This window comes from Haliotis rufescens, unplaced genomic scaffold (assembly GCF_023055435.1).
Source record: "Haliotis rufescens isolate VD_foot unplaced genomic scaffold, xgHalRufe1.0.p SCAF_4, whole genome shotgun sequence".
NCBI classification, from domain to species: Eukaryota; Metazoa; Mollusca; class Gastropoda; order Lepetellida; family Haliotidae; genus Haliotis; species Haliotis rufescens.
The window spans coordinates 11,372,464-11,444,552 of NW_025964112.1; the positions used below are offsets into that span (position 1 = coordinate 11,372,464).

The following is a 72,089-nucleotide window of genomic DNA, read 5'->3' on the forward strand; positions in this document are numbered from 1 at the left end:
CCCTCAATGCCGTGCGCCAGACAGGGTAACAACAAGTACCATCTTTTAACGTCTTTTGGTATGACGCAGCCGGACCTTCAGCTCTTTGGGAGGACGCTCTACCACCAGACCACGGAGGCAGTCAATAGTCGCAAGGACTAGGTCATATGGATTCCTTAACAATTTTAACAGGTAATGCCATGACCAGGGGATAGAACCACCGACATTCCTCTCCCTGGGCAGCAACTCTATCCACTACACCATGGTGGCATAAAGGATGCAACAACAATAACATAGGCCACTCCCTAGGAGTGGGAGAATTGACAGACATGACAAATTTGGTTTGCACTGATAAAAACTCACCGTCTGCTAAGACAGATTTTATGATGAAAGCATTCTAGCAGATGATTACTACCCTAATACACAGAGGCTATGTCTTGGTATCACACAGGGCACCAGTTACAGCATCTAGATCTTCCCTGGAACTGGAGCCAGACCATTGAGGAAAGATGTCATGCGTATCTTTTAAATGTCATTTGTCATAAAAAGTCGGCCAAGAACAGTGACCTGGCATAGGTCGAGTCCGACATATATACAGCAATAGATGCACAATGTCACAATACATTCTCCAATGTCTGTAAGTACAAGTTGTCTCCTCAACTGAAAGGCCATTGATTCATTTGGCCATGACGTGGACCAGGTTGAAGAGAGGCAGGTGTATTTGTGGCTGACAAATATCTAACCATGTTATTGAAACATAAAGCCAAGTACCTCATTTGCAATCACCATACATTATTGTCTACTCAGAAAGCATCTTCATTCAAAATTGAGTTAATCTTTATCACTCGAATATCCTTGACCTTTTCACCCAAACAAAGGTCATGACACAGAAGGTTCAAGCTGTCCTTTCACCTTGTCAGCAAAATACGGCTTGGCTTCATCTTGTAAATCGCCAAACTCTGCAACTTCCTCTTCAAAGTCTTCATCATAAGCAGGTTTCTCATGAATTCGGGCAAATATGGCCTCAAATTTTTTGTCTCCATCTGACAAGTACTCCAGCTTAACATCCTCAAAACCACTTTCTTCCAGCATCCACATGAACCTCACGGGATCCGGGGAACCATATTTCATGAATCCTTTACTCTGTGCCCTACGGATCCTGTCAAGGTTAATGGTCGTCACCATTGTTGACCCCGGCTTCATCACTCGATAGAGCTCCTGACTGGCGACCTTCAGGTCGGGCCAGAAGTAGTAGCTGTTGCAGTGGAAGACGCTGTCAAACATGTCGGTGTTGTAAGGCAGCTGGCTCACAGAGCCCATGCACAGGTCGACCTTCCCGTGCTGAATCTCCTGCTTCATCCGACGACTTGCCTTCTTCAGCATCAGTTCAGAATACTCAATGCCATATATCATCCCTGTGCCATCTGAAACAGAAGGAGTAGTTCGGTTTGTTTGTTTGTTTGTTTGTTTGTTTGTTTGAATGTTTGTTGTTTAACGCCACTCTCAGCAATATTCCAGTTATATGACAGTTGTCTGTAAATAATTGAGTCTGGACCAGACAATCCAGTGATCGACATCATGAGCATTGATCCATGCAATTGGAATATGATGACATGCATCAACCAAGTCAGCGAGCCTGACCACCCAATTCTGTTAGTTGCCTCTTACGACAAGCAAAGTCGCCTTTTACAGCAAGCATTACAGCAAGCATGGGTTGCTAAAGACAGATTCTACCCAGAATTTTACGGGTCAGTAGTCGGGTTTAGTCAGGACTTTTGAGAGAAATTCATGGCTCTTCATAGTCCAAACCTGCCTTCAAGGCCGAAGGATTGATTGATCCATGACTGGGCATGAACTCTGAGGCCTTCTGTTCTCCAGGCAAACACTCTATGTACTAGACCACGGAGGCTGTCTTACTCTGAATGGGACTGTAAAAGACCATGCTATAAGTGTAGATGAAAGACACACCTTTGACATACTCGTAGGCCTCCTGCAAACCATGTCCGGTTCCGAACCCAACCTCCAGCACTCTGTGATGTGGCTGAATGCGACTCAGTCGGGCAGCGTTCTGCTCCAGGTACACGTTGTTCTTGTCAAACACAAACTTCTGAAAGTAAAATATGGCCCTTTCAAAATGCTGGATCCACCCTTGCATCAACACTACGCTGAATCATTAATGCTTAATGCAGCTCTGAACAGTATTCAGAGATATATTAAGTATTCTAAATTAAGTGTCCTTGGCAGGCAAATTTGAAAAAACTTCTAAGTTCTTACCACTGTTACAGTTATTTTCCTAAATTCATAGATATTTTAACATTGCCCAAGCATAAAAGCCTCTTCTTTGATGTTAGTCCTCTTTCAAAGCCATGACATTAGTTGTAAATATGATAGTGATACACATGCTTCTGATAGACATGCAGTTGGAATCCTACAATGGAAGTGTTGCACATTTATTTTGAGATTTTTAATGCAATAACATAAAACTAAGCATTAAAACCTTTTCCTACGTGTTGGTCAGTAAATTCATGAAACTTTTTATGGACATCCACTATTTTATTCTTTGTCACGACAATTCAGTTTGTTTGTTGTTTAATGCTGCACTCAGCAATATTCCAGCTAAATGACGGCGGTCTGTAAATCTGGACCAGACAATCCAGTGATTGACATCATGACAATCGATCCACGCAATTGGGATCGATGACATGCATCAACCAAGTCAGTGAGCCTGACCACCCGATCCCTTTAGTTGCCTCTTACGACAAGCATATTCACCTTTTACGGCAAGTATGGGTTGCTGAAGACTTCTTCTACCCTGGATCTCGTCTACCCCGGGTCCACAACATTTCAGAGCAAAGAAGCACTGGAATGTTGTGCTACTTTTTGCTCCTTCAGGTGAATAAATAAATCAATGTTGATATCCATAAATAGTGTCATGTATTCATGTTCTTCCAACTCCTGACCGGAGAGCGGAAGGTTCAGGGTTCGATCCCCGGCCGCGTCATACCAAAAGACGTTAAAAGATGGTACTTGTTGTTACCCTGTCTGGCACTCGGCATTAAGGGGCTAAAACAAGGACTGGTCGGCTCGGAGTCAGTATACTGTGTCTGAGTGGGGTATTCATGTTAAACTGCGGCATGGTATCTCAGTGAGCTAGCACTAGTACAAGCAGCCCCCCCCCACACACACACACACCACCACACCACCCCCACCCCCACCCCACACACACACGTCGCTATATAAGTGCAATAATCTTGGACGGGACGTTAAACCCAATTTCACCTCACCAACTTCTAAATGCCTATCAAAGACCTTATTGGCCCTGTTATCAATGAAATGCAGATTATCTACACCGCTAAAAAAAGGTTAAATATATTTAAAAGAATTGGGAAATTTTGAAATCCAGTTTGGATTTCTTACTGACAATTTTTACTGCTCAGGTCAATGTGAATCCCTGCAAATTCCGCATGATGTGTCAGCTTAATGTGAGAGCCAGAGTGATGAAAGTCGGATAAGTTTACAACTTTGGTGAAACCCAAGGACATGTTTGCCAGTCAATACAACTTGTTTTGTTTTTTAGCTTTTGTTAAGAGATGATATCTTCCTGAGATTCTAACTTTCACTTCATTGGTAAACATAACAAATGTATCACATATTGACTATCTCACTTTGCATAAGTGGGTCATGCTGATCCTGACCTGTTGGTGGATTCAAGAGGTACCCGGTAGGTATGGGATATTTGTCCTGGGTCATGCGGACCTGGATATAATAGCTATAATATGATATAATAATGGCTTCATAGAGTTAACTCCTATTTTTGTCATGTGTGTCAACAACTCATTGTAACAAACTGTGCCATACTCGTTTTAGTCAGCTCACAAATTGAAATCATCCAATCCTCAATTTGTCAGCTCAGCATGTGGTCCTATTCTGCCCCCAAATCAAACAGATCAATGTTCCAATAGTATATATTGTAGTTGAACCTTCACTGCAATGAACTCCAAGTACCAATCAACACTCACCGAAACAAAATTCCCCACTAGGCCTTTCTGTGGGCGCCTAAAATTCTCTGCTATGATGTTTCTTAGTCTTGACGTCATACTGACCTGAAACAAATCAATCACGCTCATGAATCCTGTAACCATGGTAACATAACCAGATAACAAAGATCAGTCAGAACTCCACAAGGACATTTTTTATCCATGAGTGGTTTTTTTCTTGTTCTATGATGCACTTGGCAATACTGAGCTATATGATGGCGGTCTGTACCTTACAGTCCAGTGATTGATATTATGAGCAACAATCAACACCGTCGGGGTATGATGACACGCAATCATTAATTCTGTGTGTACTCTATATGAGTATGTACACACCCCTCTACACTGCTGTATATTGGGGACAAAGTGTACATTATACACAGGAAAATACAGTATTTACCTCAAGACATAGGTCATCTTCCCGAGGCAAGAGAGTTAACTGACTTTTAAAGTGCACAATCCACCCTTGCCGAACTAGGCTGGAATTACTGGGCTCGATCGTAGCGCCACCAGTGGCTATTACCAGTCATGTCCCTTCTATGCCTCTCCTACTGACCAATCAGATTCCACCTCTCGTATCACTTGCGTTTGCTTCGCACAAAATGGTGGCGCCCGATCAGGACGATCTGGTCGATAATCAAGATCTATATTGTGATAAAACAGGTCTTACATCGCGAAATGCATCAAATCACGTGAGCACCTTGATTAAAAACATGAAAAGATTTGGAAGATATCTGTTGACAACGAGTTGGCGGTGCACATGCTTTGCAAATCCTGCAATCGACTGAAATTTGCACAACAGTTTACGAACCGGATTTCGATTTCGGTGCGAGATTTTGATTGGACTATGCATAGACTCGTCAGTCCAGCCAAAATGTAACTCCATAATACCAGCCTAGTTCGGCAAGGGTGGAAACTGGACTTTTATAGTCAGTTAACTCTCTTGCCTCGGGTAGATGGACATAGGTAGGTGGAAACGAGGAAGGCTGACATCTCAAACATTGGTAGAAAGCCCACAACTCTGGTGTTTGCCTCATTAGAAGAGAAATGCTCAGAATAACTGCTCAATCACTACCTTAAAAGTTAAATGTGAAGTTTCCATACCAAACAAAATATTTGCAAATAATTTCATGCACTCCATATTTGAAACAACAAAGAAATAATATGCTTATGAAAGGTGTACATTTAAAAGCCTTTCTTTACTGATTGAAAAATGATTTCTGTCCTCTTATTTCATATGACTTCTAGCGGCCTTGACCTAATGGCGAGGTCATTCAAAAAATTCATACAATAGGGACACACACACACACACATGCTAGGGATCATATGAATAAAATTTTGTCAAATTCAAATAATTAATACAAGTTATTGTGTGCACAATCTTCTTTAAAACCTTGCTTACACAGAGCAAGGATGCAACTGGGCATGAGCCAGCATGATCCAGTTGGTTGGTTTCATGTTCAAGGTAACCTAAGGGCCAGAAATAGTAAGGTCTTCTACGGTGTTCAGAGTATGTCTAATATGTTACAATCTCCTTCAAATCAGATCTTAGTTCTTGCTGCCGCTAAACAAAGATCTGAGGACATCCCATTACGGGTCACGTCAGACCGACCTTGCACGAACTTTGACTGACCAATGGAATGACCAATCAGGAGGCAGCTTTCTCATGCTTTACGGCACCTATTTCAAATTGGCGTCAAAGCTTCGCAACATATTTTGACAAATTCTCGATTACAAATTTGAAACCTAAACAAAAGAACATTCTAGAATGGCTAATAGATGGTCTAGATTGTAGGCATTCAGTCGTTAAACCTGTAACTAGCGTTCGGAATACCCTGTGTTAAAGTTTTCTAGGTTGGATGATTAGAAATCACATTCCGATTGTCACTTTCATGATCTGGTAAGCGACGCTCTGATTGGTCGGATGAAAGGTCGTTCTGACATGACCCCTAATGGGATGTCTTCAGATCTTTGTTTAGCGGTAGCGAGAACTAAGGTCTGATTTTATTGAGATTTAGGATTAGGAGAGGCACACAATCTGTGAAGTTAGAGCCCAAGCTGGCAAGTCTGAGCCAGTTAGCTTTATATGCTGTGCCTGGTAATTAAACTGCCATGTTGCCCAATCTTTAATATTAATTGGTATGCACACATCATACAAAATGTACCATAGAATACTGTTCTCACTAGGTTTACGAATTTCATATCACTGTTTCAAGAGCAACACTCCGACTTCGAAAGTATTGAAATATGGTCATCAGGGATGGCTTTTTCTTCGTGGATTCAGCATTTTCTTATTTAATATGGACTGCAATGCAGACTGGTTTGACTATTGTTCTGGCGATAATGCGGCCTAATTAAATCAGCGCCAGCGAGACATCTAAGAGTTGGAGTATTGTTGCATTTACTGATTTAGCATCTTCTAGTCGGGTTGCACCCGACTCGCCTAAAAAATCTGACCCGACTCGCCTAAAAATATATAGGCCTATAATATTTTGGTATCATCCATAGAATTTGTCTTCTGTCATATTTATCCATAGAACGGCTGGTTACTATGCTAAACGTGCTGCGCTTCATGTTGAGTCAGTGAGTCAGAGCCCAGTCGGTTACGCTAATGAGACCGAGACTACAACACTAACATTTAGGTACATTATGTGTATAAAATGCATTACTATGTATTTCTGATAGTTACATATACTTATTCTAAAATACAAAAACCGACCGTAGTTCGCTCAATAACATTTTAGGTGAGTCGGGTCAAAATCTTTTTAGGCGAGTCGGGTGTATTCCTCTAGTCTGATGTGTGGTGGAGCTCCAATGTGTTTTTATGATCCACCCATATAATGTCATGCACTATATTGCACATAGCAAGTACGGATTTGAAGGCGTTATTAATTTTGTGTGCGGGCGATGTACGGGTGAACAGCTGGGGAATGGTTCATTTGTTTACATGAGGGGGGCACTTTCTTCTTGGTCAAATAGTTTATCAAAAGACTGAACAGATTAAGAATCTTCCCGAACACAAATAAAGCTTCATATAATGAATGACTACCTAAAACAAAACAATTGGCTCTCTTAGACGTGCATAAACTTACTCTCGCAAATCAATGACAATAGGAATCTGAGTTTCGAAATAAAACATACTCAATGTCAAATGCAAAGTTACTTGTATCACATGGAGGCAGCCATGTTTTCCCCGTGTAAATCACGTGATCGCGGGATCACATTTACTCACAGAGATAATATTTCAAACCATAACCGACACACCGACACTCACACGCGCGTGCACATATAATTGTAGCAGAACATGTGTGTGCATCGATAAATGATAAATGAAAACACGGCTACGGGAATGATTCGTTTTATTAGATGACGAGTATGTATGGTATACTTTTCTTTCACACCCTGAAATGCACAATAACACTCAATAAGAATCTTGTAAATTATGACAATTAAAATGAGAACATGATACTTCATTAGGATTACATTATACATACATATAGTATATGCATACGTCAAATCAACATACTTCTTGGGTGGTGTAAAACGTGATCAATAGATAAACATAATAATAATATATATTGACATGTGGTGATAAGTAAACATACCAGACGTATGACCTCTAGGTGTAGGTTACACTTTAGTCTGCCACGACTACATGGCCAGGGCTACAGTGACATCAAGGTACCTATAAATATGAAATTATTCTAAATGTACAATAAGCTTCCTTACACAATGCTCTTGCACGTGTGGACCTTATTATCAAATCAGTGCTATTGTTTATAGATATTTACAGATCTGAAAACAGCACTACCATAAAACACAATAAATTAATAAACATCCTAAAACTATCATAAATGTCCACACACTTACAATACATTTAACACATATATGATAATAGCCTCATAAACATATTCAAACAACGCCCTGTCCAGGAGAATCAGACATTGACTAAATCTCACACACATCATAACAAATACCTTATTTAACGTACACCTATATATATATAATCTTATTTATGAAAAGATAGGTTTATATATGTTTGAGTATTTAATTGGAAACATACCTAGACTTTACAAAATCTATAAAATGTGCCCATTTGCTGTCGCCTGTCAGTGACTTGCCTGTGTAGTGACTGAGGTGCAAGTGAGGGTTAAAAAGCATGCAAAGCTGACCCTAAAGAAAACGATAGGGTCAACCACTCAACCAGAACATTTGCCCTGGCTGACACAAAAGAGCTGATAGGGTAGTGACTGACCCAAGCATAACTAAGTTAAAAGGTGTTGTATCAAATCTTCATTAAAATCCCTAAAACCCATACTGCAAACTAATACTAAATACTATATACTAAATACTAATATTAAATACTAATATTAAATACTAATACTAAAACTAAATACTAATATTAATAATGATACTAATGACTAATACTAACTACACTATGTATTATATACACTATATACTAATACTGACACTAGGTGATTTACTGGTTAGTTGACAGTCAAACAAAAACCTGTAACTGCCACACAATAGCGGGGAAAAGTAACTTCAAATAAAGTGGTTTGTAAATGTTATTTTATATTTATTATAATAGTCATTGACACAACTCTAAACAGGTAACAGAAGACATACCAACACGCCCCTAAAAGAGGAGTAAAAGTTGTCGTCTAACAACTCAATTAACAATCTCAATATTGGGTGTGATCACCACTTGCGTTGATATATATAGGCGAGGCAGCGCATTGAAGACACCAGATGATTGAAAACCGCCAGTGAGTGCTGTTCCAAATGTCAACCAAAGATTGGTCCAACTGAGGTAGTGTTACCGGTTGGTTCTAGTCCTGTAGTAGGCGTCGCTCAATCTCATCCCAGGCATGTTCTGTGAGGGAGAGGCCTGGAGAACCGGCCGGCCATGGCAGTACAGCAATTTGTTATGCTCTCTTAGTAAGGCTGTTACAACACGTGCAGCATGTGGGACGGCATTATCCTTATGTCCCTCCATTTGCACAGAGGACAGAACATGATACGCAGAACAACGTAGGCCATTCAAGTTGCCATTAACTGGTGAGTTGTGTCATCCCATGCGTTGTGATGCCACCCCATGCCATTTCACTTCCATCCAATAACAAACGACGTTGAGTAACGCAAGCGTCGCTAAAACGTTGTCCTGGACGCCTGAATACCCTTGCTTGACCATCAGAGCTGTCCAGATGAAACCTGGAGTCATCTGTAAACAGTATACTGCCACAGTCTTGTCTTCTGAACCTCAGATGCTGTCTACACCAAGCTAGGCGTGCCTGACCTTGACGTGGAAGCAATATAGGGCGTATCGCTGGACGTCGGGGCCCGACGTTGTGCTCCCTTAACCGGTTGCGTACGATTATGCCACTAACTGGCCTTAACCCAGGAATTGTCCAAACTGTTAATGTGGCAGTTTGGTATCGATTCGTAGATGCACCAACCGAATATGGTTGTCTTGTTGACGCGACGGTTAAACACAAGTGTTTATGTGAGCACCTGATAGCTAAACAATCATCGCGTGCTGTTCACATTAAAAACATACGTGTGCGGGATCCTGCTCTCAACACACACGCAAACATCCAAATTGAACATGCACGTTCAAAATGTGAATCACTACCTTAAAGTCGGGTTTTGTCTTCATGAATATGTATTCAGAGTTGCTGCATTATTAATTTCAAAATAATATTTTTGTTGAACTGTATACACGCAGCACATTCACTTTGTCCGTTAATATAAAATCAATTTATTGTCTGAATGTATGGTACTACATTCAGTGATACTTGCAAATGAAAGAAGGATGATATACTCTCTGGTAGAGGGTAAGCCAAAATTTAGCATGTCCGAGGGTCAGGCGCGTTTCTTTTGCGGCCGAGTCTTCGTGTGCAGGAGTCCACTATAACCCGTGTGACAGTCGTGTGCAGAAAGAAGGCTTCCTCAAATGAAGCTGTGTTTAGTGCTACTATTATTTAACACTCCTGCAGTACACACCTGCTAATACCTATGGTAGTCGAAATAATTTAATGAATTTAAAAATGATCTCACCCACTATTGCTACCACTGCGCTGGGCTCTTGGTTCCCTACAAGTTTAACAGCACACCGACGCATCGATCTCAAGTATTAGACCCCGTTCCACAATGCGCGTTAAGCTTAATTAGGATTATATATCGTAACATACATACTGAAATTAGGGTTGCTACCGGGTACGAAAACTGAACTCGAGTACCCGGCAGACAATACCCGAACCGGACTAGAGTACCCGTAGTTCAATGTTGTCCCACTTGTTTGTGATGCTTTTGCGAATAAAAGGTCATCAAGCATCTATTGATCTATTCTAAGGTATTATGTTTTTTATTAAATGCCTGCATGGCTTACCTAAACCCACAAGTGACGCAGAATATCAAAGTAAAGGCTCTTATGTTTAAAACTTAGATGCTTTTTCATGGAACTCGTCGAACTACCTGCGTAGCTGATACATATGCCACAGAGACAGCATTTGGTCTTTGTCTTTGTGTCATCAAGGTCAAAATACGCCCAAACATTTGAACGTTTGTCCGCTTTGTCGTCCATTTTGAAGTGACTTACGAGTTATCTCCCCTGAACGGGTACTCGAGTCCTGAAAATTGGACTCGAGTCCTAGGCTACCCGACCCGTTATCGGGTACTCGAGTACCCGTTGCAACCCTTTACTGAAAGAAAGACTTACGACGGTTGCAGGGGTTAGATAGGGGCGGATGGAAAGGAGGGAGATTGCATTACACTTCATATGGTTTCGATTAAGATGCGCAAATTCGGCCAAATATATACATGTGTACTCTTCCAAAAACGAAGCACCGCTGTCTGATTCTGTCTGAAAGCACATACCCACTGTCTCACAATCGGGGTAATTCATCCCTTGTCTCCCTTCATGGCAACACTACCGGAACATATATGTGTTAATTAAATTAAGAATTTATTTCAACCTTTCACATTTTAACCACACTGTGATCCTGGTGTACAGTTTGTTACCTGGCTGACTCCGCGTGAAACCATACTCCAAGGACTTGAATTGTTGTCCAGACACGAGTTATTTTTGCAATTTCAGTATGGTAAGCAGCATTTTATTTTAATGTCAGGAACAACATTCACTCACTCACCCTGTGGTATCTGCTGTTATTGTGTGCGTGAAGCGTGTTGTTTAACGCCGCCCAGCTATATGACGGGGTCTGTAGATAATCGAGTCTGGACCAGACAATCCAGTAATTGATATCATGGGAATCGATGCACACAACTGAGATACGATGACATGCATCAACCAAGTCAGCAAGCCGGACCACCCAATCACGTTTGTCGCCTCTTACGACAAGCATGGGTTGCTGAAGACATATTCCAACCCTGGTCTTCACGGGTCCAAAGAAGCACTTTAACATCGTCAAACAAATAAACACTGTACCTACCATATGTAGTCGGTTCATAAACGTCAGAAGCAATTTACTTCCATAATCATAAATCACGGCATTATTATTGACTTCCTGCATAAAGTGACGCGATGGTCGTGTCGTTAAAATACGTTTTCTTTTGATCGACCTTCGAAAGGAATCGTACCTGTTCAAAAGTTTTAAAAAAATCAATTTATTCTAATTTTAAAACAAATTCGACTATCGAGGGCATTAAACGTGGTGGCATTCCATCGTGTTCGTTTAACGTTTATGACGGAAGAGTTAGTTCTGTAGTTTAATACCACTGCCTACACACAAACTTCCGGTTGTTAAAACTGCGAACTGTTGATTATGAATCACTGAAATATTTGTCAAAGAGTCACATAAAAGCGTAGACAAGAAGAATTCTATCATTGCTTGAAATTCTTATATACCGAGGATTGAAATGAGTGCCAATTTTGAAGCGATCAAGGGATTGATTTCTTAGAGATGTAAGTGCTCCTCCATCAAATTTTCGACTTTCTGCTCAGCTGTGTAGGAAGATGCTCATTTATTTACGGTTAAGCAAGATCGGAGATAATGCAAGATTTCCAATATCGTATTTATAGATATGTGAATTCCATCCAAGAATTCACATGCAAATATCACGCTAGTATCACCCTCCTTACATTCTAAGATTCGTATTTAGGAATGCACAAATGTAAACAATCGAAAGCATGAGCTAATTAACATGTTTAAATAATAAATTGGAACATTACTTGATATAGTAATGGCTGTGCTACATGTACTAGTATTACTACATTATGACAACAACATGATATTCATTTGCCATGTCATCCTGGCAACTACAACCTGACAATTATTAGAGCGGTGTAGGGTATTACTGAACAAGTGGTTATTACAGAACAACATCTCATTTCCATTTTCTTCTCAAATTGCTGATTGTGACAGCTGTTTCTATGGGATTATTTGAAAGAAGAACTTCCTCTTCTGGCATGAACAGTTTGCTTCTGCCATGTAAATTAAAACAAGAAGAAAACTGAGAAAAAGAAAACAACAGGCATCACATCTGTACATGAGGTGCATATATATATCAGTGATAAAAAAGGCTATGCCAACAAGTCTAACCAAAACTGTGATACCCCTTTTTAAAAAGTAACGTCATGTCTATTTTAGTACATTACGCAATTCCAGGCCATAATGCAAGGGTTTTTTTGCCATATATATATGGACTGAATAGTCTGATCAACACTAACCCATCACTAATTCGCACTGTCGTCCTTTCCAAACAAGTCGCATTATGATGATTGGTTGTGTGGATTATGAGATTGGTCATGTTGATAACGCAACAAAAGCTAATAATTCATTCATATGAGGTTTATAAAGTGTCAAAAGAAACACAAAACATGATGTGCATATCTCTTTTCGATATTCGTTGGTGTCACACCCTAATTAGTCTCACAAATATCAATATATCATAACCTTTGTTCATCCTGATGTATACACTACTTTAATTATAGTGCATATATGCAGTCGACAATAAATGTTTCCAATAAAAAGCCAGAATTGTTAATGTTGGAAACATGTCCTGCTGTAAACATGGTAAAAATATGATCATTATTTCATAAGGAATGAGTCACATTGTCCCCGATATCTAGTTCACCAAAAATAATTAGTAAATAAAAGAGACAACAACTCCAAACATTAGTTTGCGGAACAACTTACATTTTCATCTGGAACATGTCAGTTGGGGCATGTTGATGAACTTTCGAAATGTCCGACCGTGACCTAAAATAGATGTCAAGGGCAGGGATGAGCTTGATGAGAGTGCTTTCCCCTTCAATGTGCACACTGCTGACCGTTGGGCATCTTGCACATCATGTATCAGATATGACAATGTTATTTAATCTCTCACAATTCCAGTCTTGTAATTGTATCTTTTCTCGTCAGCCAATGCTTAGTGAGTGAGTGAGTATTGTTTTACACCACTTTTAGCAATATTCCAGCAATATCAAGGAGCGGGACACCAGAAATGGGCTTCACACAATGTACCCATGTCGGGAATCGAACCCGGTTCTTTGGCGTGACGAGCGAACGCTTTAACCACTAGGCTTCCCGACCGCCCCCCAATGCTTAGAGCATGTAGAGTAGAATGAATGGCCAAATGATATTTCAGTCTTTTAAGACTGTGTATGCTTGGCAGTATTATACCGTAAATAAAAATAATTTTAAATGACAGCTGTCTTTGATTATTATCATGACTGTCCATGATGATGTAAGTAATTCCAGTAATTCCATGAGTAATTACTTGCCCTCCAATGTTTCTTCCATGAAATTACACTCCGCTCAAAATACACACCTTTTATTGGATTTTAAGTTATGAATTGGCACAGGGGAACTGTGTTGTAATATGATTGTAGGGGGACACTGTTTTTGAATTTCTCATTGTTTTGTGACCGTTATGTGTTAGACCCACGTACATAAGAACTGCAGACCACTAATATGTGCAGAAACATATCGATATAAGTAAAGTGTTGCAATTTTAATTTTATCAAAACAAAATAATATACAAATCGTGAAAAAGCTTGCATTAACTTCTATCAATAAATATTACCATGAATGTCCATAAAATTGCATCAATGTAAGTTTGTATATTTTGAAGTTAGCAAATAATGTCTTCAAACAAATGATGAAAAGTTCCTCGATTGTCAGTATCATTTATTCTAGCAAGAATAATCCTAAACATACTAAAATGCATCTTTTTTCAATATAAATTTTCATGTATTGTAGTATTTGGCAAAACATGGAAGAAGTAATGATCATGTTTGTAGTTTTTTATATAGGCTTTGAATTACACTGATCATCAGGGTTGTCTTGAGTAGACTGTAAGTTCTTGTGACCAATCAGATAAACGTTACCTTGCTATGTCCTTATTTGGAATTTGGCGTGATATCAAAACTCTTATTTTAGAATATCGCTGTCAACATTGATGTTGAAATAAATTGATACTTACATTATAATGTTTGAAAATAGAGCTATCAATAGAATCCAAATTTAATTGAAATGGGATACGAAAATTCAAATTGCTCACCAACTGTTGGTTCGGAATAGCCTACACAGGTGTTTGACTGAGCCGACAACAGAACAAATTATAAAATAAATTAACAAAGTCAAATATCTATCTGCAACAGGTGTGCTGGATGGCATTTACTCGTCTTTGACAATGAAAATGATTCACATTGAAAGGTTTGTTTTATGCATTATTTATTGTTTCATGTAATCGCAGCAGAAATTAGACTGGATGTAGTGTTAGCTGGTCGGTAATACCCAACACCGCTCTACTCATGCAACTATCAAGAAACAATTGCCATCATGGACAATAAAAGTCTACTAATGTATTCTCTTGTAACATATTGCTTTATTGCATTATTAAAAAAAATGGCTGTCAGCATCAGTTACAATGATAATTATTGTGGTGCACATTATTCTAGACAAGGTTCTTGTCTGACAAATGTTATTTTTGGGAGAACACTTTCTTAGTAAAGTACAGATTCTCGTACTTTTTGGGGTTGAGTCCCGTCCGGGATTTGAACCCACACTTGCCAGAGTGAGGCACCTAATCGCCCACACAAAGTCAGTGATCAAACCCACTCAGCCACCGAGGCTTCACCTAAAAATGAAAGTCTGACAACTGGTAGTCTAGATCACGTACTTTGTGTACCCCTCCGACCAGTGTAAATTGGTACGGCTCCCATGTCCGAAAGCTATGAATACACAATACACAGTAGCTTTCAGCCATGGGAGCCAGGCCAATTTACACTTGTCAGAGGGATACACAAAGTACGTGATCTAGACTACCACACTAGTGGGTGATAACAAACGAAATGATTCACAATTTCATGCTTCACACATTTTACTGGGTGGGAGGGAAATAACCTTAGGAGCCAATGTTTTAACCACACAGCTAACCCACCACCTCACCCATAGAAATGACGACCAGTCCTATGAAGATCCGTAAAAGGCGACTATGCTGGTCGTAAGAGGCAACTAACAGGATCGGGTGGTCAGACTCGCTAACTTGGTAGATGTCATCGTATCCCAAATTTTGTTGATCGATGCTCATGATGTCCATCACTCGATTGTCTGGTCCAGACTCAATTGTTTACTGGCCGCTGTCATATACCTGGAATATTGCTGAGTGCGGCGCTAAACAACAAACAAACAAACACTGGCTGGCTGGCTGGCTGCAGTCACATGTATGGATGCTGTAATAATGAGATGCGAACTTGTAACATTGTTCTCTGTAATCAGTTGACCTAGAACCTAGGTAATAACCCGCACTCTGCCATTGTCGACTGCAACTGCTGTATGACTAGGCTATGTATGTAGAAGTCAGTAGTAATAACAGCTGAGGCAGGTATGATTCACCGTTGTACACAGTCTGCTACTTTAGCACTGGTCCCAAGCCTGTCTAGTAAAATAATGTTGGGTCTAGTGAGTTCAGCTAATAAAGTACCATATGACACCTTAATGTACAAAATATGATGCTAAGAGCTAAGTCTGGGCAAGTAAACACTAAAGTTGTTTTGACCATATTATTCTCAATGACATGATACATGTAGTTATGCCTCCTTCTGTTTGGACATGTGTATCATATATGTATCATATATGTATCTTTTCATGAAGTGTTCGGGGGCAGGGGTGGCCCAGTCGTCTAAGGTTGCGTCCCCTGGGCACGCCAGAAACCTATGATTGTGGGTTCGAATCCAGGTTCTCCCCGATTATGTTTCTAGGTTTGTCAGCACCATACCCGTGCTCGTGGGTTTCACCGAAGCGGTTAAACGTCTCAGACCTGCATCACTTCGGGCTTTCCTCCCACATTAAGCTGACATGCCGCGATATAACTGGAATACTGTTAAAAGCGGCGTAAAAACCCAACTCAGACACTCATGAAGTGTTCTGATGATCAGGACCTTGGACAATGTTGGATAAACTTCAAACTGACTCATCAACATCATGGTCATATCCTTGATATACAATCATTTAAATTAACTTAAAGTATGTCTTAAAATAACAGAACCGTGTGATTTTAAGAGTGATTTCGGAAATATGTTGTCCCCCTTGTGGAATCCAACCTGGGTCTTTGGCGTAACTAGGGCTGGCTATCGATACAGATCGAAAATCATTAACTAAATATTGATGAATTACCGAGAAATGTCAGAGAACTAACTTTGAGCAAATCTGCTAAAAAATGTCTGAAAGAAATCAAATTATTTCCCTCCACTGGATCACTTTGTGGACATTTAAGATAAAACAAAAACAGTTACTTTCCATCTTTAGCAATTGACATTTGTTACAGTTACAAGTCTGTTTTGTAAATTAAACATGTGTTAAAGCTTTATTTCATCACAATACAGTGGTAGAAACTAACATTTTTAGTCCACTAGTCCTTACAATGATAACATATAGCAAAACCCTTAAAAATGGCAAATTTCTACTAGTCCTTATGATGATATCTTAACTATTTGACAGTTTGGCAAGGACTACAGGACTAGTGCCAATTTCTAACGCAGCAATAGATTATGTATGTTATTATCGAGGACAACAATTTCATATTGATAATAGGTAATATTTCTTCCCATCGACGATAATTCTGATTATCAATCTTTTTTGCCAGCCCTAGGTGTGACGAGTGAACACTTTGACCACTAGGAAAGCCTCTGCCCTAGATCCATATAGTGTATCCTGAACAAAGTATCGTGAATGTCTGCTTCAGGTTGTCAGATAAGTTTCAGCCCTATCCCCGACCATAATGACCTGTAGACTTGAATGTGGTCTAGTGAAAAGAGCGTCTGTCTGGAGACCAGAGGATGGGTAGTTCAATCCCTGGTGCATCATACCAAAAGACGTTAAAAGATACTTGTTGTTACCCTGCTTTGCGCTAGACATTATGGGGATAAAACAAGGCATGGAGTCAGTATACTTTGTCTCATGGGGAGGTACAACATGTATTGCACAAAGATGTTTCCAGACTGTTTGATCGCTTGAAAAACATAATGTAATAATGTGGTAATAACTAGCAGTGTGAAACCAGCTGTGCATGGTTCTGATGATAATGATGATAAGGACCGCCTCTGTGGTCTAGTGGTGGAGCATCCGCCCAGAGAGCGGAAGGTCCTGGGTTTGATCCCCGGCCGCATCATACCAAAAAGGTGTTAAAAGATGGTACTTGTTGTTACCCTGTCTGGCGCTCGGGATTAAGGGGCTAAAACAAGGACTGGTCGGCTTAGAGTCAGTATACTGTGTTTGAGTGGGGTATTCATGTTAAATGGTAAATGGCATGGTATGTCAGTGGGCTAGCACTATAAATCCTCATCAGTCCGGATTAGTACAAGCAGCCACACTCACGTGCATGAACGTCGCTACATAAGTGCAAAAATCGTGAACACAACGTTAAACCCAATTTCATCTCACCTCATCTCTGATGACAGAAACAGGGTAACAGGTTTTAACACCCATCAACCACTCTGGTTTATCAAACAATGTTCAAACGTATACAGGGTTAGAAACTAACAGTTTTTGTCCACTAGTCCTTATAATGATAACATATAGCAAAACCTTTAAAAAGGGCAAATTTCTACAAGTCCTTATGATACCTATACCATTGGGCAGTTTGGCAATGACTATAGGACTAGTGCCAATTTCTAACGCTCTGTATAACTAAAGATGAAAGAGATAATGTGACAGTATTTCCTGTTAAGTAAAATAAAAGCATCCAAATCCCTATCAATAAGTTTATCACTGCCTTATCCTGTATGTATGGAAGTGGAACAAAGCTGCTGTTAGCATTGTAGGTAGATGGCGGTCCTACAAGTTGAAGTATTTGACGTAATAAGTGCCCGTAATAAGTGCCGGGCTCAATATTAGAAATAGGGAGCTCTTATTAGAATTTAATTTTGGTGAGAAAAAAAAAGAGTTGAAAGATACGAATGAATAAGTCTTGTGAACATTGATCAATCAGAAGGGGTGCTAATTGGGATTGTTCACTAGCCAATATATTAGCAAATATCGTCATGGGTGCTTATTAGAGCAGGGCGCTTATCACATCGAATACGGTATGTGATCTTAACCCTAGAAGATGACAGGCAGGGGTGTGGCTTGCTGATTGTTTGGATCTAAATGTATGCTGATATATATATATATATATATGTGCGTGCGTGCGTGCGTGCATGCGTGCATACGTGCGTGACCTAAGCCTGACCATATAACACAAATCTATTTTTTGCTATGCATTTCTGACCCAATGTCTTTTAGATAAATAGCATGAACAGGGTGAACTAATTCTAAGATCAGACCATTTTGTAATTTTGTTTTGCATATTTTCAAGATGCATGGGGCAGTATAAAAGAGTGTAAATCTACACAAGCACCTAGGCATTGTAATATTCCGAGGCAAGCGTGTCCACTAGCCAATATCAAAGTCTAGTTTCCACCCGAGCCTACTTTTCTTGGCTCGATTGTGGTGCCACCCGTGTAGAACATGGTTTGGTTCCCTTGTGATGAAAACGCAATATCCAATCAGATCGCTGTTCTTATTTCAATGGGTTCAATGTGTGAAGCCCATTTCTAGTGTCCCCCGCCGTGATATTGCTGGAATATTGCTAAAAGCAGCGTAAAACCACACTCACTCACTCACTCTTATTTCAAATGGCTTCACAAAGATGACTACCATGGCAGACGACCTGGGCACTCAGATAACAAAATGATTTGAGATTTCATCCATGACAGACAAGCAGTATGACATTACCACTGTATAGATCCTTATTACCATGATTACTGCTGCATTTTCATGTTACCTGTAACAAAGGCAGGTAACATGAAACACTCAGCAGGGGTCATCTAAAAATAGCACTGCATTAGGGCTTGGACGAGTCCAAATTAACAACCTGGGTACCCACCCTCCTATTACCCGACCCTACCCGGGTACCCGCTCTAGGTCTCAAGAGATAGGTCCAAATGTCCGACTGGGACTAGTTTGAAAGTAGCCCTGGCAAAATGTATTTAGATACTCGTATAAAACTATCTGATCATGCATAGACTAAAGTTGACTGAAGCTTTATCTTTATGCAAACATATAAAGTCAGAAGGAATGCAAACATTCTAAAGTTCAAGATACTTTTTGTCATTAAACAATATATCACTTGATTAACCACGGGTCCGGGTAGTCCTGTGGGTACCCGGATCCTACTCAATACCCACCCGACCTGAGTACCCGAGTTACCCGCCCCAGCCCTACACTGCATGTCTGTCACTGTGATATATGGTGATCATGGTGATATGTGAAGAACATGATTACATGACACTTTATGGACATCAACTTAATATATATTATGTATGAAGTTGGTCAGGGGGGGCTTATTGGAGCAGATGAATATGATAGGGAGTTTACATAATACATTGAACATGGTAGGTCATCGGGGATTTGCCTGGGTCTAACTATTTGATGTATTTGGGACCATTCCTAGGCATGAGAGTCCTAGATTGACAAGTGTGGCTTCTTGACATCTTCAGACTTGTGACATGTGCTGCACTTCACTTGACTTTCAAGGATTTTTTTGGACAGCAAAACATTGCACGATACCTGAGACACTGCACTAGTTATTGATGATGATGTCTTCCCATATGAAGAAATTGAAAAAGAACAGTCTTGATTGTATTTCTTGTGAGAATAGACATATCAGTTAGATTGAACACACGTTCTTGTAGTTTTACTAAAATCAAATTCATCTTTGATATCATTTTTTGTTGTTGTTGTTGTTGTTGTTGTTGTTGTTGTTTAACGCCGCACTCAGCATTATTCCAGCTATATGACGGCGGTCTGTAAAATAATCGAGTCTGGACCAGACAATCCAGTGATTAACATCATGAGCATCGATCCACGCTATTGGGATCGATGACATGTATCAACCAAGTCAGCGAGCCTGACCATCCGATCCCGTTAGTCGCCTTTTACGCAGCCATACTTAACAGTTGGATGTCGTGGCTATGTTACCATGGTTACCTCGCAAAACAAAGTAATGTCTGAAAGTGACAGACTGTCAATTAATCATGTTAATGAATCACTGGCCATGCTCCCAGCTCCATGATTCATAATGACCACAGACTCTGCGACAATGGGCTTGTTGGTTTACTCCATTTTATTTTTAAATGCTTGAAAGTCCACAGTAATAAAAACTCCAAGTCTAATTGAAAATATGCATTTGACTTATTGTGGTACATATGATGTCTTCCTAATCATGATAATGTTATTAATATTAGTTATTATGGTTGTGTGCCTGCCTGGTTGATAGGGTAGCCTGGTGGTTGAAGTGTTTGCTCGTCACTTTGAAGGTGCTGGTTCTATTCTCCTCATGGGTACAATGTGTGAAACCATTCTTGGTGTCCTTACAATGCAGCAGTGTAAAAGTTACAGGAACCATATGATGATTACCATAGTAATCAGGTAATGTGTTATAAAATATATTTAATATACATGACGAAAAAAGACTTATCAGCACTAATTGAAAACTCAGGATTGAAGCTCATCTTGTGTGGTAGTACGTCGTCCATTTTCACATCTCAGCTGAAACTTCAACATGTTCAAGGCCTTTGGAGTTGAAACTTTGTATGCATGATGACAGCTATTGTGTCTCTAAACCATGCTAACACAGTACCCATCCTGCAATGGCAGCCATATTGAAAATGTCATATTTACCTATTACTCAGCCATTTCTGCATATCTTTTTTTCTCTAGTCCTCAAAAATGCCATCTACCTACTGGTAAAAGTGGTAGTCCACAAGGAAATGTCACTAGTCCTTCCTGAAATTTACTAGTCTTGGACAAGGGGACTCAATTTTAGCAATTCTTCCTTTTGTTTCAGATGTGAAAAGAAGAACGAGAGTTGTGAAGTATTTTAGCTGTGGATTCAGCCGTTTACAGTCATGATTTAGCCCTGTCCGTTCTGCTCAAGTCAGATAAAGTTATGCTGGGTTTAAGCGGCCTATCTAAAGTACAGAGACTTGTACTGGGCATTGTGGTGCTGCTCATTGTGGATCTAATATGGGTAGCATCATCAGAGTTGACAGAGGTAAGTACTATCCACACACAGCCTTCTGCTGGGGAGTCAATGTTTAACAATATTTGGCAGGCAAATTCTACGTTTGCAACGTTTGTCTCCTAGGCAACAGTATCAAGACTATTTTTGTCAGGCACCCTGCCCAATCCTGCCAAATAACCCTTTGAAAAATGTTTTTTCCAGCTTTTATTATTCATGTATCAGTGTAACCTACATCAAAACCTCACAAAAATTCTTCTCACCTATCTATCCTCGAAACAAATATTTTAGATTGTTCATTACCTGTTGTCTGTCATGGATCATAATCATGATAATCATCTTCTCGCCAGAAACCACTGGACTAATGAAGCTAAAACTTTACATACATATGCCCACCATTGATGACAATCCAATTTGTTCAGGAGGATTGAATTTGATTTTCAAGATGGCTGCCTTGTCAGCCATATTGAACATGTTGAAAAAGTTATTTATCATGTTTATAGTCATTAACTCATTACTCATTTTATTATCAAAATGGAATGAATTTTTGTACACATGTAGTTGGTAGTGGCGCTGAACTCCATTCTATCATGTCTATAAATGGTAAACAAAATTGTGTTGATAATATTAGGACCAAAAGAAATTTAATGATGTGGTTCCCATGACTCAACCGGGTGGCATGGGTGGGCAAGTCGTCTAAGGCGCCACTATTCGCTGTGCAGAGTTGTGTCCCTTGGGCACGCCAGAAACCTATGATTGTGGGTTCAAATCCCGGTTTGCCCCGATTATGTTTCTAGGTTTGTCAGCACCATACCCGTGCTCGTGGGTTTCACCGAGGTGGTAAACGTCTGAGACCTGCATCACTTTGGGCTTTCCTCCCACATTAAGCTGACACGCCGTGATATAACTGTAATACTGTTAAAAGCGGTGTTAAACCCAACTCACTCACTCACTCATGACTCAACTGATATGTACCAAAGACAGCTAACTTTACATTAGTTCTCAAACATTTTTTGTAAATAACCCTAGCTATCCTCTTTTGAAATTAAATGTTATCGAGACTACATTTGTATTAGACCTTGTAAATGTATCCGGAGTTACTTCATGTGGACCATGTTCTTGCAGTACATATTCAAGAACACAGATTTCAAGAAGCCGTTCTTTACGTCGTACTTCAAGACCGCCATGTTTGTTGTTTACTTGTCCGGCTTCATACTATGGCGACCTTGGCGAGAGCAGTGCAGGCGGGGGTCAAAGGTCAGTTTCCTTAAGTTCATTAAGTGTTGTCATGAGGTTAACAATGTCAATGATTTGTTTTTTATTCTTCATTTACCAAATGGGTAATGCAAAATGGTCATAATAGGTGGCACATGCTTTCAATTCAACATTGTCAAAGAAATGGATAAGAATCACCAAAAGACTGTGTAATGTAAACATGATCAACGATTAAGAATAAACCTGTGTTTAATGATTACAGATTATATATTGGCACATACCAATGTCAACCTTGGTGTAATTTTTTTGCCTATATTTTTGTGCAAGAATATTTATTGCAGGGATTCAGATTGCTTCATTTTCTAGGTCATCAGGTCATTGACTGGTAGTCATCCAACATGTCCTAAAGATGCTTTGCAAATTTGGTGTAAGGATACAGAAGGATGTCCTATCAAAAGTTGATAAAATTTTGAAAATGTTATAGTGTCATTTGACAAAATTACTGTGTTCGCTAATCACTGCTAATGAGTGTTTCTATCGGACAATCATAATTTTTTATTGCCCGCCTTATTTTATCCTATCCGACTATTGGATTGCCGGACAATAAAATGCATTGCAATGTTGTTTTCTTACCATTCTAAGCTAAACATATAATGTTTTGTCTATCTTTTAGGCCAAGAGCGGTATGTGAAAAATGTATGACAAGTATTATGATGATAAGTAACTCTCCATGTGATTAAACTGTAATATCCAATATAAGAATATGATTGGTCATTGAAATCATAATTATCGACATAATCATAAAATGGTGCCATGACATCCATCACTGGTCAGTGGATCGAAGATAAAAATCACAAGTATGCTTACGATTGAACAATTCATTTTTATCCCCCCGGCATGTAATGCGGGGGGATATAGCGATCAGCCAGTCTGTCTGTCCGTCTGTCCGTCCGTAATCATTTCCTTTTCCGGGGCAGAATTCGAAAACCATTCAGTGTATTTAATCGAAACTTGGCAAATCTATCAGGCACATACTGAAGTGGTGCCTTTTGATATTTTGGGATTTTTCTAATTTTTATTTTTTAAAATTTTTATGGAATGAAGTTGGACATAGACTCAATTGGGGATGGGGTTCGTTTCCGGGGCAGAATTCGAAAACCATTCAGTGCATTTGATTGAAACTTGGCAAAGCTATCAGGCACATACTGAAGTGATGCCTTTTGATATTATTTTTTTTTACGAATTTTTATTTTTTACAATTTTTATGTAAAGAAGTTGGACCTAGACTCCATTGGGGAACGGGTTCGTTTCCGTGCCAGAATTCGAAAACCATTCAGTAGGTTAAACAATGTATGCTTCTAAAAGAACATTCAACTGTTGACTCATTACATACAGAATTGCACATTTACTAGTGGTTACTTTACAGACAGCTGCCGGGGGGATATGTGATCTTTCTGATGACTCTTGTTTTCAAGGGCCAAACAACTTCCTGCAAGAAATCCCAGATGCAGCACTAGTTTTTCATGTCACACAAGTCAATTTGGGGGACCCCCAATGCCTGCTTGCAATTTTGCTGAAATCATACTAATCATGCTAGAACAGCACTTCCTGCTGATGACTTATAGCTGACAACTATGGGTGAACTTTTCTTATTATTTCTCATTAACAATTTTTTATTTTTCAGAAAACGGTCGAGGAACACCATATTGAGAGTCCTCCAGCGGTGGATAATATGTTGGTGAGTCAAAGATATCTGATTTTGTCATAGGACTCTAGCACTGGAAGTGTGTCACCCCACTCTCCCCAAGGGCCAGTGAGTGACTGCTTGCTCTGCTGGGTACTTCATTTGTTTGTTTGTTTGTCTATTGTTTAACGCCGCACTCAGCAATATTCAAGCGTTATGACGGCGGTCTGTACAAAAATAGAGTCTGGACCAGACAATCAAGTGATTGACATCATGAGCATCGATCAACTTAATTGGGATGAACATAAAGTATCTCAACCCAATTCTCTGTTTCAGGGTGATCCAATATATGTGCCTGTGAAGAATGAAGACAAAAATAGCGGTACTGAATCCGATGATGCAGGCAGTGAGTAGAATTGTACCAATATCACAACCTTCGAACATTCAACACTAGCAACACTATATGGATGGATTAATGCCAATGCAATGCTAAATTTAACTCACTTGCTGCCTAGTTGTACTGAGATCAAGTAAAAATCCAATGATGGTAGTCCTCATTGACTAGTAATATGTAAGGGCTATAATTCTGAACCAGTTCTCAATGCTTCAAGTTTGCTACAAACGGGAACTGTTGTCTCTTATAAGCCGCACTCGGCAATATTCGAGCTATATGTTGGCAGTCTGTAAATAATCGACACAATTGGGATACAATGACAGGCATCAACCAAATCAGTGAGTGTGACCGTCTGATCCCATTAGTCACCTCTTATGACAAGCATGGGTTTCTGAAGACCAATTCTAACCTGAATCATTGCTAAAAACGCCATGGTCATGTGAAGAAAACAGTCCGTCCCATTTGTTGAAACAATAATATTCCAGATTATTCTAGAGCATTGTCTCTTGCAGGTATTTCATCAAACAAGTCTGTCAGATTCAACAACCTATCAGAAGTACGACAGCTATCTGAAACCTATGCAGAGGAACATTTATTGGCGCGGCTGTCGTACCAGGCGTCTCTGCGGGCCGAGGAGGCTAGGATCCGATCTATGAGCAAACTGACAATACGTCAGGTTATCAAGTTATCTGTATTTTTCTGTGTCTTGGTAAGTTTGGGGTTACTGCCGCTTAAGAATTGTCATTAGGAAAGTAAATTCTTCAAGTTAAATAAGTGTTCAGCAGAATGTATTTTTGCCTTAGGTAAGGATGCAAAGGAAACATTCTCTTCTTTTTAATTACCGTAGAAGTTATTTTTGTAGATTGAAATGAATGGATTTTATATTTTGGCAGGTATTTAATTCCTGTCTACCGATGTCAGCATGGTTTCCCAGCTGTAGAATATGTATTCTTTGTATGTACATGCCAAGTAGCACCCTATCCTTCTCATGAGTACTCTTTCAGACTTATCTGGGATTTGGTGGTGAGAACTGCCAATCCTGGATATTACTTCCATACTTACTGACTGTTTCACTGTAGCCCAGGGACGTGGATGTGAATTCTCACCCATCTGTTGTGGACTGCTTTGTCCAGATCCCTGACACATGAATGCAGATTCCAGATTGCTCAGTGGCCCAATTCAGTCTGACAGAGTGATGCCCCTTATAGAATTCTCTCCCTTTGTAGAACTGTGCCCATATCAATTTCTTTCACAAGAAATATCAATATCTTTCTGATAGCTAAAATATGCGAATTGAAAAAAAGGTATCTTGCCCTTTCATATTTTATGAACATTCTAAAGGCAGAGAATGAAGCAATAATAATGAAGAAAAATGATGATGATTATCGACTCAAGCAGAGACCATATATATATATATCGGTATATGGTCTTTGACTCAAGGCAGGCTAGTCACATGTATGAGTCACTAGCCAACCTGGTCTTTGGGGGAGCAAAAGTTTTCATACACTAGTTCTAGAGCCAGTGGGATTCAGGGAAATAATTGGCTCCAGATACCCCTTGCTTTTGTACAATTTTTGCTGACTACAAGTGGGATTGGTTACTGGATCCATGTGTATTTTCACATGAGATCAATAAGTGTAAAGTCAACACTCTTATATTGTCAGGTCACCTTTCAGATTTCCATTCCCCCCCCCCCCCCCCAATGAGTTATTGGCAATATTTTACTGAAAAGCAAGATCAGACTCCCCCAAATAACCTCTAAAATGCGGAAAGAAGATTATTACATGTCCTTGATGTTGGCTTCACTGAAATGTGAAATAACAATCTGCAATATATCCCAGGTCACCTCACCGTGATTATCGTGGCATATTATTACGCCAAGCCCAATATTGTTCTGCTAACCTAATATCACACTGTATACAGCAACTAAAGACACCATAACGAATTTATTATGTCGAAAAGTTAACACTATTTGGTATCTATATTGCACAAGTCATGTCAAAATGAAAACCTGACACTTACAACCAGTATAAACAACAGGACCAGTACATATGTTTCCGATACAAGGCTTCAATGTAAACATTAACCATGCAATATATAATGTACTAAATGTGACTTTTCAAAATAGTATTAGACGTAATAAGCGCCCAGGGCTCTCTCAAAATTAAAAATAGGGGCCCTTATTAGAATATTATTTTGTTAAAAAAAACAGTTGAGAGATTGTAAATTTCATGGTTTATGCTGACAACCTGATATGATACAAAAGAAAAGTCTGTGCGTATTATACACGACAGATTTATTTTCTAGAATTAATTTGGCCATAATTAAGGGTGCATATAACACACGAGTGCGTATTATATCAGAATAAATATGTCTTATGTACATTGATAAATCGGAAGGGGTGGGATTGTTCACTAGCCATTATATAAGCAAATATCGCCATGGGCGCTTATTAGAGCGAGCGCTTATTACGTCGAATAATGTATAGCTAAAATGGATAGAATTATCATAATGCCCAAATGTTGTCAGAAAACTGCGGGCCACTGTAACTTGAAAACAGTCCAATTTCCCCTATATTCCTATCTATATTCTATTGCTATGTGACATGTGGTATACGGTCTCATATTAGGTCAGTAACAACCATATTGGATTTTTTACTCACGGTATACTATTAGTTATGGTGTCTTTAGTTGCCGTATACTTTGTCATTTTAGGTTAGCAGAAAAATATTGATGGCATATTATTACGTTGAGCCCAATAATTTTCTGCTAACTTAATATGACACCGTATACAGCAATTAAAGACGCCATAACAAATTTATTATGCCGAGAAGTTTACACTATTTGGTGTCTTTGTTACACGTCTCGTCAAAACTTAAAACTCAAAACTTAACACTTACAACCTGAGATATTAAGGGTCAAAGGGAGACTACTCTTCAAACCTCAGAGGCCAAAACTTGATGATAATTTTAACTTTATACAATCTTTATTAAAGTCACGAACATGATCCAACAAAACTTTAACATCCTTGCACATCAAAATTAATTATATTCAAGGCCGTAGTTAACTTTTTTTGACAGGGGGGGCAAATATTTGTACAAGTATTACTTGTCCCCAACTTGTATTTTCATTACACAAATAAAACTGTGTTCTATAAAAAATCCAGGGGGGCAACTGCCCCCCCTCGGCTGGCTAAGGCACTGATATTAAAACCCAAAACAGTGTCGAATAACGACATAACGAATGTCTGTACAATAATTTTCATGTGAATTATGTGATTTGGGTGTTGGAAAATCCAAAATGGCTGTTACTGACGTTATACAGTCTCATATAAGGTCAGTAACAACCATCTTGGATTTTTACCGACGGTATATGGGGTCATATGGGGTTAGTATTTCTACCCTCTGATTGGTCGATCTCACTTTGAGGCATAATAATGCTTCCTGTGGCTTTTTTGTACCCTTGAAGATCCGGGGTAGAATAGGTCTCCAGCAACCCATTCTTGCCGTAAAAGGCGACTATGCTTGTCGTAAGAGGCGACTAACGTGATCGGGTGGTCAGGCTCACTGACTTGGTTGAAGCATGTCATCGATCCGAAATGTGTGGATCGATGCTCATAATATCATTCACTGAATTGTCTGGTCCAAACTCTTATTTACAGACTGCCGTCACATACCTTGAATATTGCTGAGTGTGGCGTAAAACAACAAACCAAACCAAAACCTGTGGGTTTTTTAACAGGAATATGGTTGGCTTTCATTGTGGATTCTTTACACATTTGCTTTTCCTTTTCAGTGGTTTTTTGCCCAGTATTTTTATCAGAAGGCCCTTGTCGAGACAGAGGCTGGTATGGTCAATGTGTTGTCGTCGACGTCGGGACTCTTTACTCTTGTCTGTGCAGCTGTTTACCCAAGTTCAGGAGCAGACAAGTTTACGCTGTCCAAATTAGTATCTGTTTTAGTCAGGTACTGTCAACTTTTCTCTACTTTCTTTTTGTATCTATTACTTTCAGTTACTGTTACTAGGCAGGTCAGAATTAAAATCAGGTCATGGTCATTAAGGTAGTAATGCAGGAGAAGTATCCAAATGTAAAAAATATTTAGATTTTACTAAGTCTGTAAGGGAGTGACGATGTAGTCTCCAGCTGTGGGGTTCATGGACAGCAATCAAACCAACCCTAACACTAAAACATATTTGGCTCCACTGCTGATAAATCAATAAACTTGCATTATGGTATAAAAGATAACTTGTGTTACTTTTGGAAGGTTTCTCTTAAAGACTAGAAGAAGACATTAGGAGAAATTTTAGAATTGTTATTCTTTTTGAGACCATAGTCACAATGTCACTTTGAAGTAATACAGGTTAGCTGAAATGGGGTTTAGCGTCGCATTCAAGATTATTGCACTCACCGTATATTGCTGTGTATATGGAAAGTTTTTCGTACTGAGAATTAGGGGCTTTCAATGAGGGTCGTCTTATACACTAGGTTGAACAGTTTTGATGGTTTTTTCCCCAACACAAAGACATTACTGTGAGCATGTAACACCAGAAATACCATGTCAACAAATCCATACTGAAGTATGCATACTAATCATGTAATTACACTATCTGGTTATAAAGAGTTCATTATATATCTGGACGTATGTTTGTAATCTATTTCATTATTCAGCGACCTTATAGTGATACAGCATTATGAAACTAATCAATATCCTTTGTACATAAACATTTATTTATCACTTATTGATTTAACTATGTTTGATTTTTATATGGCTTTGAAGTGAAAGAGATGGCAGTCTTTTATATTTGTGTATATTGAATATGTTTATCGATCATGTTTACCATGTTTACATTGGCGAAATAAATTGGTGTTTTATTTAATATTTTCAAACCCATCTCTCATGAAGCTTCTGAGCTTCTAAGCATCAGCCTCCTTGATAAATAACATTTTGTAAAAATATTTATATGTGGTAAGAGAATTTTATTCATTTAAGTTTATCATCCAGTTGAATATTCAATAATTTTCGATTTTTGAACAATACATCATGATACATAAAACATTTGTCTATGCACGTATTGTTTGCCAAGATATTTTATAATTTAAACATATTAACATATGAAAAAACCCAATGTTTTTATTGATGTGTTCATTTGATGGTAATTCATACTCAGTAAACACCACTTAGTTTAAGGTTTGGCCTAATGTCACTTGAATATGGTGTACAGTATGTACAAGGGGTGGCTGAAAAGTTCTGAGACTAACTATGAAGGATGTGTGTGTAGTACACCCTCAACAGTGGGCATGTATCAAGTACAGTAATTTCCCTGCTTACAGGCCGCAGTTGAGCCAAATATATAGCCAGGCAGCATAGTTCTGCAGGCATCAAAGTGACTCGGTATTCTCCGTTGATGAAAATGGACAATTTGCTTCCATGCTGGTCATTACCGTATTCGACGTAATAGCGCCCCGCTCTAATAAGCGCCCACAGCGATATTTGCTAATGTATTGGCAAGTGAACAATCCCAATTAGCACCCCTTCCGATAGATCAATGTACACAAGATGTATTTATTCGTGTATAATACGCACGCGTGTGTTATATACACCCTTAATTATGGGCAATTAAATTCAGGAAAAATAAATCTGTCGTATAAAAACAGTCATTGTATCCCAATTGCGTGGATTGATGCTCATGATATCAATCACTGGATTGTGTGGTCCAGGCTGGATTATTTACAGACCGCTGTCATATAGCTGGAATATTGCTGAGTGCGGCATAGAACACCAAACAAATGAACAAACTAACACTCACATGACAACACTGGCTGTCTCTATTCCAATATCTCTTTGTATTACTAGTATTGCAGGTGTGGTGCTAGTGAGTATATCCGATATCAAACTGGAGAATGGCATTCCAGCGGGTGCACTGTGGGCCCTTGGAAGTGCGATATGCTATGCCCTGTACCTCGTGTCGCTGAGGAGGAAAGTTGACCACGAGGATAAGATGGATATTCCCATGTTTTTCGGTAAGTTTTGGTACATAATATCATGTTCATGTAATACTTTCTTGGTGGGAAGTTAATCATACTGATAATGCTTCTATGATTTTGTCAGGTTTCAGCATTTTTCGTTTGAAGTATTTACATGATTTAAGACACAATTAATAATATATTTATCGGTGGTATCATACAGTGAGACCCTTTTCATCATAATTTCAAGTTGTTAGACAATTCTATCATATTGCAATAGTAAAAACAGTATAAATTAGTTACATGTATTTGATTAATCAGTAAATGATAGCTTTCTCTTTGTGTACTCCTTTCAAGCATTTTTGTCAACATGATTAGAAAAGTTATCTCAAATCAAGCTAGAGAATGTTATTATTTAGCCTCTAGCCTCTTATATGTTGGTGTGTTGACCAAGAAAATATTTGAAACAAGACATTCAATTTGTCTGGCCTTAAAACATGATGGTGAAGCTTTATTTGTTATTTAACATGTCCATTGTGCCTGTTAATAATCACAAGAAGATCATATGTCTGTGTGCCTTGTTGTGTTGACTAGAAGTGATAATGTGTCAGGGACTTGTGTGCCACTGTGACATGGCCTCCATTGTTGTCCAGGCTTTGTGGGTCTATTCTGTACACTCCTCTTGTGGCCTGGCTTCTTCATCATACACTATTCCAAGTCGGAGGTGTTTGAGTGGCCTGACAAGAAACAGTGGCTGCTGATAGCTGTCAACGGCCTTGTGGGAACAGTCTTCTCCGAGTTCCTGTGGCTGTGGTAAGTTGGTCATACCAGTCAGTCCTCAATAATTTCACCATGTGCGTCGTCATTTTTACCCAGTTCTATCCCCAATAACTCTAAATTTTCATTCATAAGTTTACATTCATAAGGTAAATATTCCAAAGACACATGCCTAATGCCTAGACTGATGGATGACCTGCTCCCAATGCTCATCATGGAACTGTTAGCTTTTTATGGTACTTCTACAAGAACAACATATATCATGTATATATACCATACAGAATTACGACCACACAGACCCCCAATGTATTTACAAGCCAAATTCTGCCAACATTTTTTCCGAAATATTGTCTTATGAAATACCATGTTAATACAGCACTAGAGCAGCTAGATTAACTGACCTAAAACGCTCATCATGACTGACGGTTCACTTATGGCATCGCCCTTTCTGTCTGTCTGTCTGTCTGTCTTGTCTGTCTGTTAACTTAAAAATTGACTTCTCCAAACCAGGGAGGTTGAGCCTGACACTGAAGGAGAATGTCTTGCACCATAGTGGCACTCAGGTTTCTGTATGGTCTTAAAATCAGATTGGAAACATCTTTAAGAATCTTCTCAGACACAAGGTCATGGAATCTGAAAGATTGAATTCATGTATAGCAATACAACATGCACAATAGGAGTCAGATCTGTTTATGAGTCAAAAAAGGGTAAAAGTTAACTGAAAATCTTTCATAATCTTTGTGGAAGAGTATAATGTGACTTTCAGTTAAGGAAAATGTGTACACGTCATCAAAAGCATGGCACAGAGATGATATTTTGTTCGACATGGAGCACTACATTTGGGTTCAGATTTGACCTCATGGCATTTAGATTCAGAAGTAAGCTTTTTACCTTAAAATGAGATGAAATAATATTTAATTGATTCCTTTTAGGTGTGGTTGGGAACCTTACAGTTAAAACATTTTCTTGTCATGCTGAAGCCCTGGGTTTTGATTCTCCACATGGGTAAATTGTGTGAAGCCCATTCTTGGTAACTCCTGTCAAGATTTTGCTGGAATATTGCTACATGTAATGTTAACATACACTTGCTCACTCACTTTGATTTCCACTGTCATTGTGAGTTAGTTGTTCAGACAATATTGTGAAATATTGTATATCTGTTGTTTTTAAGGGGCTGTTTTCTGACGTCATCTCTCATTGCAACCCTTGCCTTAAGTCTCACAATACCTCTCACCATGATGGCCGACGTGATCATGAAAGGGGTAAGTAAAGAATTGGTGCTGAAATACTGTAATAAAGTAAAGAGAGTGAGATGACATGTTAAGTCTGATATAATATAGCTGGAATATTGCTGAGTGCGGCATTAAACAACAAAAAACAAAACAAACAAACAACACAAGCAGATCTACTGGGAATATTGGAACACAACAGACCTTGAAACACAACTCACCTTCAAACCCGAGGCTGACATACTTTTCCCACACAGATTCAACAAAAATGAACAAATACCTGGAACTGGAAAATAGACGATTACAGTTTTCATGATCAGTTCCTCGGTTAAAAACTGAAACCAATCAAGAATGATCCAATGATGATGCAACTGATTACTTGCAACAAATTATAAGGCATGTTGATCGTGTTCCAGGTTCAATACTCCTGGATGTTCTACCTGGGATCTGTGCCTGTCTTTGTTGCGTTCTTTGCTGTTAGCTTTTTAACCCACTATGAGAACTGGGATCCGGTTCTCATTGCTGTCAAAAAACTTATACACTGCCTCTGCCGGCGCAGACTAAAATCAAGGTAAGATTGGAATTGTTCAAAGATTTGATACTTGGATCATGATACATACGTCTAGTCAAGTCCCACTTTATGAAGCTGTCTCAGGAAATATGGATGACCAGTTAATGGCAGAACTAGAATGTCCAAACTAAGAAGTCTCAATCACAACATTGCATGATGGTCAATACCTGTGATTCAATTCAATTCATAGATTACATTATTCTAGATGCCAAATAAAGATTCAGTGACCTAGTTGATTGTCTGGCCTTATGCCCAGTTTTTTTCAGGGTGCTGTGATATAGCTGGAATATTGCTGACTGCTGCATATAACAACGCTCACCCACTGAGGCTCACTCAAACTTGCTTGAATTACTTTCTCCCAGTCTTGCCCTCTTTGGTACTTTTATAATCATTCTGAAAAGGCTTAACCTGATTTCATGTCTATGAAACACAAATTTGCATGTTACTTACAGTTAACATCACTTCACTTAAGATAATACTAATAGAAAGAATATCTTTTTCCAGGACACGTGAGTTGGATCGTGAACAAACAGAGAGTTTGATTGGAGTGTCTGACGTCATGCAGTGAATTCAATATACAGCATCTTTTTCTCCAAATAATTTTGTACATCAGGCATATTGTGATATTGTCTTCTGAGCATTCAAACAGAACCAGGGTGCAAGTGTTCCTCATTCATGACTGTCTTTCCTCCACTGTTTATTCATACACTATACAGACTGTTTGTACAATCATTTCATTGGGCCCTAACCTGCTAGGTGTTGGCATATTCAAGGCAGACTGAAAGATTCCAGTTTAGTTGACTCGAGATAGAATATTACATATGTATCTGTAACCTGAAGAGTTGTTGCATGTTTGAAGATTATCATTGAATTAATCATGAATATAAATACATCCCATATGAAGCTTATTTTGTTTTCGGAACAGCTTTGCTATGTTAGAGAAAGTTAGTATTAACTAGAGGTAGTTATTCTTAACATGCTTTGAAGTAATTTTCACGCAAGCTCTTATACATGTTTATGAAATATTTGATGAATTTTCTCAGAATGCTCTTCAAAGTGCAGAATAATACATCAATTATTTTTGGGATTTGTTTTTTTCCATATTATACAAAACTCAGGTAGAAACAGGCAAATATATGACAATCTGGTCAACCCTTTAGTGGGACAGGTACATTTCCTGAAAACATTTCCAGTAACATACTGTCAGACAATATTTCAGGACACTTGTCAGTAAAGAAACAGTTGACCTTTCACAGTCAGATAATTTTTGGGCTTGTCTGTGGCTTATGAGACCTCATATTTCTCAATGGATATATTTGGGAAAAACTGAAAAACTACCAATTGCTACCAAAGCTATACAATGAGAAACCTGTTAGTAGTAGAGAGTTGGGCTACCAGTTGTCTTCACTGGAATACAGTTTAGCGAGTTGATAAGCTCATCAGGGAATCAGATCTTTCCTTATATTTGTCTTGTCACTTGTCAGTATGTGAGAGAATGACACTCTTTGACAATGTTGGAATAAGTTTATTTAGTCAATCAGCAATAAATTAGCTCATACATGGTTCTTCACTGATGCTTATTAAACCCGTGTGTGTACAGATCAAGTACCGGTAAGTACAACTGTCTCTCTCTTCATCTATCTGTCGACACTGAATACTAAAAACTCAATTTGAATTAATTAATTTTATTACTTGAGTTATAGATCTGTTACCTCAAAATTCTCAAATTTTGGATTAAATTTAATTTCATATACTGACGTTTTTTAAAGGGAGGTAACTCTTTGACTTCAATTATAGACAAGTCTGGTCTGTATTATAGTGACCACTCCAACAAAGTATGGTCTTAATTTTATTATTATTTTTTGTTTTAGAAAATGTAAAACCATCAGTTTTGAAAACAAATCACTAACCCAGGTAAACCAAACAAAGGCTAACTGTATGTACCGTATTCAACGTAATAAGCGCCCAGGGCGCTCTTAAAATTAGAAATAGGGGGCTCTTATTAGAATGGTATTTTGTTGGAAAAAAAACAGAGTTGAAAGATAAATTTCGTGGTTTATGCTGACAGCCTGAAATGTTTATATACAACAGATATATTTTTCCAGAATTTAATTGCCCCTAATTAAGGGTGCATATAACACACGAGTGCGTATTATACACGAATAAATAAGTCTTGTGTACATTGCTCAATCAGAAGGGGTGCTAATTGCGATTGTTCACTAGCCAATATATTAACAAATATCGCCGTGGGCGCTTATTAGAGTGGGGCGCTTATTACGACGAATACGGTATTAGTATTTCACCAATGCCTATCATGTTTGTGGCTGGATGCTCAGTGTGTTCAGTCAGGAAGGAACAGTTACTGTGATAGTGGGGGTATTTTAGTAAGTGAACATGTTGAAGATAAGTAGTTTTGGATTAATTAATGAGACGTTAAATCCTACATTCAGGAAGAAACAGAAGTGATAGTTTTCATGTATAAAGTAAAATGCTGTGGAATTTAGATATATAAATGGAAACGGTCATTATTGTATTAATATGAAAAATTAATTGCTTGAAACTATGATGTTTTACATAAATCTATCTCAAACTGAAAACATAGCTCATAATATGTTTGTTACATATATAATCTTGAATGTAATCTATCAGTGTAGTAAAGTCCAAATCTTACTTAAGTGATGATAAACTGATGTCACATATTGAGATATGTAAACATGTTATTTCTAACAAACTGAACTGTTAACATGATAACCATGATATGAACTTCAACAAGGGATAAGGGTTCTTTTGGCCCACATAAATTGTGTAAGTTAGGAAAAGCAAAACTAATTGAAATCACTATGAAGTTTATCAATATCATATGTGTTCATATGAATCAGAACTCAACATTTTCCTTTCCAACACTTACCTGTATGGCTATGATGTGCCCAAAAGGCTGTTTTGGATTTGGGTGCTTGTTCAAACTAGAATGTAACCAAATAAGCAATTGTGTACCATCAACCTTTTTTTTCAAAAAAAATGGAAATAAAAACGGAACGTGTGGCAGACTTTCTGATGCTGCGGGCGGTGCCTGAGAACCAAGACTTTTTTAGAAAAAGTTTGATAAGTTTCATAACATTATTCAAATGTTTTGCATAACTTAATGTTTCCACAGCACTGAAAAGGTCCATATCCTACCTGGTTCTTTGTGTTTCACATGTCATGGGTGGATGGGCCAAGCACTTGATAAAAGTCCCAAGTTCAAACCCAATATTGACAAATTATGTTGTGTGAGATGTTGGTTTACAGAACCCACTTGGCAATACTACTTGGCCAGTATATGGTGTCAAAGAGAAAATGTGTCTGAACAGTCAGGGTGACCTCTTGTTTTTGCAGCTTTTCAAAGGGTCAATTTCCATAACTCTTTGTTGGAATTCAATTAGAGCATTTCAGACCTGTTTGTGAAACAGCTTACATTCCCTTTTTGTTATCCAAGTGCAGATTAACCCTAAGAAAGACATACATCATAGGTTAAACCATGTACTGAGTTTTTACATTTAGTTGAATTTACAAGGTTTACTGTAATCAGGTGGCAACTTAAAAATGTGGATTTTTAGTTCAAACTACAAAAAAATCCATTTGTTTTTTTGTATATTTGGTCAAAGTGTCTATAGTGCACATTAAATAACTTTGTTTACCCTGTATGGAGGAGTCACCGATCTGTGATAGCTTATCTCAATTCCCTGCTTCTGCTGTTTTCTAAATGAAATAACTACAATTACCATGAATATACTTTTGTTTAAGGTCCCCCGGAGTCTGCATCTGCACAGTCTTTATTTTGTGCTCTAGTTTGTTTGTAATGGTTCTGGAAACGTCACAGTTTCACTGAATCTTTCTTGATGACTAGACAATATATTGCTGTAGTTTTAACTGATGTGCAGTAAATATGTTTATTGAATAATATTAGTCATCTCTTTGATGTGTGTGCCATGCTAGTTTATTGGTTTACTTACCATTGCTAGTTCATTCTGTGGCAAGTCATTTCAAACAGGGACTCATCCATTCTCACAAAATAAGATTTAATTTCTTAGTTGAAATAGAAGACATATATAAATGAAAACATGAACCTGGTGTTGGAACGAAGATGATTGACAGTGTAAATGTACCATGGGCCCTGTCTTATGAAGCAATTACAGCACTACGACTGTTGTAACTCCTGCTCTCTGCAGAGCTCCAGATAAGCTATTGGTGTTGTGGGTATTTTACCAATGCATTTTAAAATCATTGGGTATCAGTAATTCTATCTGGGTATTCAAATTTCTGTTACCCACTAGTTTTTACGCATATGGGTATTTAAGTTAAATATTTAAAAACACTATTCATCTAGTCCCTGGGTTCGAGAGCTTTATAGGACTGAAAATACCACGATACGTCCACAAGAAAGTGTGATGGCTAATGATCATGATGTAACTGTCATCGTGGAGTTTGGCAAGGTTGACGAAATGCCCATTTATGATTTCAAAATAAGTTGCTGATTTGCTAATCGAATACGCAGGGTTACTTCACAATATTTTGATGATACGCACAAGTTTTATTTTTGTAGCGTTTCTGTAATGTTTGTTGCGTATTTGATACGCTTGGATTTTATTTTACTGCATATTTCTGCATTTCTGATGCGTATTTTACGCAGATACGCAGCTTATCTGGAGCTCTGTCTCTTGACATACACTTACAACATGGCTACACTGAGAAACGCCATGATCACTCTGTGATAAAGGGTATGCACTATAATATGGGTAATGTTATTATGGTATTAGATCAACATAAGATGATACATAGATACGATAAGGCCGTGGTTCATTTGTATGGCGATGAATGGTATATATTTATGTCCTTATGGGCAAGGGCTGGACAAGAAAATTGATGAGCTCTTGAAATCTCATTGGCTTGACGTGTCTCTAGTCATTCACTGTGGGTGGAACACAGGCTTGTGTGTGTATGATGGTGTATTAAGATCATCCTAGATTTGCTGTGATAGGAGATAGTGTTGCTGTACAGTGTCCTATTTTCAGGGTCACATGGGCCATACGAACGTTTTCACATGGTTTCATATGACATGAAACACAAATGCTAAGCTTGTTTGAAATGCAATATTTATTAGTGATGTCATAATCAGTGTCCCACAAAGTGTTATTAGCACTATCGAAACTAATTCACATAGACTTACGCTGGTCGTAACACTACAAACACTTTGTGGATCGGGCTCGTGGACCCCAGGATGCCCACAGTTAGGAATATCTAAATATTTATCGCAGTCATTAATCTGTCACAATGACTAGTGTATCTGAAAATGATCCTGACGATTTCAATGGAAACAGGACTGTCCAGATTAACAAGGTTTCACTTTATACAAGGTTGTACAAATAGTATTATTGAGAGTTGATTTATGAGTTCATTTGCAATTACTGTTTCAGGGAACAGTGCACTCAGTTGTATGAATATGGTTGTGTAATATTAATTACATCTACGCATTCAGTTTCTAATAATGTTCTGTAAGAAAATGGTATACTCAACCTTTTTCCTGATCAATATTGGAGCTTGGCACCTAACTTACTGTTGGTCAGCTGATCTTGTAAGTATAAGTCTATATATTCTTAATAGTTCTGATGTCTTTGTCTTTTTATTTATTGATTGTATGTTTGTCTGTAATGTGATTTCAAAGATGATCTGGTGCACAAAACAGGAAATATTTTTCCTTTTTAGGTCGTACTTTAGTTCTTTTGGGGTTTCAACGTCTTTTTGGCCCCAAAATTCAGGTTGGTTAGTCGAAAAATATAAATAAGAAATTCCAGTTTCAAATATAATTTTGATTTCATCAAAATATTAAGTAGTTAGAAACAATAAGCTGGGGTGGGAGGAATAGGGATCCATCAATACTCATAATTAATTGTTTTGAAGTTTTATAGTTTAACTTTCAACAGGTTTTAATTATAATAGTTTAAATTTTTATTTGTACAACAACAGTAACTGAGTTGTTTTTTTTTATCATTTAACTTATTTCTAGTTGGTGGAATAAAAAACCAACTGCTTTTCATATTTTCATGTTTTTCCCGTTGCCATTATTTTGAGTTGGCAAATTTGTAAACCAAGTGTTTTTTAAATTCTGGCTTGTGACCCTTTCCAAATATTTGTTCTAAATAAATGATTTTTTTTTTTTCATGTTTGTATAGGCAGTTGATATAGTTGCACCTAATTGAGAAAGAATGTTGAAATATTATATGTTGTATGATTTCATAGTATATAAGTGTTCAGAATTTACTTATATTATTTATGGATGATGAAATAAATATTTGCAGTTTTGTCATGGATTGAGGTTATGATTGTTTAAACATGTTGTGTGTCAGCATTAGAAGGGTGAAGGGGCTTGCAAAATGCAGTTGGCCACAATACCTGCTGTCTTGTTCAATCTCGCAGAAAAATAATTGCAAGCTGAATGTCGGTAATTTCCAGTCTAATTTCAAATTTCAAACCTGTCTCATCTTTGAACAGAAGGCCCAGTTCACAAGTTATTGACTAGCAAATTGTGCATTTTATCATATTTATTTTGTGTAGCATGATCGCTTCCAACTGTCCAAATATTTAAGCAAGAGATATACAAAGTATTTTCATAAAATAATAGATACACATGTTGTGTTATTGACGATAGAAATCAATCTCAAATATGGACAGTGTTATCAATGATAATCCCTGCCTGGGGACATTCCAGGTAAGAATATAAGTCCCCTGCAACCTTTGCTTTTAGAAAGAGGCAACTGTGTTCTGTGGGATGGTTTATATGTGTCTGAGGAATGGCTATTATTATCGTTATTATCTCAATGTCCATATTTTTGTCTTTACAATACATATAAAGTTTATCTGAAAAATTATGATACACAGGACTAATATATTTCATTATAATCTTGTCATATACCCATACATTGGCACTGTGCGAAATACCTAAGATATACTTGACATTTCCAAATATATATTATGCCACTGTTACATTTATCAATGAATGTGTGTTTTGGGTATCAGAGCAATGAAATGTGTTTGCTCTAGTATTTGTATCATATTTTGTTACATCAGCTAAATCTAATGTGAAACAGTTCTTATCACCATGTATATGAATGTTTTACTGTATGCACCCCAATATTGTACATAAACTACCCCTCAATTTACATTTGTAACGCTTACAGCAAAAGCTAATTATACATGAATCCAATTTGTTAATATATCATTTAAAACATGCCACATTCCGGGTTAGAATAGGTCCCCTGCAACTGATGGTTGTCAAATGAAGTGATTTTATGGATCAGGTGGACAGGCTGTGCGACTTGGTCGATTGTGTGTCATTGTACCCTGATAGTGTATCGTGCTCATAATATCAATCACTGGATTGTCTGATCCAGATTTGATTATCTACAGGCCTCCATTGTATAGCTGGAATTTTGCTGAGTGATTGGAAGTATGATTTGATATAGGCACACTGCATATCTATGGGTAATGTGACGTAACTTTGATAGTCCCAGATGCTTCAAATTAATGAGTTTCACAGTCCTGTTTCTTAAACAGCATTTTCATGTAGATGACTCTAAGACTCATTTGAGTTGGAAAAGTTGGTGAAGGAGCTTGCGTTATTTCAGCAAATTACAGGTGTAACTCGTCTAAGGAGCTCAGTTCGCTCAGACTCAGACTGAGATTATGGCAGGCGATAATGAATAGGAAATAAAGATAATGTTATTATGCTTTATCATAATACATTGAAGGCATTGTCTGGTATTGACGGAAATCTGGATTGGTCAGAGTTGATTTTGACAAGTTCCACTGTAGTTGTATTGTTGACAGTTACCTCATTCCTGCTCTCAGAAGGGGGGTCGGGTTGCTAGTGGTTAAAGCATTTGCTTGTCACGCTGAAGACCCGGGTTCGATTCCCGACATGGGTACAATGTGTGAAGCCAGTTTCTGGTGTCCCCTGTCGTGATATTGCTAGAATATTGCTAAAACCATACCAACACCCTGCTCTCAGAATGCTCAGTAAATCTCTCATATTCCTGGCATTAGTAGGGTTGACACAAAACTAGAGTTGAGGTATGGGTTCCCATACAATAGTCCATCGCACCCAACCCCTACATCTTCCAATTGCACACTCTGTCTGTCTGCCTGTACCTATGTATTTTACCTATAGAATAACATATGACATCAGAAATCGTTATTGAAATGTCCTATTTGTGTGTCAATCGGGAGATGGATGAACCTGCGACAGAAATATGCATGTGAACATCAGTTTTTGAGAATTATATGTATGTACTCATTTGTTTCAAGAAGAGTTCTCATATTCTAGACAACTGACCTGCAGTAAATGTGTCACAGACCTTGCAGTCCTGGTGTGAATTCATACTCTACATGCCTACACAGATCATATGTTGTGTGCTGGAGCTTGCACGGCATGTATTGGTTAAACAGTAAATCCCTCATTAAGCTGAATGATTACAGAAGAAGAATTTATTTAAATTTTCTGTTATCAGTGTTTTCTATGATTTAAGATGTGAAGTGAGGTGAGATGAAATGGGGTTTAACCTTGCGTTCAAGATTATTGCACTTATATAGCGGCGTGTGTGTGGCTGCTTGTACTAGTCCGGACTAATGCAGATTTTATAGTGCCAGCCCACTGAGATACCACTTGACAAGCCATATCACCCCTCCAGGGGTGTAATACAGGTCTTATTATTACACCCGAGATATGACCGTCTGATTGATCGGTATTTGATATAGTGATTTATTGTTTTGAAATGATTCGAAATTAGACAGATTTCCCGTTCTTTTAGTTCATAGCTATTCAGAACATCATTTACATAAGCAAACTGGGGGCATGGTGGCCCAGTCATCTTAGGCGCCGCAATTCGCTGTGCAGCGTTGCATCCCTTGGTCACACCAGAAACCTATGATCGTGGGTTCGAATCCCAGTTCGCCCGATAATGTTTCTAGGTTTGTCAGCACCATACCCGTGCTTGTTGGTTTCACCAAAGTGGTAAACGTCTGAGACCTGCATCACTTCGGCCTTTCCTCCCACATTAAGCTGACACGCCGCGATATAACTGGAATACTTTTAAAAGCAGCTTTAAACCTAACTCACTCACTCATAAGCAATCTGAAACCTTCTTCTGGATATTAAGGATTTTATGATTTTAATAGAAATTATAAACACATTTATTTAGTAAGTGTATGTATTTGTGTGCATACATCTTGATGTGAGTGTACATTGATTTATGTGAGAATTCCTCATTCACTGAGGGCCTACCTATGCATAAAGGTATGGGATGTAATGCAGGTATGTTTGTGTTGAAAATTGTTCCTCAGGCCATAGCAAAATGATGATTTTTTGCCAGACTTCTCTCCATTTTAAACGAAAGAATAGAATGTTCTTTAGGCCAAAACAATATCTTTCCTGTTTTAAAGAGGAGCCTTTTCCACAGTTTGCAAAAAGGAGTTTGATATGCAACATTTGATTGAAAATATGCTCTTTCAAAAAAAAGTTTATTTGTGTGTGTTTTTTAGAAGATAACATCTAATATTGTGACAATATAACTTATAGTTTGATGTTCAAACAGACTTATGTATGTATGTCCTGATTTTATGGTTGATGAAAATACTGCCCAAATGTTAGTAAAATTCAGCAAGTAACTCTACCTGTAAACAAATTATTTTCACAGATATTTTCAATGTCATTCTTGGTACATGTCTATGAATAATAATGTTCTTTGGATATGAAAGCTGTGTTGTGAATGTATGTGTTCTGATATATTCATGCTATGTATTGTTGATACTTAATATGTAACTATTGTTCATCTTACACTTAAATGTTACTCAATATGTATTCATGCCAGGGAATGTGCATGTATAAATTTATTTGTGTTTTGTGGGGTAAAAATTTGTGAAATACTGTAAATAAAATTCAGTATAATAAATTAAGTTTTACAGATTTGTCTGTAGTTTCTTTTTGGATACAAATCTCCTGATTTACGTTGAACTCAGCGAGTATAATATGTGCAAGTCTTTCAGCATCAGTAACTATACTCCTGCATTGTACATCAATCACTGGATTGTCTGGTCCAGACTCGATTTTATTTACAGACTGCCGTCATATAGCTGGAATATTGCCGGGTGCAGCGTTAAACAACAAACCACCACCAACAACAACCACATCAGGAAATGACCTGTATTGTAAGCAGTCAGGAGTAGGGTATTCCAGTGGTTAAGACATCCACTTGTCACTCTGAAAATAAAACGTCACCACCAGAGAATAACTAGATTGATATGCCGAAAACAGATTTCACTGGGTGTAAAAGGCAAAATAGGGGTGGAAATATGAATGGATCACTGAAAATCAGTGATTGACCGATGAAGGCATGGCATGAATCCCCCACATGGGTACAATATGTTGTGCTGGCGAAACTGTGAGTTTGCTGGCATATTGCTGAACATAGCCTAAAACCAAACTCGGCCAGACACTCAGAAGTCGACCAAGTAATTATAAGGTATCGGCACACTCTAACAAAAGAAATTTCTACTTGCCCAAATGGTGCCTGTTGCACGAGGAATACCGCCAAATATTCTCCCTGCACAGGCTGACCTGGGGAAATCCTTAGGCCACAAGCTGATTTTTTGTTGTTCTGAATTTATTTTTAACAAATACATATGGAATTTTTTTTCTTGAAATGATATTTTGTAGACTGACATTTTGCTTGGAAAACGATTGACTCATAAAGGAATGAGATATCAACAATTAGATATTGATTTACAGATTTTATTCCCCCTATTAACTCAACATCAAAGCCATCTTGAAATCTGATCAGAATTATTTGAGTGTTTTTTGGAAAATGGAAAACGACATAAGCTCAAATGAACCTTTTGTTCAGATATACTATACACAACTAATGGGCCTCAAAATAATTGATCCAATAAGGCTGCCAAGGGGGGGGGGGGCATGTTTAGAATGCGGTCGTATACATCAAAGTTTTAGATACACCGATACTGGGATCGTCTGTTTTTGTTTAACGCCGCACTCAGCACTATTCCAGCTCCAGCTATATGACGGCGGGTTCATCACCTTGAGGTCCAGGGATGTTCAACATGAGACTGTTTACCACCGACCCGTGGACGGACGAACCACTATCATGAATTCCCGTCTTGATTTCTATCGATATTCCCTATAGTTTCTACCGATTCGCTGTGCACAGATGAGTCTCTCTTATGATCGTCAGTTCGATCATTTCATGATGTCAGTCACTGGATTGTCTGGTCCAGACTCGATTATTTACAGACCGCCGTCATAGAGCTGGAATATTGCTGAGTGCGGCGTTAAACAACAAACAAACAAACAAACAGTTCGATTATAATATCCCTGATTATGTTTCTTGATTTGCCAGCGCCAAAGGGATACACGTCTGGAGTTTGTTTGTTTGTTGGTTGATCTGACTGATCTACTGTTCACAATTGGGTTAAATCAGACCCCCTCTTCGTTTTTACTCTACACTCACACACTAAAAACTCCGTTTTCTAGATGTTATAAATGTTCACTCGACGTACATTCGACTCTTTCGAAAGAATAAATGTAATATCAAAGTTAATATTAATTTGGGCCACGGCAGAAAACATGAACTTCAATCTTGTAATCGAGTGATTTTTCTCAGAACACTTACACTGGTTGCACATTCCTCTTTGTGCATAAAGCATGTGAAGCATTTTGAAATGGGACTGCCCAATACGCCACGCCAACTGTTGATAAAACTGTGTGTCCCTATGCCCAGGGGTACGATATGAGGGTATACAGACTTCCTTCTACGCCACAATCAGGCTGTATAAATGAAACAATGGAGAGATGTCGTTTCCGTGCCAATGTAACCGTCACATCCTAATTACCACTACGCGAAATAACCACTCATCCCTTGTTGGGAAAGATACGCAGGACGATGTTTTGAGGTATAAAAAAAAACATAATTATATTCGGCGTCCAGGGTCATTAATTGATATTGCTTCCCTTTTAAATGAAGATTATGTCGAAACAAAGAGGTTATATCGTTTTAAACTATTAACAGAGGTCGGTTCGGTAAGCTTTCGTTGTCTAGCACACATAACACCCATGTTCAAAGTGTGAGGACGAACCAAGATTGTTGCACTTTCATTTTCTCTACATCCAGCCTAGCTCTTTCGTATCTACCGGTGTGAACCAAGGTATCAGGCTTCCGGAGGACCTCAGCTGATACTGTTATAAGGTAAAAATGCATCCCCCAAAACCTTAGAAAATTCAACCTTTAAATTGATGGTTATAGCTTTAAAAACGATGGAGACAGAAAGACGAAGTGTCGGCGCAAACAAGCAGGAAATCAATAGGGCGATGACAGTGGCAGGATATTTCGGGATAGCATCGGTGGTGTTGTCGTCAATTAATCAATAGGTATCTTTTAATCGATCAGTAGGTCCCGGTAATTTGCTGATCACGACACAAACACGAGATTACGGTATGATATTGTTGTTAACCAATTAAATAATCTATGAGGATATGTGACAAAGACAGGCCAGGCCCGAACGCTTTAAAATGATACTGTCAACATTAAGAGAGGAGAGCGGGGTTTGCAGTCGATCGAGTCGAACCTCGATCGTTCTAAGTTCAACCCCACTTTGTGACGACCCCAAAGTGAGCATAAAGCTGGTGTTGCGTTTCCTTATTTTGCGAGTATAAATGCTGATGGAGACAATTCGGAGTAAGCGTCGTTAGACCAATCAATCCTTGACTGGGCTGAGCCGATGCTGACAGGGCGAGTTGCAAAGTCATGGCTTAACTGACCATGATGACAAGGAAAGGCAATACGTTCAGGTGACTGTAGTAGGGTCCCACTTGACACCCGAAAGCAGTTACGACAATACTACAACTGCCTTTCTATGGTAACTGGGGTATCTTTGGGTGTGGACAGCGCCCGCAACTCATTCTTACACTTCACCATGAATGCGGAAGGTTGTGCTTTCCCCACTATTCGGAACATTCTGACCAGCAAAATACACCCCTATATCTACTGACCATATTCTTTACAGGGACAGTCGAGCATAACATGGCTTTCCGAGTCCACGGACAGTTATATAGTGTGTAACCCATGTCCAGGCACCTTGGTCGTCTAGGTATAACCCTACCAGCGTAGAAGGGCATGTTTACAATTCATCACAGTTGCTGTGACTGTACCGTGCTATATATATATCGCGTGAAGGAAGTACCGATTTAACACCAAAGTCCCTATCCTGTCGGGACAATACAACTGTATCGTCTTAAGTGATATATCATTGAATTAATGAAGATCTATTTGACAAGGTTTCACCAGAATGGCCTATATTCAATTTGGCTATTCATTCAATTTCTCACATGTTATCATTCACACTGGACATCGATAGCTGTCTTCGCGTATTCAATATATCTTTACAGCTTGGGTCACTTACATTTTGTAGACCTGTTCAAAACTACTCCTGCTTAAAATGCTGCTTCTTGTGATTGCAACGGTAGTTATAAAGCATTCGATTTAAATAAATATCTGTAACGCCATACGGATATTCAAGCTGCAACGTCTGCAGTGTGTAAATAACACAGTGTTGTTATACTTTGTTTTGTTTTTGTAAATCAAGAGAATTTGTACGAAGTGAGTTTATTCAGGTATATTTTGAATTCTTTCTGCAAATACGCAGCTTATCGGATGCTCTATATGTGAATTGGAGTTTACACCCAAGCTTTGTGTCCTAAATTGCACCCGCATATTTACTTGACAGTGGTTAAGGGAATTTATCACGATAGTGCCATTGAGAGCGATCATTTTGCTATTTCACCAGCTATTGTTTGTTTGGATGTTGTTTAAAGAATATTACCCCAACCTGTAAATAGGCTGCACAGTAAGAATAACAAATAGCACACATGTAATGAAGCCAGCTGTACAGTAAGGATAAGGATTATCATGAATAATAAGTTGTGACAAGCTGATTGGATACTATTACAAAATTCTATTGTTAGATTAGCTCTTCATAGGCAACTTATTAAACAAACTTCATCTGTGCATTTGAGCAGATGTTTACAAAACATGCAACATGGATTATTTTTATGTTGAAGCTTGGCCGAATAGGTATTATAATACCCCCTAAAGAGAGGACTACAGTGTTGTCAGTGTCTTGTCCAAAAGTTGACTGATAACGATGTTCCACCAAATCAAATCTTGCAAATAACATCCATCCTGGGAATAATTGTCAAATAAATCCTGATTGGCACAAACACATGTGCAATGTCATTTCTGGAAACACTCCATCCTACACAGTGATATGATTTGTTTGTTGCTGCACTCAGCAATATTAGTCATATGAATGCGGTCTGTAAATAATCAGGTCTGGACCAGACAATCCAGTGACTGATATCATGAACATCAACCTACGCAACTGAGATACGATCACATGCATCAGCCAAGTCAGCGAGACTTTATCGGCTAATGAATGTTGCCGAGAAGGGTACAAAGAATTGTTTCATTTGTTGCTCCTGGTTTAGTAACAAAATAACTGTCAATACTATACCGTAAGCTTGAAACAATTGAGGAAACGTTTTAATTGATAAATAAAATGCCCCACTCGTCATTATTTTTAATGATAATCCTCGTCTCTTTATTCGGTAACACCTCACAAAAGGCTCGAAAAAATACCGAGTGACAAAAACTTCTTCAAATATGTATTATTGTTTGTTTGTGTGTTGTTTAACTCCGCACTCAGCAATATTCCAGCTATATGATGGCGGTCTGTTAATAATTGTGTCTTGACCAGACAATCCAGTGATTGGCATCATGAGCATCGATCTACGCAATGGAGACACGATGACATTCATCAGTCGAGTCAGCGAGCCCGTTTGTCGCCTCCAACGACAAGCATTGTCATCTTTATTGATTTAACCCCCAAGCTACTTCGTCGCATCTTTATTAATAGTTATGTAAACAACAGCAAATAGTTACGTTCTAATATCTGTAGGAATTGAATATGCATTATGTCCTAAATTCAAATCCCAAGAACAAGTCGTCACGCCATTGGGCATGTTTGTTTGTTTGTTGCAATATTCCAGCCATACCTCTTGGGACTGTAACTAATCGAGTCTGACACAGACATACCAGTGGTTGACATTGCGAGCAACGTCACAAGCCATCGGAGTAGGGTGGCAGCCATCAACGAAATCATAGAACCTGACCACCCGGTCGTTTTAGTTCTCTCACCACAGGCATAGGTTATTGTGGGTCAAAATAAATGCAGGACAAAACTACAAGTTGAGTGAGTCGGGTTTAACGCCGCTTTGAACAGTATTCCAGTCATATCACGGCGTGTCAGCTTAATGTGGGAGGAAAGCCCGAAGTGATGCAGGTCTCAGACGTTTACCACTTCGGTGAAACCCAAGACAACGGGTATGGTGCTGACATAATCAGGGTGAACCGGGATTCGAACCCACAATCATAGGTTTCCGGCGTGTCCAAGGGACGCAACTCTGCACAGCGAATCGCAGCACCTTAGACGACTGGCCCACCCGTGCCCCCGAAGTAAGGTTGAATAGAGCTCTTTATAGCTGCAGACGAGTCGGCATGGTACCATAGAGTCTTAGAGCTATGTTCATTACCTATTATCGTGTGGTTCTGCCGCAGTGATTAGTCATTTGTCGGTGTGTGTTTAACTGAAGTTTGTGTGTTCTGAAATACATTACGTCACGTTTGATAAGCTGTTGTTGATATCGAACGTACTTAAATATTAATTGGTTATCGGCAGTCATTGTTATATGCATCGATGCTTTCATATGCAAGGGTTTTGCATATTTTGATTCTAAATCAACACTCACCAGTTTGTTGGAATTAATTTTACTCGCACCAGTGCAGATGTAAATAAATGGCTCGTCTGCTATCATTCATGGTGTCTTGATTTAACGCGCATCAATAACTCGTGCAGCGGAAGTGAGCCCCGATTGGATAAACTTGTAACCATGACATCACGCGACATCGCTGGCGAACACCTGCTTAAAATATCTGGGCGGTAAACTCAACTCACCCACTATGCTACATTTTCAGGTTTGGCCTAGACGTTGTAATTGCCACGTCCTAACTAGCATGCTAATTGATTTTCAGTTTGAAATAATGCAAGATATTGATCATGCGATTTCAGTTGGCAAAACAACTAGCTGTTTTTTAATTATTTTAATGAAACTTATCTGGCCAGAGCCTCGTATCACAAAATCATTAACACGTGAATGATTTGTTTTGTACTTGTAAATAATGATTTTCTATTATGGTGATAAATAAAGGTCGCCTTTTAAATATCGTGTAATTATAATACGTACAGTTTTTATGCAATAAACAACCTAAGTCTGTCTGATATTGTTCTATTGATTGTGGCATTAGACAAAGCGGAGAGAAAGCGTTGAAAACAGAATGTCATGATACCTTCTACAGCACAATCAATGTGTTTCTGGTGGACAACAATATTTCACTGAGAGAGGAGGCATTGATTAAGTTAGTCCAATTCCGAAAATCATATTGTAATTCGGTGAGCAAAACTTACACTGACTGTTACATGTAAGCTTTGGGTATTGAATGTTTTGCCATCATCCAAGAGACATAAGGGAGAGTGCGTGCGTGCGTGCGTGCGTGCGTGCGTGCGTGCGTGCGTGCAGGATATGTTGAAAAAACTTGTACCTGAATAAAAAAGGATAGACTCCCAGGTCCTCCTGGTATATCAATTGGTCCGTCCCTATGAGTTTTTTTTAAAGTAAACAAAAAGAGCAATTACAGGGAGGTTTGTGAGAGAACGTCAGTAAAGCCGGGGACAATATGGCCAGTAAAGCCGGGAATCAAATGGACAATAAAGCTGAGGATCAAATGGACAGTAAAGCTGAGGAGCTTATGGTCAGTAAAGCCGGGGACCATGTGGCCAGTAAAGGCGGGGACCATGTGGCCAGTATAGCGGACGACCATGTGGTAAGTAAAGCCGGGGACAATATGGCCAGTAAAGCCGGGGAACAAATGGACAATAAAGCTGAGGAGCTTATGGTCAGTAAAGCCGGGGACCATGTGGTAAGTAAAGCCGGGGACCATGTGGCCAGTAAAGCCGGGGACCGTGTGGCCAGTAAAGCCGGGGACCATGTGGTCAGTAAAGCCGGGGACCATGTGGCCAGTAAAGCCGGGGGCAATATGGCCAATAAAGCCGGGGATCAAATGGACAATAAAGCTGAGGAGCTTATGGCCAGTAAAGCCGGGGACCATGTGGTCAGTAAAGCCGGGGACCGTGTGGCCAGTAAAGCCGGGGACCGTGTGGCCAGTAAAGCTGGGGACCATGTGGTCAGTAAAGCCGGGGACCATGTGGCCAGTAAAGGCGGGGACCATGTGGCCAGTATAGCCGACGACCATGTGGCCAGTATAGCCGACGACCATGTGGTAAGTAAAGCCGGGGACAATATGGCCAGTAAAGCCGGGGAACAAATGGACAGTAAAGCTGAGGAGCTTATGGTCAGTAAAGCCGGGGACCATGTTGCCAGTAAAGGCGGGGACCATGTAGCCAGTATAGCCGACGACCACGTGGTAAGTAAAACCGGGGACAATATGGCCAGTAAAGCCGGGGACCATGTGGCAAGTAAAGCCGGGGACCATGTGGCCAGTCAAAGCCGGGGACCATGTGGTCAGTAAAGCCGGGGACCATGTGGTCAGTAAAGCCGGGGACCACGTGTCGAGTAAAGCAGGGGACCATGTGGCCGGTCAAAGCCGGGGACCATGTAGTCAGGAAAGCCGGGGACCATGTGGTCAGTAAAGCCGGGAACCATGTGGCCAGTAAAGCCGGGGACCATTTTGCCAGTAAAGCCGGGGACCATGTGGTCAGTAAAGCCGGGGACCATGTGGTCAGTAAAGCCGGGGACCATGTGGCCGGTCAAAGCCGGGGACCATGTGGTCAGTAAAGCCGGGGACAATGTGGCCAGTAAAGCCGGGGACCATGTGTCCAGTAAAGCCGGGGACCATGTGGTCAGTAAAACCGACGACCCTGTGGTCAGTAAAGCCGGGGACCATGTTGCCAGTCAAAGCCAGGGACCATGTGGTCAGTAAAGCCGGGGACCATGTGGCCAGTCAAAGCCGGGGACCATGTGGTCAGTCAAACCCGGCGACCATGTGGTCAGTAAAGACGGGGACCATTTGGTCAGTAAAGCCGGGGACCATGTGGCCAGTAAAGCCGGGGACCATGTGGCTAGTAAAGCCAACGACCATTCGGTCAGTAAAGCCGGGGACCATGTGGTCAGTAAAGCCGGGGACCATGTGGCTAGTAAAGCCAACGACCATGTGGTCAGTAAAGCCGGGGACAGTATGGCCCGTTAAAGCCGACGACCATGTGGCCAGTAAAGCCGGGGACCATGTGGTCAGTAAGCCGGGGACCATGTGGTCAGTAAAGCCGGGGACCATGTGGTCAGTAAAGCCGGGGACCATGTGGCCAGACAAAGCCGACGACTATGTTGCCAGTAAAGCCGACGACCATTTGGTTAGTAAAGCCGGGGACCATGTGGCCAGTAATGGGATTGGATGTCCTCCGATCTTTGTTTAAAGGTAGCGTTTGTAATGATTGTAATGAGATTGGTAGAGCTGGAGATAATAAGTGTAGTCAAACAAAACATTAAGGTTTATTTCGTTTCTTTACCGGTTTGCAATCTTTCATCTAGATCATTCAGACCCTTTAATCCTGAACTTTGGGTTTCAGCATACATTGGGATATGTCAGAGACTGTGATTGCATACCCGCATCCTCGCTACGACCAATCCTAACAAAACGAAGAAATGCACAATCAAACTCTAGACTCATAGTGACAGTCTGAAGCAGTCTATGAGTTTACCTTAGTATCTATTTGACACATCTTTACAATGATTGGCCAATTGATCAGTGACTGTTGTATGACTGTCACTGTAAACATGTGTCAAATAGATACTAAGGTAATCTTTCAACTTGTCTCTACACTGCTTGTGCACAAGCGTTTCGAGCACAATGTCCACATCGGTTACCAGTTTGTTGGCATCTACAGACAACTATGGAATACAGATGTCCATTACATATCTTACATTAAAACCCTTCACGGATATTTTTGTTTAATTACCTTTTCCAACGTCAGTTATCGAACTTTGGATCCACGTTTTGAACGAAAACCGTATACCAACATGAAAGTCCACATTGTTCTGATTGATACGCAGTTACGTTGAAGCGTCTTTGTAATCACAACTTTGGCCTCGCCTACTGATATCTTCATCTTTTAGAGAAGAAAATATTATATTTGCAAAAACTGGCCAATAGTTTCTTGTGTGTTTTTTTTCACTTTTATTTATTCCAGCAATATGTACAGAAAAAAGCATGGCATGTGAATCTATACATTGTTGACATCATGTAATATGATCAAATGATTTCCTGTCACAGCATGGTGAGGTGTTGTTTTATACCAGATATATACTCAAACTTTATAATCTGTTCCTCAGTTTTTGCCATTTGTTGTGGAATGGGAAGGTTATTATTCTTTATTACATGTATTTTTCAATCCTGAATATATCCTTCAAGGTGTTTGTAAATGGTTCCAACCATGGAACTTGTGCTTTTATAGTAGATATATAGATATATATCCTGGCCGCCCGGAGTATATGATTAACATGGTATGTTTTGATTAACTCCAATCAATATGGCAGAACAGGTGAAAAGAAACCTTTTGCTCACAGAATGTGTTCAGGTCAGTCCAGAACTTTTGTATATGTGGACAGTACATAAATAATTGCTTGACAGTTTCTTGATCTTTGTTACAGAAACTGAAGATAGCATCATCTGTAAGTTTAATCTTAAACAGTGCTGACTTTGTGCAAATAATATGGTGAATGAATCTATATTGAAAGTCTCTCAATTTTGCATCGGTCGTAGATTGCATAAAAATATTTTTCCAGGGGTGTTTACCTCAATTATATTTTCCCAACTCTTTATTGCTATTGGGGAACTTTTGGAATATATAAACTTGTTGTAAAATGCCTTAGAGTCCTTTGTAAAGCTGAGAATAGATCCAAACGTTTTATTAATACCATGGTCAAATATTCTGATATTGTGCGAGTTTGTAATCTTATGATGCCAAGATTCAGGAATATTGTGCAGAAGCTGGTTATAATCAAATATTGTTCCCTGAATATGATATCTCATTTTAAGGGAATCAAAAGGTATGAAGCTGTCTTTATTACAAATATCTTTGATTAGATGAATACCATTATAAGCCCAGTTTACGATTGTAAAGTTATGTTTATGTAAAGATTTGTAAAATAATGGTTCAACCAAAGTGGTTCTAATACTATATCTTGCCAACTGTTTTCATTTACAAGGTAAATCTTATAGTATTTATCATATAAATCCAAGACATCTTTCCAGTATGGGTTATGTATATGAACATACTAGTTACTATTTGACCCCAGGTTTAAGTGTGACGAGCAGGAGAAGCGACTTGGATTACTTTAACTGTCTTTATTCAGATATCTAGCTGTAACTGCTATTTTCATCGAATCAAGTTAAGCATTACGATCCGCCATTTTGAGACCCCAATCCTCTTAGCTTTTATTTAAGATAACTTTCTTAAGTTTGACTGGTTTATCATTCCAGATAAATCTAAAACATATCTTATTCAAGTCCTTAATAAACGCGATTCCGGGATAGAATAGGTCTTCAGCAACCCATGCTTGCCGTAAAAGGTGACTGTGCTTGTCGTAAAAGGCGACTAACGGGATCGGGTGGTCAGGCTCGCTGACTTGGTTGATGAATGTCATCGATCCAAATTGCGTGGATCGATGCTCATGATATCAATCACTGGATTGTCTGGTCAAGACTCGATTATTTATACAGACCGCCGTCATATAGCTGGAATATTGCTGAGTGCGGCGTAAAACAACAAACCAACCAACCAACCTTAATAAACGAACTTGAGGGGGAGGTTTGTTAATGTGTTCTAGTCTTTCTGGAATTGATCACCCAAAGGTCTGATATCTAAGTACTAAATGCCAATCTAAAGGGAAGGTTTTGCATTGTTTATTAGGACTACCAGTCATAGTACCGATCGAAATTGCTTTAGTCTTATCTATGTTAATATTAAATCCAGCCATTTTGTGAAAAGGATTTAAAGTAAAGTTAAAGTTTTATTTCTGTACCATCTGGGAACAACTGAGTGTCGTCCACGTATTGACCTCATTTGTGTTCAAAATGTTATGAAATATCATTTAATAAAAGTGTTGTAGATACATTAAATATTGAATACGTACTAACACGTATCGTATTGGGATACGATGGCATGCGTGAACCAAGTCAGTGACTCACCACCCGATCCCGTTAGTCGCCCCTTACGACAAGCATAGTCGCCTTTTACGACAAGCATGGGTTGCTGAAGACCAATTCTAACCTGGATCTTAATGGGTCGAGATACAAGTTTAAAGTCAGATAATATGCACATTAACACATTTAATTGGCCTAGGCATACAGCTTACAAGTTTCCACCTACTTTCATGTCACGTGACGCTGATTCATTTTAAAGATAAACAGGCAAAATTGTAATACACTACATCTGTTCTGCAATCACGAATCACGACAAGCTACTGTGAGACAGACAACCTTTTCACTGTGACATTGTTACGTCGGGTGAGTGAGTGAGCTTGATGTGGGAGAAAAGTTCGAAGTGATGCAGGTCTCCGACGTTTACCACTTTCGTGAAACCAACGAACACAGGTATGGTGCTGATAAAACTAGAAACATAATCGGAGCGAATCGGGATTCGTACCCACCATCATAGATTTCTGGACAGCAAATTGCGGCCACTCAGACGACAGGGCCACCATTGGTCCCCGATTAAGACCACGAAGACCCCCCCCCCCCCCCCCCCACACACACACACCCATCCCCGGCTGGCTACGGCACTATGAACACAATGGCTGTTATATCCCGGTGCATCAGCTTGAAGTGTCAGGTAAGCCCGAAGCGATGCAGTTTTAGCCCGCGACACTGAACGGTTCCTAACACGTTGGGTACGTAGCCCCAGAAAGTCGAGGATCATAACTCGGATCAATTTCAAGCTGAAAGCCATAATCATATACCCCCTCTCCTGTATCTTTACACTGCGCGCACCCACCCATACAATCACCCGTAATGACCAAACCGTTCGCGCTTTGTTGTAACACCACTTTGCCACCCTCGCCCATCCATTCGACGTTTGACGCCGTTCTAAAACCGGTTCCGGTTGTGTTGATCCGGAATGACCCTTTTCCAGATGTACCCTGGGATTGGGGACATTCCCGACAGTCCCCTGCATAGCCAAGCGGAGCAAGATGGCAATCAGAACGTGCAAACGTGTAGTCCCACCTGTGCGCCACGAGATCCCAGTGATTCAGTCTAATCTTCTCAAAGATGGTCGTGCCGCAGTGTTGATCTTGCCACCACGCCCCACAGTCTGCATTTGTTGTTTCGTCGGCATAGATGCTGTATGTGTTACCTACAGTTATAAATTCAGTTGGAGTCCCATCCATGCCATGGCAGTACACCTTCATGATTTTGGACGCGTCCCCCGCTTTGTGGATCAAATACTCGCCGTCATTGTAAGAGGGGTTGCATGCCTTGACGTGAGAGCACGACTCAAGCGGGAGACACTCGAAGCCCTCATCCCAGGATCCGTCGGGACGACATGTGGTCCGACCCCGGGGCACGAACCCAACGATGCAGGTGTAGTTCACGTGTTTGTTGAAATCCACGAAGCGACTCGTCGACGGCAACTGTGGATAGAGAATTTTTTAATTACTGCTTAACACGAACAAACAATGTGATTGGTCGGTCACCGTCTTATAAAGAAACAATATGGACATCACGACGATATACTGTATGATCTTACGTCAATTAGGGACCGACCATTTGGTATTCGGGGTGGGGATTGGGGGGGTGGGGATTGGGGTGGTGGGAGACTAGATATTTTTACAGTTACAGATATTTGTTTTAAAAAACACCTTGCAATACTGTTTTGTTTTGTGGTGGCAGACATCTAAGTTTTCCAACAGTCTGAAACATCATTTTTTTTCTGGGGCAATGTTTTTTTGTACGCACGCACGCACGCACACAGTTGCTATAATAAGAGCAATTCTCTTGAACCTTGAACGCGAAGTTTAACCCCATTTCATCTCAACTCTTCTGATTTAAGGAAAGCCTTTTTTCAACTCTTCAACCCAACCATCACGAGAAAGGGGACACGGGTGGCCCAGTCCTCTAAGGCGCCGCGATTCGCTGTGCAGAGTTGCGTCCCTTGGGAACGCCAGAAACCTATGATTGTGGGTTCGAATCCCGGTTCGCCCCGATAATGTTTCTGGGTTTGTCAGCACCATACCCGTGCTCGTGGGTTTCACCGAAGTGGTAAACGTCTGAGACCTGCATCACTTCGGGCTTTCCTCCCACATTAAGCAGACACGCCGCGATATGACTGGAATACTGTTAAAAGCGGCGTTAAACCCAACTCACTCACACACACACACACACACACACACACACACACACACACACACAACACACACACACACACACAACACACACACACACATCACGAGAAAACTAAAATGTTGATTTAGAGTTTGAGAGTTCGCGTGAAACAAAAATAATTATCGCATATCCCTTCAACAATCATTTTCAGAATATAGGGCACCATGGACGACGACGATATATAATGCCCTGGATAATCGAGGATGGTGCCAATCAAGAAACTGAATAATCGTTCTCACAAAAATACTTCTCCTTACCTGGACGTCACGTGATTGGATATGGCTGAACTCGACTTTTTAAAACATCACATGAAACAAATGCGTCTTTTTTCAAAGGAGGAATCGAGACATGTTTTCAGGACAACCGGCGAACCTTACGTTTTTGTACAATACTATCAATATCAACTTTTTTATCCTTTAGTCCCGTAAACTGTTAGGGCTATATTAGCTATATGTGAATGACTATGAAATATTGCTTCGAAACTAAACTGAAGGGCAATAGAAAGTATACACCCATGTGCGATGGTGGCTTAAAAGGAAACAAACAGGAAATGGTCTTTCGGTGGTAACGTATTTGATACGGGTATCATAGTTGTGTTTTTGACCTGAACTTTGCAGTGTTTCGCCGACTGTTTTCTGTCTGGTAACGTACGTTTTGATAACGTTTGTAATTCTTTGGTCAAATCCATTGTTCAAGTGTCTACTATCTTTTGCCCGTCAGTTTATGAATTATTTATCCGGGACATACCACTGAGAACTGCCCCGTCCTTAACAGGGTTTCTTTGTATATGAAATGCAACGGTTAAAAACCTTTAAAATCTGTATATACACGTCATATTGTTTATTCCGAATCTGAAGTCCAATATATCTAATGTAACTAATACACATACCTCCCCATTATCCACTTCAGGTGGATCAACGCAAGAGGTAACATCACAGTCGGAATCTCCGGAATCTGTTTCACTACATTCGGCATTTTCCGGACAGGTGTGTGACGCGCATGCGCCAGCAAGACGGCTCGGCCATGTCCAGATATCGCTGTACACGCTGTTGGTAAACGGGATCACTTGACTACTGCTGTCAGTGGATGGTTTCTCGTTAAGGAAGCACGTTCCCGACGTAACGTTGAAGTTGAATGACGTACACCGACTGCGTAACAGACATTGTTTGACACAGCCTATGACGGTGGTTTTCGCGAAGTCAAGAAATTCTGAGTTCTGTACGTACCCATAACGTAGACTGGAAAAGTTGTCAATACTGGTACACGTGGTTTCCTGTGGTTTCACGGGATTGGTAAGATACCACAATATGATGAAGATGATGATTTGCGTCGACTGAATAAAGAACATCTTGAGGCTGATACGATTTAAAATGAACATGCACGTAAGGCTATGTCTGCGTTGTTCGGAATACAGATTTGTCACTTTTCCCACAATGAATTCTCCCTCTGCTGGCTTTCACAATGAAACCGATTTGATGATCTTCAAGTGAGTGAACTCTTTTGCAATTTATCTTTTCCTGGTGTTGTATGTATGAAATAAGCAATAGCTTGATAGTACTGCTGCTTCTTCAACAACTGAATGCGTGGGAGGGATGCCACAAACCGTCTTTACACAGGGACCAGTCCGTGAACCAACCACAGAAAAGATTCGATAACAAAAGGTAAGTTTTTAAGAATACCGGAGAACACAGTGAAATAATCATTGGAGACGGTGTTCATTGGAATTACATTTTGTCTACAGACACGTGAATAGGAAATCTATCAAAGTCTTTATGTTCACACCGAAGAATAGTGTTCTATCGCCATCGATAGGTATCTCAGTATCAAATTGATCGGTATCATCTAAAGTATTATCGACTATAGAGGTATTTGTTGAAACACATCTTACCATCAAACTGAATCGTTTTCTATTTCAGATAATTATAGGGGTGGATTGTTGTTAAGAAGAATAGCGTCATCAATATGATAAAGATTCTCATCTTTGCACTCATATGACACGCTATTCAATAGTACTGTCCTTTTTTTTAGCTTACTTTGTCTATTTCATTGCAAGTTCAGACTCCACTCTCAAAGGCCAAAGAACACCTAGTAATTACGTAACTTAAGTATAGGTATAGTCTACGTTACTTTTTGATGCATTTATGAACCAAAGTATATATCTGTATTAATTCTTCTGCTTAAAGTTCAGATAATAACAAAGGGATAAATACCAGTAGTCACGATGTGGTTTCCACACTGAAGGTAAAGGCTAACCTAGAAATCGATACGTAACCAGCTAACACACGACGTTGTCACAACGTTGTCACAACGTAGAATTGTTTGCTGGGTACAAAACTAAATTGTGAAACCAGTAACAAAACACTTAAGGTCAACGAACAGTCAACAAATTATATTCAAAAACACAGTTTCAGGGTTACAATATAAAAGAAATGTAATTGAACAAATAAGAGGTGAGGTGAGGTGAAATGGGGTTTACGTCGCGTCCAAGATTATTGCACTTATATAGCGACGTGCATGCACGTGTGTGTGTGTGTGTGTGGCTGCTTGTACTAGTCCAGACTGATGCCGATTTATAGTGCGAGCACACTGAGATACCATGCCGCAGTTTAACATGAATATCCCACTCAGACACAGTATACTGACTCCGAGCCGACCAGTCCTTGTTTAAGCCCCTTAATGCCGAGCCCCTGACAGGGTAACAACAAGTACCATCTTTTAACGTCTTTTGGTATGACGCGGTTGGGCATCGAACCCCGGACCTTCCGCTCTCCGGGCGGACGCTCTACCATTAGACCACGGAGGAGGTCTGAACAAATAAGAGGTAGCAGCAGAACGTAACAGCCCTATGGTCATTGTCCGTGCCTTCACGAATGTACAGAATGTCATCACTGTCTAATGTCTTTAAAAAGGATCCCGTGAAGATTCCGGTGTAGAATAGGTCTTCAGCAACCCATACTTGCCGTAAAAGACGACTATGCTTGTCGTAAAAGGCGACTAACGGGATCGGGTGGTCAGTCTCGCTGACTTTGTTGATACATGTCATCGATCCCAATTGCTTAGATCGATGCTCATGATGTCAATCACTGGATTGTCTGGTCCAGACTCGATTATTTTACAGACCGCCGTCATATAGCTGGAATATTGCTGAGTGCGGCGTTAAACAACAAACAAAATCTTTAAAAAGGCCTGTCCACCTTCTTGAATCCAGGTAGGAATTCGATGTTTATCACCAGGTACCAAATCTGTTCTTGGCAGGTAGACACGACACAAGTCGGGTCGAAAAGGGCATCGAATCTCCCTCTGCACTATAGCTATTACATATGTACACCCATCCTTTTGGAAACTGTCCTATCCAGAAACGTCTCGAACGAACAAGCCTGCCTGTTCATGTTTACACAAGGGCGATAACTCCAAATTCCACTCGATGCCTCCGGTCTCAGTTCAAATCTTGCCACGAAAACACATGGTATATTTTACCAGTAGTACAAGCACTGACTGCCACTGATAATTTCTATCAATATAATTCCATTTTCCACATCCACTAATTTTACTTACATAAAACAATATATCAAGACATTCAGCAAAGGCAATTGAAGAACACAGTACTACACCATCCATTGATGTACGTGTGCAATTCGTTTTTTAAAACCAACTCCAACCCATCCCGCCCCTAGAATAGAAAACGGATGTTCCCTAAGCAGATATCCATCCAATCTGTAATTTCCACACTCTCTTTGCTTATAATTAAAGGAAAAAGATAAACGATGAGGTCTAAAGTCTTTTGTCCTTTTACAGTGTTAATATGGACGATTCCCCTGAGAAAGGTACTGTGAGGATAAACAAGTTTCACTTTATTCCTGATGGCAAGTTCAATAGTCAGAAGACAATAGTTAAATGGACATGGGATACATGTATACTGCTAAGCAAGGATTCCTTAGTCTCGAGGATGCCTTCAATATGAGCTGTCGTCTCTGTCCTGTCAACGGTACATTGTTTCCTCGTACGGTTAGGCATTGTTTGAGAAATGTTCAGATACGGCCCCTATTAATTTACGTTCGATAAACAGCAACTTGTGTAACGGTCAACAATAGCACGAGTTAAAAACATTAATCCCTTGGTGGTCTACGATATCCAATTAATCAACCAAGGGGTGGTAGATACATATACTAGTTGGTAATGTCATTCAACATTGATTTTGTTTTGAGAAGGTTATGGAAATACATCATGGTACAGGGAAAACTATAGCTTGAAATCGAAAATGTATGTGGACAGAATGCAAATGCACAGGATGCTAGCATTTTAACGCGTATCCCTGTGTAAACAGAGTGAGTGCTTAAAACGTCTTTAGGATTTTCGAATTCTCAGTTCCCTGGACCCACTTGCACAAAGCGATCTTAGCGCTACAGCTATCGTAAGCCTATGTTAAAGCATGGGGGTTACGATCATCTTAGCGCTAAGATCGCTTTGTGCAAGCGGGTCCAGGACACAACACTGTCACATTACCATCTCATCCGGGTACTTGCTGTGTAGGCTACATCATGGATGCGATGTCAAATATCTTATTTTCAAATGGGATTGGGTGAAGGTGAAGACACGAGTACCCAGTGTTCAATCTTTGAAATGGTTAGATGAAGCCCTTAGGCCATTTCACCAAATATAGACACCAGGGATCAGAATGGTGTAACTTAATTTAAAACATGGCAAAAGAACCTCAGCACCTTACATGTTGAAACAAGAATTTTTGATAGCTGTCAATTACATTTAAACCAGATCTTAATGCTCGTTTCACTAAACAAAGTGTGCGAGTGAGTTGGGTTTAACGCCGCTTTTAACAGTATTCCAGTTACATCGCGGCGGGTCAGATTAATGTGGGAGGAAAGCCCGAAGTGATGCAGGTCTCAGACATTTACCACTTCGGTGAAACCCACGAGCACGGGTATGGTGCTGACAAACCTAGAAACATAATCGGGGCTATCCGGGATTCGAACCCACAATCATAGGTTTCTGGCGTTTCCAAGGGACGCAACTCTGCACAGCGAATCGCGGCGCCTTAGACGACTGAGCTACCCGTGCCCCCCACTAAACCAAGAACTGAGGAGATCCATTACATGTCACGTCAGATCGACATTTTATCAGAGTTTTGCAAAGCAAAGGCCAGTATATTTTTACTGAGAAAGACATTTGCCAAACCATGCATTAGTACTTTCAACTTTTGGCTTGACTCCAAAACATGGAGACCTGTCCATTCCTCTTTTGTACTGGATGCCAAAGCTCCATAAAATCCGTACAAAGAGAGATAAATTGCTTGGTCCTGCAAATGTACCAACCAATCCATGTCTCAAAGATTAACCATAATCCTTTATGCAGTCAAGAAGTTTTACATAAGCTTCAGGTATATCGATGATATGATATCGTTCAATAACCAAAACACTCTCGACAAGACTGTATGACAAGAGGGATGACTTCAACTTTATGTCAAGCAATATTCCTGCGGCTCTCGCCCTTGGTGTCTGCATTTCACAATATTTGAGGTACAGTCGATCATGATCTTTCTTCCAAGATTTAAAAATCGTCATGCAACCCTTACTCAGAAGTTAAGTGAGTGTGAGTGAATTGTGTTTAACGCCGCTTTTAACAGTATTCCAGTCATATGACGGCGTATTCAGTTACGTTATATATAACAATCAAGGCCTCAGTAAAACTTTCAAAACGTTTTATGGTAGACATGTGGACGACATTTCCGAATTTGACACATCAGTGACACAAAATGATGTCCGATGCAATTCCTTAGTTAGACTCCTATCATATGTTCCCGATGTTTTTTCATGTGACAATTAACTTTCCTTTGCATGTGTTTGTGGTGGGTGCCACTGCTGGCGCAGGATCGATGCGCTCGTCTTTTAGCCAATTCCAGATTCCATCACTCTTGATAGTGATTAATAAACACCTGCTCATGATATAGTCGGAATCGTACTGGCAGAGATTTCTTATGAATATGGAAAGGGTTTTGTCGCTGTCTCTTCCTTAAATGGAATAAACATCTGAATCAGAAGAGACTTTCCACAGCTAGTGTGAAGTACTGCCTCACAATATCGGTTCTCTATTAGACATTCTAGGATTATATTCAGTTCATTTTTTAAATTTTCAATCGAGAACTTCGTCACCCTATCTTTCGAGACGTAGTCCGGAATGGAAGTCGCCATTTCGAAACTTGTGCCGTAAAGCTCAAGAATATCGATTTCTGATTGGCTAATGTCGATCCCGTTAGTCATCGGATTCCCGTGCCTTAAACGACTGGACCACCCTTTCCTGTTTCTTTATATCTGTCATGTTAAGATTTGTCTGTAAAATCAAAACATGTACAGATTTAAACATGTGAGACAACCTTATGCCAACAGAACCAACTTGAAGTAAGGTTGAGTGAGTGAGTGAGTTGTGTTTAACCCCGCTTTTAACAGTATTCCAGTTATATCACGGCGTGTCAGCTTAATGTTGGAGGAAAGTCAGAAGTGATGCAGGTCTCATTTACCACTTCGATGAAACCCACGAAAACGGTTATGGTGCAGACAAACCTAGAAACATAATCGGGGTGAACTGGGATTCGAACCCACAATCATAGGTTTCTGGCGTGCCCAAGGGACGCAACTCTGCACAGCGAATCGCAGCACTTTAGACGACTGGGCCATCCGCGAAACGCGAATTTGATTGGACTATGCATAGACTCGTTAGTCTAGCCAGAATTTAACTCCATAATACCAGCCTAGTTCGGCAAGGGTGGAAACTAGAATTGTATGAGAGTTTACTCCCTTGCCTCGGGAAGATGATATTATGTTGCCTGGAGTTCGGAGTGAAAGTTTTGTTGCAGGTGCTGAGTGTTTGAGTAGGGTATAGAAGAGACTGTCAATCGGTTATCAGTGCAGTCGTTTGAGAAATCTAACATAGTTTAGACGGTTTGGGTGTATGGATGTATGGATATTTGTGCAATCATATACATGGTAAAATATAACTAGGCTCCCTCATACAAATTAACTTATTATTCAATACGAGGGCGGACTGATAAGTACTGAGACACACATAGAAAGGTGAGGTGAAATGGGTTTTAACGTCGCGTCCAAGATTATTGCACTTATATAGCGACGTGCCTGCACGTGTGTGTGTTTGTGTCGCTGCTTGTACTAGTCCGGACTGATGCCGATTTATAGTGCTAGCTCACTGAGATACCATGCTGCAGTTTAACATGAATACCCCACTCAGACACAGTATACTGACTCCGCGCCGACCAGTCCTTGTTTTAGCCCCTTAATGTCGAGCGCCAGACAGGGTAACAACAAGTACCATCTTTTAACGTCTTTTGGTATGACGCGGCCGGGGATCGAACCCCGGACCTTCGGCTCTCCGGGCGGATGCGCAACCACTAGACCACGGAGGCGGTCCCCACATAGAAAGACTGGGCCTAAAGACATTTCATGATGTATTTTTCAACATAATCCTCTCCTACATCGATACACTTTTGCCAGACATCCCGGGGATTGTAGCTTCATAGAAGTCCTGTCTTGGCTGCCCAAAGAGATCTTCTCAGATGCTATGATGTCATCGTTAGTATTGAAATGGGTTCCGGCTAGATTTTTCTTTGGGAACAGATGGAAGTTTGAGGTGAGGTGAAATTGGGTTTAACGTCGCGTCCAAGATTATTGCACTTATATAGCGACGTGCATGCACGTGTGTGTGTGTGTGTGTGGCTGCTTGTACTAGTCCGGACTGATGCCGATTTATAGTGCTAGCTCACTGAGATACCATGCCGCAGTTTAACATGAATACCCCACTCAGACACAGTATACTGACTCCGAGCCGACCAGTCCTTGTTTTAGCCCCTTAATGTCGAGCGCCAGACAGGGTAACAACAAGTACCATCTTTTAACGTCTTTTGGTATGACGCGGCCGGGGAGATGGAAGTTTGACAGAACCACAACAGGAGTATATAAAGGGTGCTGAAATAGTTCAATCCACACTTTGATGCCTCTTGTAACCACGCTCATGACTGATTTGTGCGCTGTCGGATTGTCCGGATGGAAGAGCACACCCAATCTCAGGTTCACACGTCTTGTAGTTATAATTCCATTCCATAATTGCCTCAAAGGTGCTGAATAATTTTCTCAGTTTATTGTCCGGCCCTTTGGAGGATAGTAATGATGACATCCTGATACTTTCATCATTTCATCATTCATCAAGTTTCTGTGATAATGGAACCTTCTGTCTCCTGGGAAATGCCTACTGAACTAGCAATGTGACGCTCGCTCATTCGCCGGTCGGTCATCACCATCTTGTGGATTACTCTTGATCATTTCTGGTGTTGCTGACGTCATTAGACAGCCTCCGTGGTCTAGTGGTAGAGCGTCCGCCCGGAGAGCGGAAGGTCCAGGGTTCGATCCCGGGCCGCGTCATACAAAAAGACGTTAAAAGATGGTACTTGTTGTTACCCTGTCTGGCGCTCGGCATTAAGGGGCTAAAACAAGGACTGGTCGGCTCGGAGTCAGTATACTGTGTCTGAGTGGGGTATTCATGTTAAACTGCGGCATGGTATCTCAGTGAGCTAGCACTATAAATCGGCATCAGTCCGGACTAGTACAAGCAGCCACACACACAAATTCACGTGCACGCACGTCGCTATATAAGTGCAATAATCTTGGACGCGACGTTAAACCCAATTTCACCTCACCTCACCATTAGCCTTCCAGGCGAGTCTTCAAGGCTCACCCTACCACGCTTTAACTCTGCTGACCACCACCCTTTACAACATCTTCCCGAGGCATGGGAGTTAACTGACTTTTGTTTCCCTAAGCTGGAATTCTGGAGTTACATTTTGGCTGGACTAACGAGTCTATGCATAGTGTGGTAACTGCGTTTTGGGGTTAACTAATACCGTTACCTAGTTTATTGTCGTTCCGGGTTGTCATAGGCAAGGTAACCCATGACTTAGCAAATCGCTTGGTCATCGGGTCATCTTAGTCAAGGAGTGATTGGTCTATCGGCTCTTACTCCGAACTGTCTCTATCAACATTCATGTGCCGACCCTTGCACTCACCAGGAGTAAATACAAAATATAGGTTATACTCACAGACGTTTAATAACGCTTCAGTCCATCTTCAACTACAACTTCTTAACAAAACAGGCTAGACTCGTCATGGACTGGACAAACAGAGTGGTATCGATTTCCCTCAGTCACTGCCAAAACCGCGCACCACTGCTAGTCCTGAACGTATCTTTTTAAAGGGGTCGAGTATAACCTTTCTTTGACACATGCAACAATGCTTAACTTTGATTCGATAAAAGTTAGATCTGACCATGAACTCATGTGTGTCTTAATCGGATAAAATACTGAAACCTACGAACTAGATTGAGCATGCCTCTATCTATTTTGTAACTCACTTCCTGGTTCTACAAATGAAAACTGTCCTACCTCATTCATGATTCATTAACTAATCGCTGACAATGCTGAAACAATCCACTGATAACTATGAAATGTCAGGAAACATTCTGATGATAAATGTGAAATGCCATTTCTCTATTGATACTTTCATAGCTAATAATTCTGTCTCCAAACGTCATGTACAATTCAACTACATCATTGCAGCTATGAACGGTTTAATTTGTTACAATTTGCAAGACTTGACCTTTGAGGGTTTTGTGTGGAGATATTTTTCCTCTTCATCTTTTCAACATTGTAACGCATAATTTATTTTTTTGGAGCAAATTCTGGGTCAACATATTCTTTTCGATACAATCCCAGCTCCCCCTCAATATGAAATGATCGGTCCCTAATTGTCGCACCGATGCCGAGGAACATTGTTTTTACTTTAAATACAAGTATGTTGATATTTGCAGGCAAGCGTTAAAATTTGTCGATTTTAGAAGACCACCATACCTCGTCCCGTATTACATCAAAGTACAGCTATGTTTTGATTGATAATAGACGTTTAAATCATGATATCTCCGTGCTTATGCTAGAATCGCTTTAGAGATGAACGCACTCTGCTTAGAAGTTAAAAGAGACAAAAGAGACATTTGAACATATTTACAATGATAACATTAATATTCTTCAGAACGTTTCTTAGGCTGTAGAGAGAAGACAAATCCCCCCAAACGGATATTTCCTTGGTCTTTATAAATAAATAGGACACAATAGAAACATATTGATAATACATTTATGATGAAAAATTACGAAAGCCTAATGCCGCATTAATTTATTCTTTTTAAATCGAAATTTCTCGTCATTTCAATTATTTTCTCGAAATAACGAGGGTTTTTTTGCTACTTCGAATATGTCCTCGTTATTTCAAGTTTACCTAAAAATCTCGATTTTTTTCTCGGTGCTTCGATTATTTTTTTTGATATTTCGATCATGAATAACGAATAAATAATCAATGTAACGAGAGAAAAAACCTTGCAATTGCGAGAACATAGTTGAAATAACGAGAACTTGGCGATTTAAAAAATACATTAATGCCACTTAAGTGGCATCATTAGGCTTTCGTAGGAAATAACGTGGTATGTTGTGAATGGGCGAGCTTGGTGAGAAACATAGTGAGTGAGTTGGGTTTAACGCCGCTTTTAACAGTACTACAGTTATATCACGGCGTGTCAGCTTAATGTGGGAGGAAGTCCCGAAGTTATTCAGGTCTCGGACGTTTACCACTTCGGTGAAACCCACGAGCACAGGTATGGTGCTGACAAACCTAGAAACATAATTGGGTCGAACCGGGATTCAAACCCACAATCATAGGTTTCTGGCGAGCCCAAGGGACGCAACTCTGCACAGCGATCGCGGCGCCTTAGACGACTGGCCCACCCGTGCCCCGGTGAGAAACCTAAGAAAGACCACAGGATAATCTCTATACGTTGTTTTCACAGTGTATGGATTTTAGAACCTCGTATTAATGTGATTGTGTAAAGATTACTGGACTGACGTGCCCTCACGTTATGTCTCTGACAACAAATGCGTGCATGTACTGATTAGCATGTACTGAGCTGTATATCAATCGACCCTTTGTTTAGTTAAAAAGCGAATTGAGAGTGGGATCAATTATTTGATGCACCCGTGTTTATTGTATCTTCCACAGCAAGGTTTGTTTACCTTCTCTCAGGCGCGTATCACGTAAACAGAGACAAAATTCAATCAATATTTCCCGATTTATCCAAATTAGACGATGGTCGTGATTGTAGACTTGTGTGTTTAATGTCCGGTTCTTAGAGATGATCTATAATAGCTCATTTCTGCCATTTTGAAGCAACGGTATCGGTTACACGAGGCAAAATGATTTCCCTCAGACTTCTACAGTAACGTTATATTATCTAAATATCAAGGCATTCAACAGCTGTTACATGTACATGTGTTCACGGTCTGGTCTTACAACGGTTATAACAAGAAAAGAAATAGCCATCTTAGTCAGTTCCTTTCCCGAATACAGGAAGCTAAACACACCACCACCAGTTCCACACTGAATGAAAACTAACTTGAATATATCTATGGTCACATTCAGCATACGTCATCGTGTTGAAAGAGACAGCACTAAATATTGAAAAGCAGGGTCAGTTTTAACTACTATATAGATGTATTCTTAAAATACCTATGAAAACCTTAGACAAAATCCTCCAATCACAGCTGACCGATGTCTCAATCTGCACTGAAGGCTCCCTATGAAAGCGCCTGAAGGAACAACTGACTTGGTTCAGTAGAGCCTATGGCGCGACGTAATGGAGCGAGTGCAGGCAGCTTTGATGAGATGTCTGCGTGCGATGATACGAAGGCAAAATACAATGACACTATGATACTATGTGATGACACGAAGCGATTATACGACTCGAACCGACTGCGTGATTGCATGTTTCCATGATACGCACACGCAATGCCATCATACGATTATACAGGATGTCACGATGCGATGTTACGATGTTGCGAAGCGATGATGTGAAGACACGATACGAAAGCGCAAAACGATGATGTGATTGTGCGAAGCCATGATAGGATGGATGATACGATGATACGATGTCGCGAAGCCGTGATATGAGTGAGTGAGTGAGTATGGTTTTACGCCGCTTTTAGCAATATTCCAGCAATATCACGGCGGGGGACACCAGAAATGGGCTTCACACATTGTATCCATGTCGGGAATCGAACCTGGGTCTTCGGCGTGACGAGCGAACGCTTTAACCACTAGGCTACCCGACCGCCCCCCGTGATATGAAGACACGATACGAAGCCTCAAAACGTTGATGCCAGGGTACGAAGCGCAGGCACGGCGGTGCGGAGCGATGGTAGGATGTATGCAAATTGAACTGAACTGAACTTATTCACACTCAGGTCGCTAGCAGCGACATTATAGGTACAATTCAAGTATTGATTATACAAAATATATGTACAAAAAAAGGAATATTGTAATGTCATAAACTTCTTTTACGGGCAGTCCATCTTCCCGAGGCAAGGGCGTTAACTGACTATAAAGGTCCAGTTTCCACCCTTGCCGTACGAAGCTGGAATTCCGGAGTTACATTTTAGCTGGACAAACCAGTCTATGCATGGTCCAATCAAAATCGCGTAACAAGCTAGACATCCGGTTCGTAAACAACATGGATTTCAACGCGCAGATTTCGGTCGACTGCAGGATTTGTAAAGCATGTGAACCACCAACTGACCGGCGACAGATATTTTGCAAATCTTTTCATGTTTTTAATCAAGGTGCTCAAGTGATTTGATGCATTTCCCGAGGTAGGACCCGGTCATTACAAAATAGAACTTGATTTATCGATCATATCGTCTTGACGCCGCCATCTGTTTGAAGCACATGCATGTGATATGAGAGATGGAATCTTATTGGTCAATAGGAAGGACATAGAAGGGACATAACTCGTAATAGCCACCGGTGACACTATGATCAAGCCTGGAACTTCCATCCTAATTCGGCAAGCGTGGAAACTGGACTTGTATAGTCAGGTAACGCCCTTGACTCAGGAAGATGGAGCAATCGGATCAGGCTAAATACACAACTGGAAATTTGTACAAACATTTATGAAATATTCTTTCCAGGTTTGAACCATATCATGATTATTTTACACAAATTAGACTGTTTTCTCAATGTTCCTTATCTTCGCTGTGAAAAAGTAAATTCATTTTAAACATGTTAGGTTTAATATAATAATATTTATGAATTACTTGTTCCCTCCCTTTTTCAAATGAAGGACACATAAACAATTAGTGACATTCGTCACATATGTCATACAGAGTGGGCATTGTCTTTCAGTGAATGGTATTCTTCATCTGCCTGCTTCAACTAGTAATTTGTGATTAGATGTTTCCAACTTAAAATTCTCCTAACGTTATTTAAATAGTTTTCAACATTTAAAGTCATTTTTTACAATTTTTACGTGGATAATTTGGAAGATGTATCTCTTACACCTATCTAGGATTGCAACCGCATTCAATTTTATTTATACTTAACTATATTTTAAAGATAACTTTGACTTTGAAAATGTTGTGTTATCTACATGTTACTAAGGCCGAGTCCGTGAAACATTCCTTTCATGCATGTCATCCATGTTTGATTCCATATTCCCATTAAGTTATCATTAAAAAGAAATTTATACATACTGTCAGAATTCTTGCTTAAAAAGATATCATTTTAATTTTGACTACGTTAGAAAGATGAAATTTTCCAAATTACCCATATATCATAAAACTGTGGAGTACTCTTTCTTAGTGACGTAAGGTGTTTAAGAAAACGAAGGTGTATTGTTTCTGTTATCGAGAGTTTTTCCCACGTTTCGCGACCGTAAAAAAAAAATGCTTCAACCATAGCGTCGAAAATGTGTTATTGACATCCAACTCACAAATGTAATTTCCACCCTTGGCGCTGAATATAATAAATGGCTTTAGATGCTTGTTCTGATAACTTTTGCTTCGGACGAGTAGATTTACGATTTTGTTATTATGATCTTTTCAGAAACGAACGTCCCGAAATAAGCCTTTCTTTGTGCGCAAAACGCGCGCCTAATGCATTTCACTGTCAGCAGCCATGTCTACCCCACTCGTGATGGTACTACAGTTTATTAATGTCGAAGTAAGACTTCTCTTACCAATAACCAATCCTTCGCATCTAATGCGCTGTATTATACCGAACGTGTTAATGGTTTTTCTCCTTTATGCAGTGTGGTAGTTCAGCTCTGCTTTCATCGTAGACGCGTTCATTAGCTTTGTGCGAATTCTCTTTTTTGTGAGACAACAAAAGAGGGAGGCTGTGGCATTGTTGCCGGAGAGATGCATGCAATATTAGTCGACGTCAGTGCAAACTGACAGAAGTGGTCGTTACTCGTGCTCGAGCATAAAGTCATGTGAACAGTCCGAGTATAAGATATTCTGAGTTGTGTAGATGCTCTGACACTGATGGCACAACGTCGGGGCTCCACAACACGAAGGTAAAGTGAGGATTATATCTCAAGCTTTGGGTTCAATCCAAATGGATATGTGTTTTGTATTGACTCGTGAGTTTTGTATGTCTTAAGTGTTTTCTATTGACTTGTGTGTTTCCTACTGACGCGTGTTTTCTTCTGGTGTGCGTGTTTTCTACTGACGTGTGTTTTCTACTGGCTTGTGACTTTTCAAGTGACCTTTTTGTTTTCTACTAACTTGTTTTCTACTAACGTGTGTTTTTTTCAGACTTGTGTTTCCTACTGATATATGTGTTTTCTACTGACTTGTGTGTTTTCTTCTGACATGTTTATGTTCTACTGACATTTGTGTTTTTCTACTGACTTGTGTCGTCTACTGATTTTTTTCTACTGACTTGTTGTGTTCTACTGACGTGTGTTTCCTACTGACGTGTGTTTTCTACTGACGTGTCTTTTCTACTTATTTGTGTGTTTTGTACTGACGTGTGTGTTTTCTACTGACTTGTGTCTTTTCTACTTGTGTCTAATTTCCTAAACCAATTAATACCCACATTGTCTAATTACTGGTCAGCCCAGATTGCCTAATCTGTTTGATCACTAATCCATGCGCTCTCCCGGAGTTGACCCTGTTGAGCAACGGGGAAGTCATAGCTGATTATGCCGCC

General features: G+C 39.7%; 4 protein-coding genes across 5 annotated transcripts in view; 3 read left to right on the top strand and 1 right to left on the bottom strand.

Moving 5' to 3' along the window:
- Window positions 1-321: 321 nt before the first annotated feature.
- On the bottom strand, window positions 322-7,239 carry LOC124112304 (uncharacterized methyltransferase YdaC-like). 2 transcript variants are annotated; one of them, XM_046472353.2, is made up of 4 exons: window positions 7,155-7,239; window positions 3,999-4,082; window positions 1,948-2,086; window positions 322-1,403 (listed from the first exon to the last, which is right to left on the bottom strand). In XM_046472353.2, the coding sequence occupies exons 2-4, from the start codon at window positions 4,074-4,076 to the stop codon at window positions 859-861; spliced, it is 762 nt and encodes a 253-aa protein (XP_046328309.2). In that variant the 5' UTR covers window positions 4,077-4,082; window positions 7,155-7,239; the 3' UTR covers window positions 322-858. The 2 variants fall into 2 exon arrangements, with proteins under 2 accessions (XP_046328309.2, XP_046328310.2); XM_046472354.2 differs by having other exon boundaries at window positions 7,106-7,216.
- A 4,524-nt stretch (window positions 7,240-11,763) lies between these two features.
- On the top strand, window positions 11,764-35,045 carry LOC124112302 (solute carrier family 35 member F5-like). The gene is made up of 12 exons (XM_046472348.2): window positions 11,764-11,937; window positions 21,366-21,572; window positions 22,665-22,796; window positions 24,439-24,492; window positions 24,775-24,844; window positions 25,345-25,541; window positions 28,627-28,796; window positions 30,687-30,853; window positions 31,450-31,609; window positions 32,745-32,835; window positions 33,219-33,373; window positions 33,878-35,045. Exons 2-12 carry the CDS (start codon window positions 21,468-21,470, stop codon window positions 33,939-33,941), a joined length of 1,365 nt encoding a protein of 454 aa, XP_046328304.1. The 5' UTR covers window positions 11,764-11,937; window positions 21,366-21,467; the 3' UTR covers window positions 33,942-35,045.
- A 15,220-nt stretch (window positions 35,046-50,265) lies between these two features.
- On the top strand, window positions 50,266-51,117 carry LOC124112283. The gene has a single exon (XM_046472314.1). It carries the CDS (start codon window positions 50,266-50,268, stop codon window positions 51,115-51,117), a length of 852 nt encoding a protein of 283 aa, XP_046328270.1.
- A 20,162-nt stretch (window positions 51,118-71,279) lies between these two features.
- Window positions 71,280-72,089, top strand: part of LOC124112289 — a 7,856-nt gene continuing 7,046 nt past the window's right edge. Inside the window, exon 1 of the mRNA XM_046472318.2 lies at window positions 71,280-71,451. The gene's annotated coding sequence lies outside the window, so the exon portion shown is untranslated. The remainder of the gene's footprint in view (window positions 71,452-72,089) is intronic.

Excerpts from the sequence above, each read along its gene's own strand:
- LOC124112304 (XM_046472353.2), bottom strand. The coding sequence starts at position 4,076 with ATGACGTCAAGACTAAGAAACATCATAGCAGAGAATTTTAGGCGCCCA. Across the intron at positions 2,087-3,998 it reads TAGTGGGGAATTTTGTTTCG|AAGTTTGTGTTTGACAAGAA; the intron begins GTGAGTGTTGAT and ends TTTTACTTTCAG. Across the intron at positions 1,404-1,947 it reads GGCCTACGAGTATGTCAAAG|ATGGCACAGGGATGATATAT; the intron begins GTGTGTCTTTCA and ends CTTCTGTTTCAG.
- LOC124112302 (XM_046472348.2), top strand. The coding sequence starts at position 21,468 with ATGCTGGGTTTAAGCGGCCTATCTAAAGTACAGAGACTTGTACTGGGC. Across the intron at positions 24,845-25,344 it reads TGAATCCGATGATGCAGGCA|GTATTTCATCAAACAAGTCT; the intron begins GTGAGTAGAATT and ends TGTCTCTTGCAG. Across the intron at positions 32,836-33,218 it reads CCGACGTGATCATGAAAGGG|GTTCAATACTCCTGGATGTT; the intron begins GTAAGTAAAGAA and ends ATCGTGTTCCAG.
- LOC124112283 (XM_046472314.1), top strand. The coding sequence starts at position 50,266 with ATGGCCAGTAAAGCCGGGAATCAAATGGACAATAAAGCTGAGGATCAA.